The 64,169-nt window shown below is 39.7% G+C and overlaps 2 protein-coding genes across 28 annotated transcripts; one reads left to right on the top strand and one right to left on the bottom strand.

The window, feature by feature from the left end:
* Positions 1-4,044: 4,044 nt before the first annotated feature.
* On the top strand, positions 4,045-6,289 carry cd8a (CD8a molecule). The gene is made up of 6 exons (XM_034689160.1): positions 4,045-4,428; positions 4,559-4,885; positions 4,979-5,074; positions 5,174-5,281; positions 5,471-5,510; positions 5,932-6,289. Exons 1-6 carry the CDS (start codon positions 4,380-4,382, stop codon positions 5,981-5,983), a joined length of 672 nt encoding a protein of 223 aa, XP_034545051.1. The 5' UTR covers positions 4,045-4,379; the 3' UTR covers positions 5,984-6,289.
* A 711-nt stretch (positions 6,290-7,000) lies between these two features.
* Positions 7,001-51,681, bottom strand: cast (calpastatin). 27 transcript variants are annotated; one of them, XM_034684026.1, is made up of 36 exons: positions 50,377-50,849; positions 49,631-49,714; positions 24,804-24,872; positions 23,082-23,225; positions 22,636-22,746; positions 21,438-21,566; positions 20,305-20,349; positions 20,121-20,222; positions 19,948-20,028; positions 18,307-18,345; positions 17,385-17,471; positions 17,108-17,179; positions 16,937-17,026; positions 16,573-16,770; positions 16,369-16,485; positions 16,153-16,245; positions 15,925-16,035; positions 14,953-15,075; positions 14,748-14,852; positions 14,502-14,618; positions 14,310-14,387; positions 13,940-14,023; positions 13,352-13,462; positions 13,069-13,149; positions 12,812-12,916; positions 12,497-12,613; positions 12,258-12,371; positions 12,029-12,136; positions 11,831-11,935; positions 11,614-11,706; positions 9,934-9,978; positions 9,670-9,810; positions 9,146-9,232; positions 8,565-8,594; positions 8,184-8,295; positions 7,001-8,067 (listed from the first exon to the last, which is right to left on the bottom strand). In XM_034684026.1, exons 1-35 carry the CDS (start codon positions 50,401-50,403, stop codon positions 8,197-8,199), a joined length of 3,342 nt encoding a protein of 1,113 aa, XP_034539917.1. In that variant the 5' UTR covers positions 50,404-50,849; the 3' UTR covers positions 7,001-8,067; positions 8,184-8,196. The 27 variants fall into 27 exon arrangements, with proteins under 27 accessions (XP_034539917.1, XP_034539926.1, XP_034539944.1 ...); XM_034684035.1 differs by lacking the exon at positions 8,565-8,594 and having other exon boundaries at positions 50,377-50,850; XM_034684053.1 differs by lacking the exon at positions 22,636-22,746 and having other exon boundaries at positions 50,377-50,848.
* Positions 51,682-64,169: the final 12,488 nt, after the last annotated feature.

Raw genomic sequence — 64,169 nt, 5'->3', positions numbered from 1 at the left:
CATTTCTGTTGAAAAAATATAAAGATAGGAAATTATAGACATGAGTTTTGTTGACATATATGTGTGCTGTATCCTGCATGTTTTCTTGCTAATTTTTTACATCATAATGTGTCATTTTTTATCTTTTAATATCGTAAGGGATATTTTACTTTTATTTACAATGAGCAGGTGGTTATGTAGATTAGAACCCTAACACTTCACCTCGGGGTCTTGTCTCATCCTGTCAGGATTCTAATTGGCATAACTGCCTACTACATTATTTTGTAGGAAAATTAAATGACTGTTCAAACGTAAAAGAAAAATTGAGAAACCCTAATGTTTAATATTTATAAGCCAAAACATTAAAGCATTAATGGCTAAAGTTAGCTGTTATTGATGTGTATATGTATATGATAGCATGACAGATCCCTCAATACTGTCTTTAACTTTAATTTCAGTCACCGTAATCACCTCATACACCCTGTTTTCCTCAGAGATATAAACATATAATGCAAATAAGAGAAGATAAGATAACAATATGTGGCAGATGAACGAAAGCATCATCGCTTTTTATTACTTTCAACTGTAAACATATTTGTATGTCTATAAGATAATACAAAATACCCTTAAGAAACAGAATTTTACATATTAAGGTTTCATAGATAAAGGTAAGTGGGATAAAACAGTTTACAATTAAAATGTGGAACTTTACACTGACAACTAAAATTAAAACTGCCAGTATTCATGACAGCTTTTATCTTCAAGAGAGATTTATACGAGATCACAATTACAAATAATACAAAAAAAGCACAGCCATGTAAAGCGTGATGTGTATCAATAATCTCTCTGCTTATTGCAAACACTTTATATTAAAATACACTATATAAACATGTTGTAACAGTAATACAGACAACATATTTAGTAAGTCATGACTGTTAAAAAAAATGTCATTTCAAACATGTAAATGTGAAGCAACAATGTCAAATTATGTGAACACTTGAAAAACTAGACCGCTCGTTGTGAAATCATGCAAACAAAAACATTGTGAAATATGTTAGCCCATGCTTTTTCGGTCTTAACCTGCAGGCACCGTACACAGAGGCTATGTTTTTCTAATGTCAGATCTGCCGTACAAAATCAATTTTAGAAATTACAGAGACAAGCAGAGCGTGCTAAATGAGTACTTTTATATTCACATACAATGGATCATTTAGTTCTTTGTCAAAATGAAATTATCTTGATTGAAAGAAATTCAAATAGACATATTTAATGATGATGATGATGACGACGATGTGATTTCATATCTCTCAGTTAAAGTAAGAAAAAAAAAAGAGAACCTATGACATACAGCTCTAACAGACTGCCTCAGTTACATCAAAAATGATAGAGTAACATTTATACAAAGGTATCTGTATGTGCACTTGCTCCATTGAGAACTCTCCATTTCTACTTACTCCTCTTGTTGCTCTTGGTTTCTTTTTCACAACTTCAAATCCCATAATGCCTGGAACTGCTAGTACAGCAACAGAGTAGAGACAGGTGAGCCAAAGTGATGAAGGAAAAGCATCTGGTGATGTTGATTTACCTGTAAGGATGGTGCTGCTTTAACAGAATGAAAGGTCGTCTGTAATGACTAAATTTCAGTTTCAAGCTACAGTACAGGGTGCTCTCTTTCTCACCGGCTTTCCCTGGGCACCCACTACATGCTCAAAACACACACGCACACACACACAGATGTAAGTTTCAGATTGGAGACCCCCCTGTGTGACTAATAGGGAAGCCCATGCAGGTGTGTTTGACTATGAGTAAACTCTGAAACAGAGATATGGAAGGTGAAGTGGGTTAACTGAGAATGTTCTGACTGTGACTTTCCTTGAAGAAGAAGCATCAACAGAATCTCCTGCCCAATGAAAACAACACAAATTCAGAATCTGGTTTCCAGTACACTTTCATTTGAAATAATGGTCTGAGTAATTTATTGAAACTAAAATATAAGTATCTGAATAAGAGATAATGATGTGCCAGAGGGGAAGAAATGCTCTAAAGCACATCTCTCTCATCTTTTTATCCCCCCTCTGTTTCTGTTTCTGTCCTCCCACTCATGGAAACACATAATCCCCCACAAAGAAAACAAAATGTCAGCACTTGCTGCCCATTACTAAATCGGTGCATTCATTTTCCATCAGTGAACAGGAAATACAACCCTAGGTTGCGCCATAGAAGCTGTAGCTCTCATAGTTCATATAAGGGGAGTTTTGCTTCCCTACAACAGTTAAGCTTTCTCATGCAGTCAGGTGATGCAAAGTTATTGCTGACCCTTGTTGTTATTAACCCTCCTGTTATGTTGCGGGTCAAATTGACCCTTTTTAAAATTAAAAAATCCCCCCAAAAATGTTAAAAGTATTTTTTCGGTATGAATCTTCTTCCACTTGGCTTAATAGGTGAATGAAAATGGTTGATTTTCACATATTTGCAGCCCCCCCCCCCACCCTGCATGTTTATAGATATACTGTTTGTTGGTCAATTTGACCCAGCAGTAAAAGTGGAGGCGTAAAGGCGCAGAAGTGTCAAATACTAGATGTTCTTTGCAACTGTGTGACATATTTCACCCCACTCATACACATACACGCACGCATGCACACACGCACGCACGCACGCACGCACGCACGCACGCACACACACACACACACACACACACACACACACACACACACACACACACACAAACACATTTAACATGAATTTTCATTCAAAACAAGCCAGTTATCCTCATTAAACCATGATCTGTTAGAATTAAAGAACACCATTGCACTAAATATTGATTCAAGTGGTTAGTAATGGAGTTAATAATGATATTTTAAAAATGACACTTTTGGATAATTTAAATATGCCCCGGTTCAAATTGACCCAGGAACATTATTGCTGTTCCTGAGAAACAAACAAATAACAGGAGGGTTAATGGAAAAACAGTTTTGATTTATTTTGTTCTTCATATGTCTGTAGTGCTTTTTTTTTTACTTACCAGCCAGTTCAGCACAGCTTTACATGAGCCATCAGTAATCAAGAGAAACATGTCCAGTTTGTCAAACATGTTTGTTCAGTTCTCTCATTTGAGAGTGAAAACAAAAATAGAAGCTCTCCAAAATGTTGGATTGTCAGTTGTTGTAGATTTAAAAAAATTTTAACTCATGATTTAATAATTTTCTGATCATCAACCCGAGAGCTTTAAGTTCTGCTTTTGCTGCCACCTAGCAGCCAAAGTTTTTCCCTGTATCAGTCATGAAACTTCATGATAATGCCATGATAGTGTGGGTGTCAGGTTAGGTTAACTTTTTAGTTAAGCATACCATTGCTGACTTTGAATCAACAGAGCCAGTGCTGCAATTGAGCAGGACGCCTGAGGAAACTTAACCACACACATGAGCAGGCGGGGATGGAGGGACATCAAATCTATTGTACAGAACAATTCCTGTTAAACAATAAATTGTTTAAGCACACAAGGGATAACAACAATAAACAAAATCACACTCCAAAAAAAAAGCATGAGGAAGAAAACAAAAAATAAACAAGTAAAAGACAGTTTTGTCTAGAAAAAAAGACATTACAGTATGTTTTTAGTGTCTTTTTTTAACTGTTACGTTATTTGTAGTTATATATTATTCTTGACTGTCACATATTTTGAAAAGAATAAATTAAATATAAAAAGGCAAGGTTTTTCTTTTTTTTACAAGGAAATGCAGAGAATCTATGTGCTTTAACAAAAAGTATAGACAAATTTAAATTTAGGGCGCTGTTTTAATCATTAGAAATGAGTCCATACTTGGGAATTAGCTTTTCTTGAGATGCATTAATTTGAGGCTTGTAGAAGAAATGTGTACTCTGTGAAATCAAATGGGGGAAAGGCTAAAGTCATTTACAGAGCAGGAGCACTTCAGCAGAGCAAATTAGGAATAGAAACGGCTTTGATAAAAATATTTACCTTTTTAATTCAACTTTTGATTTGTGCTGAAACAGAGATGGGTTTGTTTATAGCAGGCTTCTACGGTACACACACAGTACTTAGTATTGTGCTGTGTGCAGCTTTCACACTTCCTTGACAGCCTACATACTTTTCACAACTGCGTTTATGTGTCAGCGTATCGAAGATGAAGTCAGGCAGTCATACGCTTTGAGTATAGACAGCAGTGTATGGTGCAGATCGGTGGGCTCAACTTCAAACATTTGCAGACCACGACTGTGCTGCAGGAGGTCCCTGCAACGCTCTGCTGCAATGATCTCATTTGACATAGCAGAGAAGAAGGTTACAGGTGGGGCGTGGTGTGGTATCTCAGTGAATTATCTCTTGCAAGCTCCAAAAAAGTGAAGACAAGTTCACAACTATTGCTGTCTGCTGGATTAAAATGGGCAAGAAGTGGATACAGATTTTGATGATCCTGGTGTTTTGTCACGGTAAGTTTTTACTGGCGATCCTTTTTACAACAAACCCTTAAGCTTTAATGTGTTTCATAGTGTGTCCCTCAGTCTTGTGCTGTAGGATGGTGGTTGATATTGTTGCTTCTATTTTGTCAACTTTTTTTAGAAATGACTCCAGGAGCTTGTGAAGTCAAAACCCTAAAGGAGAATGTGCCAGTTGAAATCAGATGTGAAATTAATAACCCTGGCTCCACCGTTGTTTGGTTTCGAGCACTGGACACACAGGTCATGGAATACCTCGCATCCTTTAACATCAATGGTGATTTGAAGTCATCATCAAACACCTTCAATTCCAAATTCAGTCTTAAAAAGGGCACCAATCCCGTTCTCACACTGACATCATTCAGGAAAGCTCAAGACAGTGGCGTTTACAGCTGTGCGTCTCAGAAAAGTCTTTTACTGAAGTTTGGCCAAGTAACTCGACTGGTCGGAGGTGAGTTTTCTTTCTTCTTTGTCATAATGCTGAAAGATGAAATATATTCAGTCACACCAGTTCCCCTTCACATTGTTCTTCTCTCTTAAATAGAAGTTGAGGTCTCAACAAAAGCACCACTGGCCGCCACCAATTCTATTCCACGCACGACTCCCACACCATGTGTCTGCGACTCTAAAACAGAGCCAGGTAAGTGTTCCAAATCACAATACTGTGTGTCGTTGGTCCTTATCCCCTTCATATTTACAATGGGGAGAAACAAATATTAAAAGAGCTCATGTTTTGCAGATGAAACCAGTCCCCTGATGATTTGTTCTCCATTTGTGTTGGGCCCCCTTGTCGGTGGCTGTGGCCTTCTTCTTCTCCTCCTCATCATCACCGCTTTGTACTGCAATCGTAAGTCTTTTCCCTGCATAAACCTGAAGGGAATGCTGTGTCGTCCTTATGTAGATAATTACATTCTTATTTCTTGTATGATATTTAACACAGTTTTCTGTTAATTTTTCCTACTTTTTAAAATTTAAACTTGAATGGTTTTGCTTTAATGTGTGCGCATGTAATTAACAACACCTGATTTTGTCTTAGATATAAGGACACGGAGATGCCCACACCATTATAGAAGAAAGTAGGTTATATATTCATTTCTTTTCAATATATAATCCAGTATATTGTCCATCTATAGGGCCATATCCAGGATTTTAGCAAAACTAAAGTAATAAGCCAAATGAATCTGCTGTCGTTTTGATGCATTCAGAGCACAGTACATCAAAAGTAAACAACTAAAAGACCTTATTCTTGAGAGTATTCCTCAAGGGAACTTTATTGATAAAAGATCAAGAAAAGTGTAACAGTTATTTTAGCTTCAAAGGTTTTTTCCTCCCCCCAAAGACTGCGATGCTGAAAAAAAAAATTAAGTGTAAATCTAATGTTGCAAAAAAAAAAGAAACACAAATTCAAAGAAAATCCTGAAAACATAGCAATTTGAACTGTAATTGTAATTTGACAACAATTCTAATTTTTCAATACTTTTTTTCAATGTCATATAGACCCCGGCCAGTGCCTCCTGGAAAACAAATGATGACCAACAGGCGTATGTAAAGTTTAAGGTGCACTTTTACTGTTTGTTTTTTTTCCACATCAACATGGTATTAGTGTTGCTGAGTTGTTTTTAAAATCTTTATTAGATATCTGTTGTGGAAAAAGTTTTGCTTCCATCTTGTTGAATGTTTGGCTGATGACTCCATGCTGTTTGGTTTTGCTTAAAACACATTATTGAAACATTTGCTTTTCCAACCTTCATCTATTTTTCTATATATATATATACAAAAAAATGTGTGTAATGAATTTTGCTATTGTCTATATTTGATGTATCATTAACAATACATTAATTTAACCTTTACTTCAAACTGCTTACTTTATCCAAAATAGTAAATGTATATGGAGTTGAGCCTTAAATTGCTTTACTGTACCTTAGTTTTGTTATTTTCGCAAGAAAAAAATAAAAATATACACACCATTTAAAAATGTTTTGCTCTTTTTAGATTTAACCAAATGCTTTCAGGCTTTCTTTATTTTGTTGGGGGTTTTTTTCTTCATTGATCCACCGACATTAGCATTCATCTCAATTCAAATAATGCAAAATTTAAATGAACAACAAGGGAACTCCTTTTTCTTTTTCTTGTTGGTAAAATTGAACGCAGTTTTTAAAACTCCTTCACTCTGAGTTCTTAAAAAGTGTTCGAAATTCAAATATAAATGTCCAGACAAGCTTGCTTTCTCTTCAATGCATATCTTCTATTTCATTTTCATATTTCTACCCAAAATAACACCCTCTCTCATTTCAGTTCTTAGCGCAGAATATATAGTTTTATAAACTAGAAGTTTAAGCAAAATACTTTTGTTTCTTTGTAAGCCCCCGCCTCCGAAGGAAGTGGGCTTTGAGAGCTGTACGCAGAGGATAAAACAAAAAGACTGACGCAGAGAAAAATATTCACACAGGAGATTATGTTCCCAGTATTTATTGTGCAAACACATAGCAGTTATGAATTATTCTCTGCAGGATTTAGCCTTTTTTAACCTCTTAAAGTATTTGATGTAGAAATCACTGAAACACACTTTGACTTTTAGATTTCTTTTATTTGATTAGTACTCCCACATCTAAAATATCTCTCATATCTTTTGACTCACACCCACACAAAACCTCGACATGAAAAAAATGTGGAAAAGTAATATGATTTTTGACTTTACATTTGAAAGCCCTTTGCAAAGTATACAGTGTTCAGGTAGAGCAAAAATCTTTTTTTTTACAGTATACAAACAAGGGCAGATTACAAAGTCTGCAGCCACCTCAGATCATTAAGTGCACTTTAGGACACCAGAATTTACTTTTTGTTTTTTAAGAGGCCAAATACATACAAAAGACCCTCTGAAAGTACAAGGCATTCGCAAGAAGCTCTTGAGTACAGATTTAAGCAAAACACCTCCTGGAAATCCTCCACATATTCAAAAACGTAAACTATGTTTTGTCCAAAATAAAAGCAAACTACACTGTACACTAGTGTCTTAATGGCATTTTACCACCTCATGAAAGAAAAGTTGGCTTTTCTGTGTACATCAAGATTGCACAAATTCTGATACTAAACACCCACGCTGTGCTGCTCCTACATAAGCTGACAGTTATAACTTCTCCAACCAATGTTTCAACACCAGGCTTAGAAAGGTGGTATGTTCTCATCTGACATATTATTGGAAAAGTGGAAACTGTCAGCTGAGGTGGTCGTACAAGACGGTGATGAGCATCGCCTTCCTTCCTTCAGCACGCTAAATACACCAACCAACAAAACATGTCTTTAACCTCTTAGTTTCCCTGCAGTTTCCTTTCTTTCTTGGTCTGCTCATCCCTCATCCACCATCTTGTTTTAAAAACTCTTGTCATCAGAAACCAAAATCTTCTCATCTTTAAATACAAGTAAAACCAAGCAAAAGGCGCCGCATTCAGATGTGTTTTTATATGTGTGTGTGTGTATGTGTTTTGGTGTGTGTGGGTTGCAAATGTTACAGGTGTGTCTATGTTTTTCTTTCATATACATTCTTGACGTTTTAGAAAAATAGAAACGTTATCCAGAGAGCAGCTCCCTTGATATCGCATCCCTTTGGCAATGGGGACAATTTGCGACGACAACCTGCAACAAATGAAACATTCAGCTGTCAGTTGAAAGACGTGGGTGTTGATCTGCCTCATGTTGAGCATGTTGCTTCTTTATCAGGTAAGAAAAAAGTGCAAAAGTTTAGGACAAACCTTTCCAAGGGCTCTATCTCTTGCCTCCTTTCTTTGAAGATGGAGCCACAACGTCTGAGCTTGGCTGAGCAGGTAGCTGGTCTGAGGCAGACGGATCCTCTGCACGTTGTTTCTGAAATACAGGGTCAATTTTCAGAAAATGCATCACTGCAAAAAAAGAAGTAGCCGCACCTTTGCATGCACTGATGATACAGATTTGCTTTAAGTGTGTGGAAAAATCAAAGAAGCATAAACAGAAGAGTGCTTTCCATGCAGCTTTTTGCAGGTTGTGCCCTTGAAGATTTTTTCATTTTTAATCATCACACAGACTCATGTATAGTTCATTACAGTACATATTTGATTGATTGATCGAGGTCTTCATGCAGCAGGCCGATTGCTTACTTTTGACCTTGACTTTGACTTGCTCTTGCCCTGTAACAAATTTGACACTTTGGTTAGGCTCTACAGCTGATTTTTTTGATCCATGGGTAAGTGACCACTGATACAGGAAACGCTTTGAAGCAACCTACAGAGGGCGCCATCTGACGGGGAAAACTTCAACATCATGTACCTGATTACAAAGTGCTGTCAGGCTTTACAAAGATTAAAATCTAGGCATGTGTTTATTAAACTAAAATGTTCACAGTTCACTTAACTCCCTTATAATAAACATACAAAGAAAACTATTCACCGAATTGCATGCTTTTAGGTTTATCTGAAAAAGCCTCTTGATTCAGTGATCAGAGATGACCATGAAAACAGGTGATTGGACACTTTCACAGGCATGATTTTTATTGATTGTAGGCCACACACTATCATTAGAAATAATGAGTAATGATTGATATTTAATCTAGAACATTCAGTGAGACACTTGACTGTTGTTTCTTCCTCTGGTATTTTAAAAAAAATGTGTCCTCCTGGGTTCCCAAATAATGCAACCCCATGGAGCAACCACACATCCTGACCTCACACACATCTCTTACCTTTGGTTTGTCCGTCTTAGATTTAAACACTGGGTCGTCTGGGAGCAGGGTGCTGGCCATGGAATCAAGGACAGGACCAGGCATAGGCTGGAGGAAGAAAGGGAAAACAAAATGCATACATGAAGAAAAAACAATCAAAAAGTTATTGTCAACTAGTTATTATTAATAATAATAAGTTATTACACAGTGCTGCAGTTGTTCAAGTTAGAAACTGAAACACTTCCGTACTAATAAAAATACAGCCTTCAATTCAAACACTGTATTATGCAACAGTCACATTTGCATCTGCTATACACGTCTCTAAAAACTGAGGGTTTATTTTAGTGCCATCTTCTTATTTATAATTTTTTATCATTTCATTTAACAGTAAATGGCATCTGGTAGTAATAAACCTTTTATCCTTAGTAGACATTTTAACTTTTCTGTCATAGAAGGAAAAAAGACAAGTTCTACTGAAATAAAAACTAGGACTCCAACTTTTTTTTTAGGCTTAAGGATGTTCTTGCTGTTTATTTCTGGGTCACCTTCAAGGGTTCTAAGTCTAGCACCGGAGGCTCCATCTTCTTTGTTTCTGCAGCATAACATACGACCGGTACATTGGGCTGAGGGGTAAGAGAGAAGTCACTGGACAGCAGGTCAAGGGCTGTTAGGTCGTCCATGGGCTTCTAAAAGGCAGAGAGGGACATAGAATCAAACTGTATGCATGTCCCATATCTAGAGTTTGTAGAGTATAGAATAAGAAGCTGCACACTGACATATCCTATATGAGTGTGTGTTTGCATCTTTACCTCTTTGGGCGCTGCATCTGCTTTTGCCTTTTCTTCTGCCATTTTCTGTTTCAGTTAGATGGAAAAAAATGAGACAGTAAAATTACTGTTGGTGTAGTTTTACTGTAAATACAGTTGTGCTCATAAGTTTACATACCCTGGCAGAATTTATGGTTTCTTGGGTAGTTTCTGTTGTCTTTATGATATAAAAAGAGTAAACACAGTTGCTTGATAAACATTTTGCTTCACCCAACCACTAACCATGAGTGAAAAAAAAGGTTTTCTCTTATCTTTGATATTCTCTGAAAAATGGCCAAAGAAATCCCAAATTCTGCCAGGGTATGTAAACTTATGAGCACAACTGTAAGTACAACCCTGGGATGAGTCTTGTGTAGTATCTACGTAAAACATTATTAGTGAAACCAAAGTATAAGCTTTACACAAAACATGTTCAAAAACTGTGAATCAAACTTCAAGAATCTTCCGACCAAACCTTTTAAACAAAGTTTAACATCTGTTCTTAGACTGGGTACTTAAATATAAGCTTTTAAACCTAACTAACTGTGTCAAATTATATAATCAAAACCATACACAGGGCTTTACAGGGTGGGCACACTGCAAAAACTCAAAATCTTACAAAGTGAAATTGTCTCATTTTTAGTTAAAATGTCTTATCCCACTTGATTTAAGATAAATTTACTTAACAAGTAACATTTGGGCAAGATAGAGGGACTTGTTTTAAGACAATGCATCTTAAATATCTTGTTAAGTCAAACAATCTTAAAGTGATCTTGTTTTGAGTTGTAATTAAGAAGAAACAAGGTTTATTTTACATTTCATACATTTTTTGAGCTGAGATCTTATTTGTAGAAGACGGATAATTTTGATTTAAGACATACTCTTTACTTGATTTAGGTAAACTCATTTTATTGGAGAATCTATCAGAAAACAGCTCCACTGATGAAAGACGGAAGAAAGAAAGAAAGAAAGAAAGAAAGAAAGAAAGAAAGAACGAAAGAAAGCAAGAAAGCCAGAAAAGTTGTTTTTCTAAGGGTGTGTTACAGTTTTCAGGCACTGTTTCTTCTAAATCAGATAAAAAATATACGTCCTCAAACTACATGCACACAAAGAAACACCTACTTTTGAGCATAGCTGGCTTATCCTAAAAAACATAATGACTGAATATTAGTATATCCAGCTCACTATGAGAAGACATCATATCTCAAAATGCTCAAATTAAACTTTGTAATCTTATTCAAGTACAAGATGGTCTTAAACCTAAAGAAGTGCCGCTATAATACAACTCAAATTAAGGTGAATATATCTCAAATGAAGAAGTTGACATGAAATTTATTAGTACAAAAATATTTTTTGGATTGAAAAAATACTAATTGTGAGCATTCTTGGCTTATTCTGAGACACTAAGCTATAAAATACTGGGAAAATTTGCTTAAAATAAGTTTTTCCCTGCTAATTTTAAGATCATAGTTTTTTCAATATTCTATCTTATTTTAAGAAATCTTACCAAATAAATTTTCACTTGTTCTATTGGCAGATTTTTTTGCTTATTTCAAGGTAAAAGCACCTTGAAATAAGTTTATTTTTCCTTGTTTTTGGAGGGGCATTTTTTCCAGTGCATCCTTGTTTGTTAGACGTTACAAAAGTAAGTCACTGAACGCACACATTTAGATGTCAGTTTACCTTCAGCTCTTCCTCAGTGAGTCTATACTCAGGCGGCAGTGTGTCGTCTCTCTCTCCCATCTTAATCAGCTTCTCCTCAACCGCCTTTTTCTCCTGCAACAACCGCACAAACAAGAGCAGCTGAAGTGACAGGTGGACCTTTTGTCTGAGCACTCTGGAGATAAAAATGTTCTCTCTATACTAGCTCTGCTGTAGAGGCAACTCTGGCAGTGGTTACCTTCACCATGTCCTTGACAGGAACGGGAGCTGGCTGGGGGGTAGGTTTGATATCCTTCAAGGTGTTTGACAGAGCATCCAGAGCATTGTCTGCTCCTGCAAGCAGCTGAGAGCACAAACAGAGATACTAATGTAAAATCAAGGATTTATCAAGTGTAAGTTGCCCGAAAATATGCTTAAGTTGTACTTGTGTGTTTACCTGTGGGTCGGCTTCTGTGGGAACAGGAGCAGCTGACTTCACAGCTTTGGCAGCAGAGGGAGTAACAAAGTCTCCCGCCAAGGCATCCAGAGCAAAGTCTGCAGAGGGCTGCGGGAGAAAGAAAGATGAAATACATTATAGCAAGTGTAGGTTTTATTGTAGTAACATCTAAAGGACTTTTCCATCATAAAATACAGCTTTATGTGTAGTTTGTGGATTTAAAGTGTACCTGTGCAGGAGGAGCAGAGGGAGTGACAAGAGGAGCCTGAATAGCAGGAGCTGCTGAGCAGGTCACAAAGTCTCCAGACAAAATGTCAAGAGCATCACCGGTGCCCATGGTGGGCTGCAGAAGGGCGAAAGAGAGGTATGATCAATCATTATCACGCAATTTAAGTGTTTAGATCACTAAAATATATAGAATTGGTTAAAGCTTCAGTATCATTTGAAGAGTGAGTAAATTTGTCTCACCTCAAGTTTTGGTGCAGGCAGTTTTTCAAGTTCCTCTTTGTTGAACCGGTAGTCTGGATGAATTGAGCTGTCCTTCTCTCCTACAAACACACCCTTCTCCTTCTTGTGTTTGTCCTCCTGTGACATGAGGGGAAAAAAACAAGACATTACATGAAGGGGACATTACTCCGAATATATAATATACCAACACACATCAAAATCACAAAAGAAAAACCACATGCAGACCTTTGATAAGGAAAATGTTGTTGGCTTAGCTCGGCAACAATGTATGTGAGGTGTGTCAGCATTCTGTGTGTGTATATGAGTGTTACATACAGAGACAATGTCCTCTGGTCTTAATTCTGGAAGTTTAGGTTTGGGTGCGTCAGCTGGCAAAGTGTCTACAAGAGCACTTAGAGCATCCAGAGACATAGGGTCAGCCTGTGGGGAGGACAAGAGAGGGTTTATTTCATTTAACTCGTAGTTTGAGGAGTTAACCAATGGAACAGGGGTCAAATGTGCTTCTGTAGGTAAAGAAAAACATAGTTAAGATGAAACTTTTCTCTTAAATAAGTATTCTGTATCCTCATTACCCCCTCAGTCTTGGGTTTTGCTTGTCCAGGTTGTCCAGGGAGAACAGCACCGATGGGAGGTATCATCGGACAAACTGTTCTCTGCAGAGACACAAGGGGCTCACAGTAAGACTCTGAAGAAATACTTTGCACAGTAGAAACACAAAGACGGGCAGACACAGCTATACAATACAATACATTAAAATAGAATATATATAAAAGCCCACTTCAGAGGCACACATTTTAAAAAGATAAAATGTTTGATAGAAAAACAATCAAACAAATTCACACACAACAGCTTTACCTCTGGTTTCTTAGCAGACTGAAGGACAGGAGCCTGAACTCCTGAAGCTTTGGTTGGAGCAACAAAATCTCCAGAAAGAACATCCAGAGCTGACATATCCTCCACTTTGATCTATCAAACAGAGGCATCAGCTTTAATCAGCTTTCGTCAGCAAAAACTGAACATCTTAATTTTAAAAGGTTTTCAAAGCAAAATTTGAAATTGGGGGGAATACAGATGTTTGCTTTCTTAACAGTACTTAAAGAGATAATTGCAGATACTATTTCTGTGTGTTTAGCACAAAGCTAGGAGAAGTTAGCTTAGCCTTGCATACCGGATGTAAAATACATGGAAAAGTTGCCTGACTCAGTGAAACCACATGATGCTTCTTTGCTTTAATTTTGTGTAAATTAAAATAACAAAATATAAAGGTAGCACTTTGAGATTGATTTCTGAAAGTACAGATTGGTTTCTGAAAGTACAGTGCATAACAAATAAAATGTATTACTATGATTATTATTAGTCAGCTTGAAATGTGCTGGTAGGGAAATAGTAACTATGTGTTTTTTAAGAAGGATATTTTTGAAGTAGCTTATATTTCGGTGTTACCTGGAAGGGCCCTACAGGAGGTGCCATTGGTGCTGGTTCAGCAGCATAGCATGCAGCAGGGCCTGCTATGTCATCCATGGGCCTCTACAGGACAGAGAAGGAAATAGAACTAAACTGTATGCATGTCTCAGTGTAGATCGGTTTACACTGCTCACAGATATATAAAGCCACAACAAATTTCTTCTTAGCTTTAGTTTTGTGTAGGTTTAACAAACTACATCACAACTTTAACCCCAAAGGTAAAGTTTCAATACCAAAGGTGTTATGTGAAGCACAAATTTCACCAAATAAAAAGATCCAGTACAAAATGTTATATTTCTCAGCCAAGATTTTTAAGACTTAAGAAATCAGGGACAAATCAGTATTGTACCTGGACAGCAGGAGCTGCTGAGCAGGTCACAAAGTCTCCAGACAAAATGTCCAGAGCATCACCGGTGCCCATGGTGGGCTGCAGAATGACGAAAAAGAAGTTAGTGTCAGGTGTATATCATAGAAGAATGTGTAGGAGTCATGGACACAAGTGTGTTTCAAAGAGTGGGATTTTTTCCCCCTCAAGTCTTACCTCAGATTTTGGAGCAGGCAGTTTTTCAAGTTCATCTTTATTGAATCTGTAGTCTGGGTGAATTGTGTCATCGCGCTCTCCTACAAGTACACCCTTCTCCTTCTTGTGTTTGTCCTCCTATTAAAGAACAAAAGGTGTAAATGATGGTGTGAGAAGCTGAAACACGGAGTCAACGATATGCCAGTCACATGAGATTTTCTGCAAAGAAAATCTGTGGACAAAGCCATAAAGGGTTTTTGCTCTTACTGAGACAATGTCTTCAGGTCTGAGCTCGGGGAGTTTAGGTTTGGGTGCGTCGGCTGGTAATGTGTCTACAAGAGCACTGAGAGCATCCATAGGCATAGGAGCGGTCTGAGGAGAGGAAGAGATATTAAAATTAGACAGCTCACAGAACTGGAAATGAAATGGGGAAAAAATAGCAGAAGAAACAAAGCTTCTGTATACTACTTACTTTATCAGTCTTTAGTTTCCCATCAGTGGCATCCTTTTGAGCAGCAGTTTTGCCTGCTAGTTTCTTATCAGTAGGAGCAGGAGGACACACAGCTTTAGGAGGGACTGCACTGGATTCAACTTTCTACACAAAACAGTAGACAAAAAAACTTTATATTACTTGAGTGAAAGGTGGCCAGAATCTAAAATAAATGTAAAATACCAGCGTATATACATTTTCTGACTTTTTCAGATTCCTATTGGTTCGTATTGAAATTATTGTTAGTTTTAGTTATTGAATGACTCTTTTTTGGGTATGCCTGTGTCTGATTAAAATCATGCCTGCTAATTATCAGCATGTTAAGATAAGGTAAGATAAGATAAGATATACTTTATTGGTCCCCCTATTGGGGGAAATTCTTTTGTTACCACAGCTTACAACACAGGACAGGGGAAAACAACAATGTACTAACATAGTTAAAAAATATAATAACAATAATAAGAGCAATGATAAAGGTAAAATAGAACAAAATAAAATAAAATATGGCAACTATTACAGATATATACACACTATGTACACTTCTATCTGATAAATAGATAAGTATGTTATTGCACGAATAAAATTGCACCTGGTTATTTAAAAAAACATCACAGTGTTAGCAGTGTCGTTGTGAGGATGTTAGCATGCTGATTAGAGCATTCAGCTGAGCTGAGTCACTATGCAGAAGTTCAGCCTTAATGTAGTATTTATGTGACTGAACACTCATGCAACCTATAAGTGTTTCTGGCAAAGTCTGCATGCTGTCAAAGTCTCTGTATTAGGTGTGCATGTTTCAATGAAAAATCTGACCCAGAAAATAAGTGGTGTGGTACAGCAAAATACAACTATCAGGTCACCTAAGTGGAGACTCTTTTCCTCTGTTTCGATCACTTGGATGAAATGTATTGTTGTATGCTAATAAAACAGTTACAGTGGTGTCCGGGCTTGCCGTACCATTGCTGTAGAGGCAGTAAGTCCCGCATCCAGAGAGAAATCATCAGCCACTACCTCCGTCTTGGCTTTTTTATCAGCAGGACTCACAGAAACAGCAGCAGCAGAGGCTTTCTACAAACACAAACAGAGGCGACAGATGAAGAGGTTGTATATTCCAGAGTGTATCTTTGTTTTAATTTTAATTTTACCTTATTATCCATAAAAAAAGGTCTCAGATCTACAAAGTACCTGTGTGGGAGGAGCTTTAACTGCAGGAGCAGTGGAGGTGTCCACAAAGTCTCCAGATAGAATATCCAGAGCCTCAAAGGTGTTCATACTGGGCTGCAGAAGGGCGAAAGAGAGGTATGATCAATCATTATCATGCAATGTAAGTGTTTAGATCACTAATATATAGAATTGGTTAAAGCTTCAGTATAATTTGAAGAGTGAGTAAATTTGTCTCACCTCAGGTTTTGGTGCAGGCAGTTTTTCAAGTTCCTCTTTGTTGAACCGGTAGTCTGGATGAATTGAGCTGTCCTTCTCTCCTACAAACACACCCTTCTCCTTCTTGTGTTTGTCCTCCTAAAAAATGGAAGTAATTCCTGTCACGGATTTTTTTTTAAGAGTGGAGGGAATGTATGGAGACAATATGACTGATTGTGCTCCTACCGAGACGATGTCCTCTGGTCTTAGTTCTGGGAGTTTAGGTTTGGGTGCGTCAGCTGGCAGTGTGTCTACAAGAGCACTGAGAGCATCCAGAGACATAGGAGTGGACTGAGGAGAGGAGAGATCACGAGAGATTCCTTCCATCTTGGGTTTTTTATCAGGAGGAGGAAACTTACACACAGCCACAGTAGGAGCCTGTGCCTACAACATGCAACAGAGAAAACTTTCAGCTTTTCAGTTGTTAAACATTGCTCTTCAAAAAATACAATAAATCAGCCTCATAATTTTTCTGCAAAGTGCTCCTTTAACTCTTGAGACAAAGATCTGACCAGGCAAGAGAAGAGACAAAGACGAGTAAGTGTTGTACCGATGGAAGTCCAGCGTCCAGAGAGAAATCATGGGAGCCTTTCTGCATTTTTTTATCAGTAGAGGGAGCAGCTGCAGGGGTTTGAGGTTTCTGTAACAGAAACAAAACATAAGAAAACACGCTTTCACCTCTTTTCATTATAGTGCAAAGTCTTAAAAAGGTTTTTACTACCTTCACAGGAGCTGGTGCAAAGTTAGCCGGGCCAGCAGAGGCAGCGCTGATACACTCAGTGGGATCCTTTCTCTAAATATTTCATGAAGAAAACACAAGTAGAGGCGTTGTTAGAGTAAAATGTTTCAAATTTGATGCCTTCAATTTTCATACAAGATTTGAACTGTCCATTCATTCTGCCTGCAACAGAGACGCCGAAATGAAAGAGCTTAAAATTGACTTTTGTCAGGCGGAGGATGGACTCGCAGCTGAGTGCTACATGCTTGAAGACTCTGACCTCTTGCTTCTTGGGTGCAGCTGGAACAGATGAAGACATGAATCCTGATGAAAGAGAATCCAGGGCCTGGTCTGTGCTCATAGGTTTCTGGAGGGGAGAAGACAGGAGGCATCATCACCAGGCAACAACACAACATCAAGACACAATCACACCTTTAAAAGTTCATAACAAACTGAACTTCATAAAATTTCCTGTGGCAGCAACATGATCCTCCACTAGAGGGCATATCCCCCCAAGATAAAAGCAAACAAAAGAGCATAATAATGCAAACCAGACAGCTTGTACCAACAGAGGAACTAAAGTACAGACACTCCCTTCACATTCCATGGAGACAAAAAGTTACAAATAAACACTCTTCAAATACACATTTCCAAACCTCTAACTACTTAGCTTTAGCAAAAACATGGTAAAACTCAAAACTCACACAGGAGGCAAAGTATCTGGGTGGAAAGTGATCGTGAGACACAGAACAAGAGCTTCTTGCAAGACAAGATGACAAAGTGGGAGTCGACTATGATGCAAATGTGGGTGTGTTGATGGTGAGTAAATAGTAACCTACAAATGGGTGGATATCAAAGAGTCTTATGCTACAGCATGTGTATCTATGTAGTCACTCAAACAAGCTTTATGTGATCGTTTGGGTTTGGTCGGATGCGAGCCTTCAAGCTCAAAAAAAAAAAAGAGAGAAGGTGGACTCTGTGCTGTTTACTGAGACAACACCCACCAGTGTAATGCAACATTCCCCACTCTAGAGGAACCAGCTGATCATAAAGTAAAAACACTTCTTCCTGAATGTTTGTGTGAAATACGAGTGTGCTCATGTGTTTGTACAAAGTGGATAGAAGATCCAAAGAGCAGTAAAGTTTCGAGTCTGTCTTTGAATCTTATCAGTATGAAAATATAAGCAGAGTAATTCACTTACCGGGATATCCTTGGGTTTATAATCTGCAGGGGCTGGAGGCTAGAAAAACAAACAGACTTATTTTAGAAAAAAAAAGAAACAAGCTGTAGTACTTCAGGAAGTCAAAAAAAAAAGAAAAGCCTTAGGGGCTGAGTCACCCCAGATTACAAATGAATACCAGTTTGGTTCTATCCAGCTGTTGGGATATCCATCTGTTGGGCTGACTCAAAGAACCCTAAAGCTGCCAAACTTAACTCTAGATCTAAAGCAACCCTATCTCAAATAAGTCTTCTAGATGAGTGATATACGGTGGCCCTGGAGGTCAAATGCACAAACATTTCACCAAAACTTAAAACTATCTTATCACGCAAAAAATATTAAATAATCCAAGAACATTTCACAAGTGGAAAAATATTAATGGAATTAATTTGTATACAGAGTATGGATGTAAATTTCAAGTATTTTCTGTGATTGATCTTTTAAAATGTTAAAAGTAAATTATCGATTAATTATTTTTTAAAAAAGGATTTTTTTTTTCTCTGTCAAAAACTGCCAAATGCGTTTCTTCCCCTGAATCAGTTTTCCTTCACGACACTACATAATTGACAGTATTGAATGGCTACGGTTCGTATTGAGGTGTTCAAAATGTTAAACATGCTGAATATCCACATGTGGAGCTGGCTCACAATCTCCGCAAAAGTGAAGGCTCAGACTTCACCAAGGGAACTGAACAGAAAAATATTTTAGACCCACAGTGTCCAGTTTTCTGTCTACTCGTTCTTATTGAGAAAAATAAGCATATGAACGCAGTCAGGTGTCAGCCGGGAGCACAACCGGGTCATAATCAGTCCGGCAGCGGAGAAAAAAAGGCTCGTGGAGATCTGTCACTAAGCTGCAGCCCCCAGCTGAGCGTCTCCGATGTGCACAACACCTTTAGTCATGTGATTCACATCGAAACATGCTTTAAACTTAAAACAACTCCCTGATAGCAGAACAAAATATAAGATCACATAATGTTTGTTCCACGTGATAGAAAATCGAAACAAAGAAATGTGTTCGAGTAAGTTCTTAACAATCAATTAATCGTTGACATCCCTAATTTAGAGAGATGTTTTTTTTATAAAATGTATTTACATTAAGCATATTTCCACTTAGTGATATTTTTTTTTGTTTCATAAATATTTGGTAGTGAAATATTTTTGCCTTTCATGAAATATTCTTATGTTTTGTGAAATGTTCTAAGCGTAAGCAATTTTTTGAAATGTTACTATGTTTTGTGAAAATGTGTCCATTTGATGAAATAAGTTTGCCTATAGTGAAGTGTCTTTTTGTGGTCATAAAATGTTTATGTAGTTGACCTTTAGGGCCACAATTTAGAATTCACCAAGCTTTTGATTCCATCTCTTGTTTCTTTTTTGGTGTACTGCTAATGACCCGTTTCACTTGTTATAAAAACATGCAGTTGATGTACTTTAAGTGGTACATAAAGACTTGTTTTTCAATTAAAGAAACACCTTATGACTTCCACATGAATGTAGATAACCCACAGACCTGACTGTAAATTTCACAGTAAAAAGGTGGTGGCATAAACACTCCGGCAAAGCAAAGCTGCTAAGTCAACCAGAGGGAGCGATGAAGAGGAGAATGCTGAGTGAAACTGACCATATCTTCGAACCTGTACCCTGGAGGCAGCGTATCATCTCTCTCTCCCAACTTCTGACCCTTCTCAGAGATGGCTTCATGCTGTGACACATGCAATACACAGTCACTGAAAACAGCTCCATGCAATCATTACCAGCTGAGTCTACACACGTGTACAAATGTTAGTGCTGTACCTCTTTGACCTCTGGCCCTGTGTAAACAGGCTCTGGGCGGACAACAGCATCAGCTGATGGAAGTATGCTGGCAAGGGCATCGAATGGATCCACTGCAGGTGCCTGCACATGCAATACAAGTCAGCACACAAGAGCGAGCTACATGCTAGTCAAAGCTAACTCATGCTGTGAAATACGACTGTACCTGTTTGGCTCCTGCTGCCGCTTTAGGAGGAACCTCCACCTGCACCTGCAACACAGAAACAGAATCAGTGCATAGACCTCCACAACAAGGACCTCATGGACATCCTCAGTGTGATTACGATTGTTTACAAATTGACACACCAAACCGAACCAGCCGTTTCCATGAAGATATAAACACAGGAATGATTCAAAACCTACACCTGATAATATTCTTAAACTTGAAGAAAGTCCAACAAAGTCTGAAACTGATGAAAAATCTCACTAAGTCCTGGCTGCACATTAAAGATCTATTCAATCAGAACACCATGAAAACATTACATGCAACATATAAATGTTTTACAGACAAAGAAATACAGAAGAAGAAAGTATCAGTCAGCCTCAACCCATGTAGGTTTCGGGATGGTCTACTTTTGATTGTGTTGGTTTGGCTTCTTCCTTTTTTGCTGCTGCAGCTGCTAACTGTGATTTTTTAGCAGGATCCACATTGAGCAAGTCAGCTTTGAGTGTTGTGACGGCAGTAGTGCTCTAAAATGCAATGAATGCACACCTATTTTAGCCCAAGTACAAGTCAAGTAACATAAAGGTGTGCTGTACATGCACAAAAACATAACTTTACCCAAATAATCAAACAAAGGACACCAAGTACAGGAAAGAAACCTCCACCAACTTCAATACAGTCATGGGTTTAGAAGTGTCAGGGGAATGAAGCAAGGACACAAACCAACTCTCAGCCTCTCCTCTCCATTTGTTTCCACTCGCTGACTCAGACATCCATTGTGTTCAACGTGTTGCAAGTGCACAGGTGTGCACTGTTTGCTATTACGATTACAAGTGTAGGCATGCTGAGCAAAGGGCTGCAGCATTGAGAACAAAGGTTCCTTATGTTCTTTTCCAACTGGTCTCCAAAGTAGAAAAGAGAGGGCCACAGCAGTGAGATGCCTTAAAAGAAACTTCCTAAGTGAGAAGTGTCCAAAGCAAGTACCCGAGTGCTCTCAAGCTAAGAAAGAAACAAGAGCACAGGAAATTGTGCGACACAAGGAAGTTATTCCTGAAGAAAGAAATAGAGCGATGACCATCAGAAAGAAACCCTCAAGGGAGTCAGGATCCCAGAAGACCTGTAGCTGTTGAGTCTACCTTGGCTGTGACTTTGGGTGACTCTTTTGGTTTAGTCACAGCAGTAGATGCTGCAGAGCTGGTGGCTGAAGTCGCTCCATAGGGAGAGGGAAGTGTAGCTGAGTTTTTGACTTGGTACACAGGTGCAGTCTACAAACATGTTGCCAAAGAATAACCAATAAAAACAAGGATCAAAGATTTACAGCATGTGTAAAGACAGTAAATATTTAAACAATACATGTGGACAACTTTTTAACATAGTTAGTAAGAGAGAGTAACATAGAAAAGGCACACTGATCCCTGGTCAGATCTGACTCCAAAAATATATGAAATATTATCTGTTGGGCTTATGGGGAGGACTCTGACCCAAGAAGATTCTCACATTTTGACCTGAGGCTGGCTGCATTACAAAGATTGCAGTTTGGTTCGTAGCTTGTTCATTTATTTGTGCACACTGGAAGATGGGTGATCTTTTAATAACGCATCTGTTTTGATTTGATAAAGGCTGACAGTTATACATAAGCTCAGCTGACTGACAAGTAAAGGCATTGAAGCTAGAAAATAAAAGCTGGCCTCAGCTTCAGTCCTTTGCCTGTCTTTGCAGATCAACAGTTCAGTTGAGTCAGCATATCAAATCTGGTGCCTGCCATTGTTGGTCCTAAAAACAGCAGAGCATCACAGAGACTACATTTATACATCCTATGATCTGACCATGGATCAGTGTGTGGTCAAATGCTGGTTCTGTTATAAGTTGGAACCAAACTTTGTACACTTCACTGTATATCTGACCTTTGTCCCAACTTTCTGAAGATAAATTCTGTTCTCAACCTTGTAAATATGAGTCAGCTGTTAAAAATCATAAGTTTGGCTATGTGAAAGAAAATCAAATCTTTAAAACCTGGAACAAACCAAATAAAAGTTACTGCAACACAGGACACACTCACATCATGTGAATTAGGTAATTCTTCTAAACAAAGTCTGAAATCAGCTGACTCACAAATCATGTATGTTGGAGTTTCCCACACACACATGGCTCGAACCACAAGTAAGCATTTTATGTTCACGAGTTTACAACCTGACAGCCGCACAACCTCATAAAAAAATAACACTGATCTTCTGATTGAGTAGAATATTTCAAAGCGTCAGGATAATGGTCAGCAGTATGATCAGTAACACAAAAAAAGCACAGAGCAGCACATGATGCATCACACACTGTTACCTGAGACATCTCTGTAGGACCGCCCCTCACCCCAGCTGATGTCATGTCAACAATAGCATCCTCAGTGGAAGACATGTCAATAACAGTAGCACCTGCCACTGTAGTGTTAGTCTACAAACCAAGGAGCAAGTGTTTAAAGAAAGTCATGAGAGTGTTATTCATGAAGTCAGCTCCACAAGTTCACTGTGAGCATTCACCCCAAAGCGTGAAGATACCCGAGCTTATTAATATGATACAACAAGTGCTCAGCCCTGATGCACGTGAAATGCCAAGAAGTTTGAGTGACACGCCACAGAGAGGTGTTTCAAGATAAAAAGATGAGGCCAGTGAAGAAGAAGAAGAAGAAGAAGAAGAGACGAGAGCTGCCTCGTGAGTGAAGAAGGAAGCAGTGGTAACAGCCACCAGCCAAAAGCCCCCTCCACTTGAAGCGTTCAGAGTCTGTCTACCTCTGCTTTGGTTTGAAGTGACTCTTTTCCTGCTGTCCCAATGGAAGCACTTCCTCCAGATGTCACGCCACCTCCTGCAAATCGGCTGGGTGCCGTGGTACCCGACTCAGGCTTTGTAGCCATGGCAGATCCTGATGAAGCCTTCTGCAACGCACCAGGTGTGGAAAAGTTGTTCATATTGCATCTCTTAGATGATTGCAGTACCTTTGTATGTTTGTTTGGGGTAATTTATAAAGTGTTTTCTGTCCTGTGGGACATTTAAAGAACAGTTAAAGGAGCATAAATCGTTTTTAGAGTCTCAAAACTCTGATCAAACATAATAAAGTGTCTTCTGCTCATCTGGAGGTAGTTAAGTAAAGGTCCCTGATGACATCACTGTATATAAATAAAATCACCAAAATTCACTAAAGATGTTGCAATATCAGGCTTTTCTTCTTTCTTTTTCATTCAAAAAACAACACTGCCCCCACACCATTGAAAAATGCAGTAAAACGTGTAGCGCTGCTATTTGTGAAGCCACTACTGCCAAACACTGACTTTAAACATTCTCATTTTGAATACGTCTCTTACAACTTACCAAACTTATCATTGCAGTACAACTTAAAGTTTAGAAAAAGAGGTCAACATAGTTATTTTCAATGCCCTTAGCTATATTATACTCCCACTGTATAGTCATACACACTGAAACATGAGCAGCTATATCCTACTATGGCAATAAGAGGTATTAAAGGAGGCAACAAGGTCAGCTGCTAACAAGGGTCACTTATAGCTGAGGATTAATGACTATGTTACACAAACCTGGTCTATAAATAGTTCAGTTAAAAACATGTAATTCCATTATATTCCATTATAATTCATCACTATTTAAACTATTGTTAACACATACTTCAAAAATCCCAACAAAGCCTTTCTCTACCAGCAAGGCACCAAAATAGACAAGCTCAGGTGTTAAAGGCGACGTAAGAACATAATCCTGTTGATTTGTCCTGTCAAAACACGGTCTGGTTTTAAAAAGTAAAGGAGTTTAAAATAAACTCTACTTTTGTCACTTTTCTTGTAAAAACACTGCAGTTTTGATCATAAAGACAGATTTGAGTCTGATAAACTGGAGGAGGTAAACTTGGTACACATGTAACAAAACATTGTTTTAGTGTAAAATATTTAAAATGAAAGTGTGCCATGTGTTTTTAAGCCGCAGTGTGTTTTCAAGAATAAAGATCCTGCAGATTGACGTGCTGAATGGACATAATGCCATTAAAAGTATGTAAGTGCTTTGTACCCAGGTTCCTGGCAGGTAAACAGGCTTCCCGTTGTTCTGCTTAGACAAAGCTTAAGGATCCATCTTAACATCTTCAATTACTGCAATCAGAAAGGCATCGGACTGAACTCTCATATACCATTACTTTGATCCATTGTTTCAGAGCACCATTAAAGGGTTAATGTGCTGCCCACTCTCTGGGAAATGGGTGTCAACTCTTTGATGATTGAATGGGAGGAAAAAGTTTTTTTTGTTTTTTTTGTTTGTTCAGCTATTTATTCCCTCACTTTACTCAGAACTAAAGCTGCACTGAACAGGAAAGGAACTACTACTCATAGTCCAGATAGAAACAGGTCAGAGGGGAGGTAGAAAACAATCCACTGATTGAACATATGAAAGTGTATTTGTGAAACAGAGGCAGGGACAGGCAAGGTTAAAGAGATTTTCAGAGGAGTATTTGATACCTCAAATTGTGCAGGCCTCCCGGTAGAGACCTGAGCTGCCGGTTTGGGCGTGGCCTCCTTGGGCTGCGACTAAAGAGAAACAGACAGAGAGAGAGAGAGAAAAGTTATCTACATTCCTAAAAAACTCAGCTAGAAAACATAATTATCACTTCAAATTCCACAACATGGAGCAACTTCAGGGTTTCTCAAGAGCAGAACAATTTGCGTGTCTCTTTGCTCGGATGGGATACAAAAGGTGCTGAAACCTTCATCCCCAAAACTTTTATTCATATCAAAGAGAAAAAAAGACAACGAATGAGTGAAGGAAATCTATTTTATGAAGTCACGTAATGCAGCAAATGCAAACAAACACATCCATCAAACTGCAGTCTGAGGTGGCTGACTGAGGTGCTACATTCTTGACTGAAGGGTGTGGCTTGTTTGACAGCAGAGAGCAAAGAGGGCAAGTATTATTGTTTTCTTTGGTCACCCCAGCAACTCCCAACAAGTGTAATCTCGTAATCTACTTTTATGTGATGTCACATGGTGTAAAATGAACACTGAGATAATTCACATCAGTCTGTAAAAGGCCCAACGAGGTCGGCCTCTGACTTCTATGAGTTTAGACTGTGATGCAGACGTTCTTTCAACACAACATGAACATGGTAGAGATGTTTGTGCTGCACTGTACCTCCTGACAAAGTGTCTGAGGTGTTGGGATCTTTGTCCTCGATTTCCTCTTGATAAGATTTTACTTTCTGTAGCAGCAAACTTCCAAGTCTCAGTGATAATTAATCATTTACTACAGCTATGGGACTATGTTGAGGCGGCAGTAGCTCAGTCTTTAGAGACTTTACTTGGGGACCAGAGGGTCGCCAGATCAGTTCCTAATACAGACCAAAGTATGGAGGTTGGACTAGTTACTGGAGAGATGCAAGTTCACTTCTTGGGTACTGCTGAGACAGCCATGAGCAAGGCACCAGACCCCCAACGGTTTGGGCTGCCCATCCGAGTGCATGCCTTTCACTTTGACTTCACTACATTTAAACATGTCTACATGGTCCTTTATGTTTGTGTGCTGGGCGTGCAACTTAATGCAGGTGGCCCGGGTTTGAATCCAGCCTGCGGCCTCTTTCCCACACGTCCTTCCCCCACTCTCTCCCAGTTTCCTCAGCTATCCACTGTACTCTCCCTCTGTCAATAAAGGTGTAAAAGCCCCCCCCCCCCCCAAAAAAAACCACATTTCTACTTGGGATTAAGAAAGTGTATCTTCTTCTCTTCTACAACAGTCAAGTTACTTTCAACTGTTAGTAACAACTCTGTTGCCTGCTCTTTTTATTGTCTTTGACCTTTCCCTACATTTTAGATAAAGAGCTAATCATGCAACATAAAAGCTAATCACTTCCACTGTGTCCTGACAAGTTTATTTGTCCTAATAGCACGATAAAGAGGTGATAAAGATCTTATTGTTTTTTAATCTCTGTTCAATATGAGTCACTACACACAAGATTAGGATGCAGGGTTACTCAATTAAATATTTGGTTGGGCCGGATTTTCAGACTAAGGACATGAGCTGGGCCGGACAGTCTAAGCAGGATTGAATCGACGATTTTCCTCGAGGAATTTTCGTTGTAGGGTAGATAAAGACATGCTATTTTCACCTGTATAGAACTGCTAATGTTAACTTTTGTTAACGCACCTCCTCAACAACACAATGCATTATGGGTTAGTTGCTAGGTTAGGATAAGTGTTGCATTCAATGTTTGTAATAATGTTGGAATTTTTGTAAGAACTTGTCAGTGTTAGTAAAAGATGTTTTTCTTGTCGGACCCAAGTCACAATCACTCGGCAGTTGCTTTCAGGCCGTATGGGCTGCTAATTGAATAGGGCTGATCCAGGATATATTCTCACTCAGCAAGCTTAGAACAAGAAAATCAACAGAATATAACATGTTTAATGATTAAAGTAGTATTCCCCTCAGTCAGCAGCTAAGGTCCTTTATTTCATTGATTTAATTTAATTCACTGAGCTCACAGATGGGAGTTAATGTGCACATTTCTGGACAGTTTGAATAACAGATGAAGATATTCTACAATTCTAAGATGTTGTGTACTATTTGTAAATGAACACATTAAAAAAAGGTCTTATTGGTTCAATTATGTGAACATTTTAAGCCAATTTAACTGAATGCAAGTCTCATTTAGTGCAACCTTTTTATGCAAGTCCCTTTTTATGGAATAGAGCCTGACTGATAGAATTTTCTTTTTGTCAAATTTCAGGTTTAAGACCATATAACAACAAAATAACTCTTTATCACTGCACCTATTTTGAAAATACATGTCTTTCCATTAAAGGTGGAGTCAAACAAAGAATAAGAATCACTTAAACTAAAGTATTGTGATCATAATGTGTATTCAGCAGGATATCTTTTAAATCAAAACTAATCTTGTCAGAGCTCTACAGATAAAAAACAATGTAAACTATGATGAGACTTTAATCTGTCTGTTTTTCTTTTTCATGCTTATCATGACTGATAAGAGATGTTACCAGTTTTTCCTTCCAAATCCAAATATTTTGGGCAGCATCAGGGACGTACTGTACCTGTCCCTGATGTTGATACATCAGTAAGCCAATGATGGCCAATAAATCAACCATCATTTACTGTATCTATCTGGCTCTGCACACTTCAAGTTCTGACTAGATGGAAGAAAAAAGCCTTGACTGGTCATCACATGCAAACAATATAACCCTCGACTTTCATATTGCGTGGCAAACTGCACACCTATAACAAACTCTATGGTTTTGGGGTAGGTCATGTCTGGGATTTGGGGAAATTTCCACTGTACAGAGTATATTTTCTTATGCATTACAGGACAAAATGATATCATGCTCTTTGAGATGGATCAAATCAAACCAGGTTATTCTACAAGTCGGAGCAGTACTAAATCAACTCCTTTATGAAAGCAGCCATGCAGTCCGCTGTGTGTGTTTAAGGTTGGCAGCAATATTCGGGTGGAGCCATGTACACTGCAGACCCAGCCTAGTTCTTTCAGGTGGTGTGAAAAAAAAAAAAAGCACTGAGCCTCCACCCCATTGACACCAGGTCAGAATAACTGCAGGTAGTTTCACATCCAACCCAATCTATTGTGTGTCTTTGTATCATGATACAGTCAGATCTAACCAAGCCAGTTAGTGAACATACTCTGTTTTTTTGCTCTCATTCAACATGTCAGTTACACAAGGTTGTGAGAAAATGAGGATTTCACATACAGGCTGTACTCCATTTACAGTACAGGCTAATAAATACTCACCGATTCAAACTGTTTATGACTTTGTGTGACTTTTTAAAGGATTCCTAGCATATGCCATACAGTCCTGTGACAAAAAAACACTGTCTACTAAATTATCATTATCCTGTGTCTAAGCACCTGTAAGCCTCTGAGTGAGTTAACCTGTCAAGCCAGCTGTGCATCGAGTTTTACATGAACACTCTGCTGTCAGAGTGGAGGGTAAAGCAAGGATATCTGTGCATGCCTGCAGGGAGTGAAGGGAAACACTGATGAGCAAGTGAAAGGCCAGACATGAAGTCAGAGCAAAGTGTGAATTGCACAACTTATAAACTGTGGTGTGGGACTCCTGATTTAGAAATCATCTCAGTGCTGTCAGTGATTTCTTCACACACTGGTATTGCATTCAACACAAATAAGGTCACAACCCTGATCAGGGTTAGCTCATAGGAATCATTTATAGTTAACCCTAGGGTCCAATAATTGTTTTATGCACAACAACTGCTTAATCGTCAGCAAATTTGTTTCGCTTGATAAAAGTGCATGTGTTGACGTCACTGTCCCTGTTACTGTGGCCTTTGAAAGACATACCTGTGTAATCATCGTGTGGTTTAGTTAGCATTTTGACGTGCCAAACTTGTTATGCATATGGGTTATCTAGGACAAGAAGAAGTGTTCATTTAAAAAATATATTTCTGGGTGACACTTGGTAGATATTAACTAGAGATAGACCGATATGGTTTTTTCAGGGCCGATACCGATTATTAGTAGTCAAAGGAGGCCGATAGCCGATATATATATATAGCCGATATATGGAGCTGTAACTGCTGCAGGTGGAATAGCACGTCTGTGTTGCGGCCGTAAACAGTGCAAAAACGAACTGACTTTCTGGCGGCACTTTAAAGTGCTGAAAAAAATCTAAGTGGAGCATACACCTAAACAGAAGTGAGTGCTCGGGATGGAATCTTTAAAAATTCTCAAAATCACGTGGCAGAAATGACACCGTCTGCAGAAACGGTAGCCTATCTTGCGTTCCATTTCTCCCTGCAGTTTCTCATTGGCTGATTGGCCGTTGCCCGTGCAGTGGCTCTGTGTGTAACCAATCAGATGGTGTAGTGGCAGCAGACAAAGAGGCGCAGCTGCTTCAGAGCCAAAATAACCCAGTTTTAAATTGATCTCTAATCGGACGTCGGATTTTAAAAAAAGGCCGATGCCGATATGCATCAAAATGCTGAATATCGGCGCGGATAATCGCCCGGTCGATAATCTGTCTATCCCTAATATCAACCTTTGGTGCGCGAAGATAAATGATTCAGTCTGTTATTTAAAGGTATTAAAAACCGAAGACCAAAAGTACAACAGTACCTATTTAGGCAATGTCACTTTGAACCATACACCCTATGAAGCAGATGAATTCTGTAAGATTGTGAGGAACAGAAAAATTAAGTAAATTCAAACAAACCCCGAAGTTTTCCTGAATTAGTTTTTTCTCTTTCATTTATAAGAATGATTCAATAATCAACTGACTGACTGCTGACAGAGACACCATGAGCCCATTTAGATACTGAGCAGAGAGGGAGGAAGTGGTACTAGTAAGGAAATGAGGTCACAAGCAGCCAGGGCATCCTCCTGCCACGGGAGAAGTCATGTTACTACTGTTACTACAGTAAATATTGCTAGTTGCTCAGTAACCACAAAAAAACGTTTATAACTTTAAAAAAGAAGCAGAAGTTTGATGGGTGCTTCTGCATGAATGAGTCACATATTTTTGCCAAATGAGAAATCAAGCTGAGATCTTTTCTTTGTCAAATTATGGAACTAATGTTAAAAATTATGTAAAATCCCATATAAAGCCCCACATTCATATTCATATTCATCCTTGATTGTTTTAATATAAAGCAACTTTCCTACAGTAAGACTTGGTAATTAAACAAAAGAAATATGAGGTATTTTTCAGAAATGCCAGTTTCTTCTTAATTTTCTTGCACAGTGTTGGATGTCAAGATTCATAACTCTAACTAAGCCTGACTAATCGTATGAGTAAAGTCTGGCAATTTTGGAAATAAATATTTTCATTGTCTTGCTAAGAGTTGTTGTGAGGAGAAATACAACTCGTATGCCATCCTGTTAACAGTGGGGGGGACGGGACTAAACAGGTCAAAATCAACATCTTTTCTTCTGTTTGTTCTGATTTTTATTTGGATTATATTTATAGTGTCTTTAGATTGGTATCAATTCTCCTATAACTCTGGGCAACAAAAATGAATGTGCATCAAACTTCACATGATCTCTGTCTGATAGCTTTCGGTAGTGTTTCATTAATTTCAGCTACAAAAATGTTTCACTTATTTCAGGATGGTAAAAACCTTCATTTCAGACTCTGTCTGAAACGCTTCATTTCTGGTCCCAGCCAGAATTCTGGAAGCCTCTTTCACTGTTGCCATGCAACATAGTTGTGTTTCTCTCTCTTAAATGGGCAAATTTACCCTTTTAAGAAGATTGCCCAACGGGTATTACTCCAGAACACCTTGCAATTTGTAGCTTTGTCCAGATTTAGTTTTGACATCAAACATTTGTACTTATTGTTTGTGTGATTTTCTGTCCCTAGGCCTATAGGATAGACAATAATGTTTCTTGAATCTTGAAATATGAAAAAAAAAAGCACAATACCACCTCTTTAAAAAGAGAGCCAAACATGTACAGCATTTGTGTTGTTTTCTTCATACTAAACAGCTCGCCTTTATTTTAACCTTCAGTGTCATACATATAATTCGTCCACAGGTACCTTGTGTCTTATCTCATCCACCTTTTCATGTTTTCCAAACAAACCTAAGATTATTGTGAACACAATTGCTGTAGTTATCAAAAGCACTGATGTTTTATACTCAGCCATGGGTATAAGGGTACAGTTGTATTTCACACCCTTTTCTCAAACACATCAGATGTCTTATTGGAAATTCAAAATGAATGACTCAGTGATTAGATTTGTGCTGCATCATCATCATTGTGCTACATACTTTCTTTTTCAGACAAACATTTCAGCAGACCCTGAGCTTCAAAGACAAAGTCCGACCCTCATTTGGAAACTCCGAAAACCCGCTGAAATCAAAGGAACCCGGCAAAGAGTATTTGATGACTCATTAACCCGTATGTCACATGAGAGTCCACAAACAATGTGCCAGAACCATGAAAGCACAAGACCTACAGTTATGTGACAATCTTCTGATCTAAAGGACATAAGAGCATAGCTTTAGGCAATGTTTTTTTACCTTTTAACCTATCTAACACATTCAATTATATGTTTACCTCGTGGGATTATGATCATGTAAGTGCATTTTGATTAACATCAGAGAGGAGATTCATTCTGAAGCCATGTGTCAAAAGAGATATAAACAAAGCTGTCTCCCCTCGAGGCTCTGACATCACAACCTGCAAACCAGAGTGTACTCAACATAGACAGGTTAGGCAGCACAGACAGCGAACCGCCCAGATACCTTCCAAACAGTCAAACAAACAAATAACCTATTTCATTCACAGTTCGTTAAGAGAATGGGTTCAATAACAGAAAGGAGGATCACTAATTAGCATGTTAGAAGGATGGCTCCTGAAGTTAGTGTGAAATTATCAAAAATAGTCATTAAAAATGCATGAGTCTTTAACCTGCAAGCAAATGCATTAGCCTGTAAGCAAGCATATCTAATTTCTTGTACACCAACTTGTCTCTGAGTTTCAATTCTAAGTCTAAAGCTAAGGAAGAGGTCTGCTACGTATAGCCAGAGTGAACCCTTACCTCACCTGAGACCCTCCCAAACACTCTGTAAGAGCTCCTTCTGCTGTCACTCCATGATGCAGCATTCCTACACATTCCAAATGCCTCAAAACAGACTCCCTACTCTGCTCTGTACTCATAACACAGCACACACAGTCCGTCCAAGAACACACTGCAAACAAACTCAAGATGCTCTTAGTACGTGCCACATAAATTATGTATATTCATGGCCAATGTGAATTCAGGAAGGATGAAAACATGGATCTGAGTTGCAAACATTCATGCTTAATCATTAAGCGAAAACTATTAGGTTAGCCTCTATTTTTTATATGTATGAAGAGTTTGAGTTTTTCCAAGCTCTGCTGTTTTTCTTTGTTTGTTTTTTTACTGTTATGCCCTGTGATAGGTTGGCAATCTGTCCAGGGTGTATCCTGCCTTCCACCCGAAGTCAGCTTGGATAGGCTCCAGCCCCCATGACCTGGAGGGAGGGATGGATGGATGAATGGAGGGATGGATGGATGGATGGATGGATGGATGGATGGATGGATGGATGGATGGAGGGATGGATGGATGGATGGATGGATGGATCTACTTTTATGCTTTACAGCTAAATCTGAACCACATGCAAGACAATGATTTCATGGATACTTAAAGGCACAGTGAGGAGTTTTTAACTGCTTTGGAAATGGTGTCACTTTTATGCTGATGCTTCTTCATGACCTCAATAGTAAAATTAGATTATTAGCAACACGATTGGCTATGGATTGAATTGCTTATTATAGAAAAACTTCACTCTTGTTTCAGGAAACTTTGGTACATTTTTCTAATGTTAATGTATATGCTATAATGTGAGTGCTTCTTCAGTCTTTGAGGACAAAAGAGTTAAACCGTGTGCATATTTACGTTATTCAGACACTTACTGGGACACTGGAGCTAACATTGTGACATAGGAGCAAGTGAAGAGTAATGTTAAACCGCTACAGATGGTCACCTTTTGTAAGCTAACTATCATTAGTTAATCCGAGTCAGCAATGTTATTTTGTTGTCACATTGTAGCAGAGCTCTCAAGTCTCATGCGTGAGACCCAGGCATTTCAACCTGTTCACACGCTCACACGCCACACTTTGTTTTTCTCAAGCACAATAATTACTAGCACAAGTTGCTGCGCTTTTCCTTCAGAATGAGTCTTCCACACACCAGCTAATCAAAAAGAAAGAAAGGACTATAGCTGCCCAACAGCCAAATAAAAAATAGCATCACTGTGTCCAGGTAAAACAACGTTACGTTCCAAAGAAAAGGATGCACATGGGCAATGCAGACTGACCGCATATTAGAAGTCTGCAACCCCCCCTGCCAAAATCTCATGCTGAACTGAGTTCAAAACTTGAGAGCCCTGTTGTAGTTAATATTTTTACATAGCTACAAGCTAATACATTCTCATCATTCTTTATCCTGTGAAAAATTGTGTTGACTAAATAAAAGTAGTATTAAAAAGGAGAGCTGTGGTCATTTGCTGCCATAACAAGTGCATGCTCCTTTGACTAGAGCTAAATCCTTACAACAGTAGGTGATGTGTGACATAAGGAATACAGTCTTTATCCAGGAAAATCAATAACAACACATATTTCATTTAGAAAATTTCTTGCAACAAAAACCTTTCTTAATTTAACAAGCTAGCATGCTTGCTATCAAACTTTTGTATTTAAATTAGTAAAAATTTGTATTCCAAAGAACATCGATAACATATTCACACAGGATTGATACAGGACTTTTTCCATGCAGTTAACTGGGGCTAACAAAGTAACAGGAACACCGTATTATCACTCGTACCCTGTCAAAGGCCCTGCAGCAAATGCTGCCTTTAATAAAGCTAACACAATATTTCAATGTAAAACAATTTTTGTTGCACTGATAAAAGATATTCCTGGTATTTTGTCCTGCCCTTATGCAGTACTCAGACACAAAAACTGAGCAGGTTGTGGTTGATTTTTCATACAGCTTTACCTTGTAGAAATTTTTTCGGGGTAGGGGAAGGGGTCGGTAGTTGCCATGTATCTGTGCCATGGAGGATAACATGAGGTCATTGAACAGTACTTACAGAAAAACGAAAAGATTTCAGATCTCAGTGGAGACAGAGCAACACAAACATTACAAACACAGCGATTGAATTGAGTAGAGATGCTAAAAACATTGTGCACATAAAGCCAAACATATATTCCAAGTCTACTGACAGACCGACAGTGACACAGTACGTCCAACACAACACAGAGTTTCATGACCAGTAGTGAGAGGGAATCTGTTATCAAAACAGCTGCAATCTATTCATCGAGAGGTCATACAGACAAGTGTGAAAATCGGTGTAACAATGACACAAGATCCTGTCTATAGCCCTCACTGCTTTACCATGTTCCCTGTGTTAAGCCACACACTCACATACAACCTGTATGCAGATACACTGAACCATAGAGCTTAAGCCACTGTGGTAGTAACCAGTAGGGACAACACGGAGTGAATGGACTCTGCCTGCAGCGTAATGGTCATTCTGGGAGAGCCGGGCACACTGCCGGCTGAAACCCGAGTGAGAGAGGTCAAAATAGACACAACGTCTTAGAGCGTGGTTAACAGCAGCATGATGCCATTTTTAACAATTGCTCATTTCAAACTCTGTTGTGCTCGAGGTTTAAGTCTCTCCTTGTCCTTTTTCAGAGGATGTACTTAGCAAGGTTATTATAGTTAACGAAAACTAACGAAATAACGAAAACGAGAGGTGAAAAAACATTTTCGTTAACTGAAATAAAAATAAAAACGAGGCTTCACAAAAAAACGAAAACTAACTGAAACTGTATTGTGAGTTTACAAAACTAACTAAAATAAACTAAAATGATAGAGAACATGTCTTTAGTTTTCGTCTTAAACTCAGTATTTTGAGTGGATATGTAATAAAGTCAGAGACTGATCGGATGGACGTCTCTGCTCTCTGCTCTCTGCATCTGCGCGGGAGCGCGCCGAACGGAGCCTGCAGCTGACGGGCGCGCGCACTCACAGCGAGGCAGAACTGCAGGGGGATTAAATCGAGACGAACTCTCTCGCTCCGACTACCTGCCCTGTTTATAACCGTTCCTGTGTGAATGCCCAACAAGTAAGTATAATGAGACGGAGAACTGACTTTTCCTGTCCATAAGCATTCACGTGTGTTAAAACTCCCGAGAGAGAAAATAGACGCCATGAGCGCATGCGTCATCTCATATTATGAATCACCCATATGATCCTGTTCTGTTCATTTATCATTATAAGTGTTAATGGTTAATTGGTGGCAGTGGTATTAGAGTGATATGATTATTAGTATACTTGTAGTGGTAGCATCTGAATCATTATCTCTGTATCAATGATTATTGTTCATTGCTTATTTTATTGTTAAAGATGTATCAGTGAGTCACCATATTATTTAACACTATAGAGGGTCAGTAATGCTAGCCTAAGTGTCCATATTGTGACCATCACCCTTATGTTTGTGTATTTATTTGATGTGTTTCCGACCACACTCATACCTATTCCTCTGTGGCCTCATTGGGTCTGCTGTACTGTTGTGCTGTACAAGGAGAATATTCACTAAACGGTTAAAGCTCCCTCCTGTCTCCTGTCCAGTGTGTTCTGACCGACACCCCAGGGAGAGTACTATCCTTCAGAGTATCTACCAGTATTCCCTATTTTTTAGGATATGAATTTTTTGTTTGTTTTCTGCCAGTTTCACTTCAGTTGGCTCATTCGCACAAGCATGACTGTCTCTGATAGGAGTAAGTGCCTTGCAATGGAAGGTGATAAAATATGTGGACCATTTCTCAAGGGGGAAAATCCCACTAATCTTAAAGTCCATTTGAAAAGCTCACACAAGACGGCTAACCTAGCATACCTTGTCAAGGCAAGAGAGAGCGGCCAGGCCCCTTACCCTGAAACAGAAGCTAACCCCCGGCCAGGCACACAGGCAAAAAAGACTAAAACTAATACTGAAACTAATAAAAACTAAACTAAAACTAAGCATTTTCAAAAAATAGAAACTAAACTAAACTAGCAAACCCGCTTCAAAAACTAATTAAAACTAAACTGAAATTGAAAACAAAAAGTCAAAACGAAATAAAAATAAAAACTAATGAAAAATGCAAAACTATAATAACCTTGGTACTTAGAATCTTTACACCTCAAGACCCTCCATAAGTGCTTTTCTGCATGTATCTCCAAATTTGCCTTGTTTTTTAAAGAAGAAGCAATGCAGTAAATCCAGGCCTTACCCAACCACACTGTTTGAAGCTGGGTAGCTTGTGCCTGTAATGAAAACTGATGACTAATGCTGGGCCACACCCAACAAACCACAGACACGCACATGTGAACAAGGCTGGAAACTGCTCTTAGCTTACTGCTGCTCACAACTTCAAAATAGCACCAGCAATGACAAAATAATACATCTCAACGATCACTTGTGTTCATGTTAATCACCTCACTGATGAGAGGTGGAAATGATGAAAGGTGCAGTCAGGGATGCAAAGCAAGAATGTGGAGCACTTTGTGACATTAGCAATGAAGCTAACTGTTGTTGTGGGACTAAAGTTTCAGATAAGAGTGCATGAGGATGAATATGTTGCTGTAGGGGATAGCAAACAGAAACAGCTGGGTAAACTGAGAGACGCCATTAGCCTCACCTACTGTAATGGTCTCTGGGTGCTCTGATAATGAACTTCATTGTCACATCAAATAAAGCAAAGTGGAAGAATCAAACATGGCATTGTAAGAGCACTTTACTGGTCTCTTTTATAAACTGGATACACTGTAATCTGATTAATCTGCCATGGAGAACAATGTTACTTTTCTCTGATGATTTTTTACTAGCATGCATTTGACCTCATAGGAGAGCTATGCTTGAAGCTGAAGTTCAGAATTAATTGTGCTACCTTTTTCTGCAGACTTCACTGCACAGACTTGTTTTCTTAACAACATAAAAAGCTTCGAAGTCTTTAAGAGAAGCGAAGTTACTGTTAAATCACATTCTTTAATCCAGAGTGAGAGTTCTCATCTGACCCTGTTGTTATATTTATAGAGCATTACTGCAGTTTTCCTCAGTCTTCATGAACAGTTAGTTGTTTACTGTGTGTTTGGATCTCCTTTTGTTGTTACCTTGGTGACAACAGCTCTCGGGATTCAGTATGCAGTGGCGATCTTTAATCTTATGCCAACTTTCCTCAACTTAGCAGAGCTAAAGGTAGCAAGCTTTTTCAACACAAGCTGCTGTTTTATCACGCAAAAGCAACATGCAGAGCTGCTATTAGATGACGACACAGGAGAGCCTAAAACTGCCTTAAAGTAACCACTGCTCTGCTTCTACAGATCTGTCAAAGGGATTCGACAGGTGTCAGTCAAACAGGAAGCCCTTCCACACACACACATACACAGTTACAAAAGAGCCCAAATAAAGGGGAAATGCTGCCCAGATACATACCATAGGTGTGATATGAGTGTGTATCCTCTATATATGCAGCTGTGTACCCTACCAAGATGCTCCCTTGAGGCGGCTTCACCTTAGATTCCCGCTGTAGAAACACTCTAATCCACACTGTATGTGAAACACACACACAGGCAGAAACACACATGTAAACATACACACACCCAAGCTTGGTGCTCCGCCTGTTTCAAAGCAGCACAACAAGCTCTGTGCTGCTCAAGCTCCGCCTCCTTCAACCACAAGGCAGCAGAGCAGGCTCAGTCAGATTGGTCAGTGAGATACACAGAGACCCACCCACTGCTGGTGGCCTGCCAGAAAAAATAAATAAAGCTAGCTCAAGGGAAAGTTTAGGCTGGGTCTGGGTGGGTCTTGAGAGGAGAGATGGTGCAGTTCAGTAACAGACACGATGGCCTTCATTAAGATAAAGACAGCAAGGCATTTTCAGCGCTGAGGGATGGCGCAGTGATGATGCAGAAGTCGATTTGAAGCACAGAGTTTTCTGGCAGAGTCTGGGTGTGACTGGTAGACTCACTGCTCAGGAATCCAGGCTGCAGAGCTACTCAAGCAACACAGTCTGTGTGCGGTTAGAAATAAAAGAAGAGAGGGAGGAGGGATCACATCACATGGAGTTCTAACCGCACCCTGAGACACTCAGGGCAGAGGAAAAGAAAACTGAATTGAAGTAAGACAAAGTCAGAAGGAGGAGACTTAATGTGATCAGAAACACACATTCATACATGTTCTCTCTTTTCCTCTTCAAAGTAGCCCCTGAACAAAGAAGCAGACAGGAAACACAGCTGCTGGACTCTAGCCAGAGGTTGCATAAGAATTTAAGAAAAACATGTTGGTGTAACTTTTACCCTCTGATCTCACACACACTCTCAGCATTCACAGCATCGATTAGCTTTACATCAGTATCTGCTGCAGTCAGTCCAGACACTTTTAAACTCTGCTCAGATAAAGCAGCCGACATCACACAACTTGTCAAACGTGTTGTGAAAGGGGGAGGGCTTTGGAGAACAGTACCTCCTTGTGGCTTTAAATAATCATAGCACTTGTATGAAAATAAATGGAGGATTGTGAGAGTGGCGTCTGGAACTGCTGAGTCTGTCTGTGTTGTTTCGTACTGACTGAACCAAAGACTGGCAACTGCTGCTTCTGTGCCTGACGCATTTGTTTTGTCCTCTTACATTAATAACAACACTCACTGAGGAAATGAAAAGGAATAATATGACAATGTTGAACAAATACAATTAAAGCCACAATGATTACAGCTGTAAAAGTAGAAGAAAGAAGAAAATTAACATTTTGAAAGCTTCATGTTGTTTGGCTGTATTCATGATTTTAGACAAAAATATTAAAGACACTTTTCTTTGAAAATTACCCCACAATGAACTTTATATGATTTCTGTTGTGGACATGAAGTGAACGTGGCGTTCAGTATTATCTTACTCAAAGATGAGTCAGCTATGTTTCTACATTCCTCCAAACTTTTTCTTTCCATCAAAAAATATCTCCAAAAGGGACAAGTAGACCTTCCACAAATCTCCATCCTGGCATCTCTCTGGCAGGAGTATTTGCTTCTCTTTTGGGAGCTTTCAAGATAAATCTTCTCTCACAGCTTTGACCCAATCGACTCAGAAAAGACACACAACAGAGCATCCCCCTTTCTTTGTGTCTCTGCCTCTGTGTGTGCTCATCTGTGAGAGAAAAACTGCTGGATTCAAACGCCTAGCCTTTACACACCAAAACCCTGGGTAACACTTATTTTTGTTGACATGTAAGGAGCTGAAGTAGACTATGGCACACTCATCTATTAGAGCTGTGAAGATGGACATGTAGGGGGGGTTTCTAGACCGGACTTTTCTTTCTGTTTCTATCAGCTCACTTAAAAACAGGGCTGATGTTGTTTACTTTTTGCTGGCAAGAGATCATAAGAAGGGTTCATATTAAAAACACTGTGGCAGAACTCAGGTACAGAAGCAGAGACCTGTCTTGCCAGACATTTTCTCAAGGTTATAAAGAGTGTGTGAATCAGGTTTAGTCTGCTTATGAGAAGTATCTGCCAGTAGGAATCTCTGTGCTCAATATGAACTTGTTACAAGGAAGTTTTTTGATCCAGTATAAAGCCCTCTTCAGTGCATGCTGCCTGTGCAGGAACAAGCAGGGATAATGGGACCAGGATAACCTGACAAACCAGACTAATACTCCCTTATGAAACACGGTGAGGTGGAATAAACCAGGGATGGTATAAATCTAGAGGTCAGCACATTTGGAAAACACTCCCTGTAGAGGGATCACCTCACCTTTAAACCTTAGAAGCCTAAAACACTTTAACTGTAAAGAGTCTTTTAGCCTGTTTTAGCTTATTGTTTTGGTTTTACTGTTTGGTAAGTAAGCTGGGACTCACTCGTTGGGTACAGCAGAAGGCAGCTGTTTTCATCAAACAAGGTCAGAGAAATAACGTCTCTAATCACCATGTGTACAACTACACAGTGTAGAAACAGATAAAGATTAAATAAAAACATATAAGAGAGGCATGTGTCATCTTCTGAAGCTGGTTGGAACCACAGCACGGCCATAAGAAGAGAAGTGTGGATTGCATTTGTTGGGTGGCCTGAAACATGACTCCACATGTATGCTAATCCCGCTGTGTGTCTGCTCGATGTTTGAATTTGCAACAGTTTCACTTTATCAACAACACAGGGCCTTCACATGTCACAGCCATGCATCTGTCTGGGCCTTCTGAACGCCTGTGGGCAAAGACATCTATGAATGTAGTTTGTTAGACCTACAGTGGCTGTTCTCCTAAATTTCATGAATTGTATCTTTACTTTTTAGGCAGAGGGAACCATCCTATAAGCCTCAGTTGTACAAAACTGAGGGTAACTTGAACATGCTAACTTAGGTGACTGGATCACAAGTGGGCAGCCTTGAGGACAGGTACAAACCCACATCAATGTATCCTGAGGAAAGATTAAGATCTGATCACTCAGTCATACAGAAGTAGTCTTCCAACCATGTGAAAACATAGTTTATGCTTTACAGTAAAGTGTGCATCAAAGTACATAGTGTCTGCTCTGTCACCCACTCAATAAGGCACGCCATCTGTTTCATATTTACACACCCAGCCAACTATGACTTGATACATGTTCTACATCTCCACATGTATTGATCCATACAATCAGGTAATGAGACATGTGAGTGATTCATACATATTAGGATTCAGGATACAGACATGTTACAACGTGTATCTGTGTTTGAATCACACAGAAGGCTTTGTCAGATTTTTGTTTTACTTTTAAAAGACTCCAGTCAGCAGGGTCATTTCCACTGATAGTCCAAATAATCTATTTTTATCACCTCACTCCCTCGATCCTCTGTCACTCGCGCTCCAAATGAGTGCAGCTTTCTACCTCTCCCTGATGAGAAGATTTTTCATAAAGTGTTCTTGTTTTTGAAAGTCTAATGAAGATGAATGGGGCTCTGTGTTTGTACATACATACAGATGGGAAGAAGATATGCCACCATAATTGGTCACTGGAGATGCATTTAGAGATGCATGATAATGCAAAGTGTTAACACTCATACTCAAAGCTGTCCACTTGTAATATGATCACTCAGGAGGATATGACCATGCCTTCAGCTATACTGCTTGTTTTGACATCAAAATTGAGTGCTTAACTCTGCTACATTTACACACTTTCAGCTATCAAATTCCATAAGTCTTTTTTGACATGAACTCTTTTGTCTCTTCTCCTTCCAAGATGTTATGGAGTTTTTGAAATGAAGAAATGTTAACTTCTTTAAATAGTAGTCTTTAATTAATTAGAACTATTGGGACATTTCTTAATGCAATATTTGCATATTGTGTGCATAAATTCCATATTTGGTAAAAATGCAAATAAATACTTATCAAAAATACCTATAGTGGGTCAATGTTTTTTTTAAGTTATATTTTTGGCCTTTTTGGCCTTTATTTTAGCTGAAGAGAGGCAGGAAATGTGGGGAGTAGAGCACGGGGGAAGACATGCAGGAGATGGTCGACCGGCCGGGAATCGAACCAGCGACCCCTGCGACCCCTGCGACCCCTGCGACGCCTGCGACCCCTGCGACCCCTGTGACCCCTGTGACCCCTGCGACAAGGACTGTAGCCTCTGTATGTGGGGCGCTTAGACCTCTAGGCCACCAGCGCCCCGAGAAAGTCAATGTTATGGTTAACCAAAAATGAAGAGCGAAGGGACGTGAAGAACAAACCATGATGTTACGGCAAATAAAAAAATAACTATTGGGCATTACTAAGCCAAGAGTACTACAAAACTAGGGATTCCAGGTCACCGAATATCTCTACATATCTCTGAACACAGAATGTTTTTGCAACGTAAAAGTAAAAAAATGCAGCCAAGAAGCACATGTGGCTAGAGTACAAAGTTAAAAAAATACTTTGTGACATGACTGAAATGAGAAAATCAATTATGAACACATGGACACTAGCAATGCATTGATTGGGGTGCTTGTTAAGCTCAGTTGGTAGAGCAGGCATCCCCTGTACAGAGGCTACAGTCCACATTGCACTGTTCGAAGGATCAATTCCTGGTTCTAGCATAATTTGGTGCATGTCACCTTTCCTGTCTCTCTAAAGCTCTCAAAATCAAGGCAAAAAACCCCACAAATGATCTAAACATTTCTTTTGGTAAATTCAGATTTCTAATTTACAAAGTCTAGGCTGTGGTTTCCTTTTTTCTTTCTTAAAGAACTATAATTTACAGCAAAAACAAACTTTTTTGTACATATTCTTTGATGAAAATTCAACCGTATGCCAAAGTTCAAACACAGACTATTATCCTCCACAATGTTTTCAGCGTCAAACCCTTTATTTACTTTATTTTTGGGATTTTCATGCAATAGTGAGCTCAGCAGAGTATCGAGAGTATTAAAGCAAATCAATCAGTCACCGATCACAGTCGAACAGGCTGAAAATGCTGCCAATTACGGTCGATCAGTACACCCCTAGTGGCCACAGTAAGAATGACCCTGTGAGCTACTTCTCTTTATACTCACTGTTTAACAGTTACCTTTTTCTTTCATGACTGCAAACAATGACTTCAGTGCATCTATATCCCGAACAACAAGGCGAACAATGATGAAAAAACATCAAAAAAGTTCAAACCAGTAAGTCACCTCTGGGAAACACAAAGAGGGACTCCTGTGAAACTGTGTTCTCTGCCCCCCTGGCTACATCTACATACCCCACACTCACTGTAAACTATAGATGTCCTCTGCTCAGCTGCATGTCCACATACAATCTCTAAATTTAGCTGTGTTCTTTCCCCTCGGTTGGTTGCCCCACACACTTCACACTTCATCACACTCTTAAAACACACACAAGTTTTATTTTACTTTCTCTACAGTCATCATGCATTCAATAGAGTTGCCTCACTCTGTTACTCTCACATTACATGAGAGGAGAGACAAAGATTGTGAGATCTGCAATAAAGTCGAGTTCTAGTCCGGACTTGTCAGTAATTCAAAAATCAGCTTGTATTAATAACTATCCTCAAGTCATCATCAACTCTAGAAAGCTACTTTATGTGTTTGTGTGAAGCAACGCCAAGAACCTGAATTATTACATTACATATCAGTTTCCAGTAAGGGTGTAGCAGCTGGATCTTCATTACCTATCTTTACTTGTATTGAAAAACATCATGTGGCTTCGAGCAGCAGCTTTGGCAGATATAAACAGACGGCAGACAGAGCTGAAGCAGATTCTCAGGTGAAACCCAGAGGCCTGGAGACTCTCTCACAGTTGCTTTTATATAACTAACGTGAAAAACGCCTGAAAGCAACTCCAAGCCAAACTGACGGTGAAATGAGAAATGTGACGAGTCCTGATGAATGCTGGGAAATAACACGTGACAGGAAAAACACTGGCATTTAAAAACACATTTAACAGGAAATGGAAGGATAATGTTTAGCTGTGTAAGATATGTGTCAACAAAATATCTGTGTGTTTATGTTCACTGTGTACACAGTGTGCTCGGCCTCCCTATCTGGCACAGACACACACACTGCCTGAGGGTTTATTACAGTCAGCCACGTGCTGCTGAAGCATCCCATCAATACAGCGGATTTTCCTCATTTCAACATTTCATCTTTCTCTTTGTTTTTCTTACATTAAGAAACACAGAATTGGCCCCAAACAGCAGATACAACTGTAGTCAATGCCTTTTTGATATCTGAACTTCAGTTTCATGTCCGCAAACTACACATGAGCCAGGCTCATGATAACCGATCCAGCTGGTCTGTTCTGTATATCAGGGGATAACAGGGAAATTTAAGGCCTGCTTTGTCATTTCCTGACAGTGGTAACATGCACAGGCTTGACCCCAGATTTTTATTTGGTCAATAAGTCTGAAGCTCATCTTTTAGCTTTAGGCCAATGTAATAACATTCAAAAGCTTCCTCAGGCTCTCTGCAGTTATAGTTTACATTTTCTGACATGCATACATGGTAGAAACATTACTGATCACTTTACAAAAAAGGCATAGCAGTAAATATAGGGACACGATTTGTCCTCTTCAAACAGCATCAACAACAAAATGCTGTAAATAAATGCAATAATTTGAATCAGCCAACAGTATAACTTAAATAAAACAGGGGAAATTTATTTTTAACCTTGCCATATTTCTATAGATTCATTTGTCCATGACTAAACCTGCAATATCAGATTTCTTTGACAGCTTCTTGGCAGCCAAATCACTGACATGTCATCACCTTTGATGTTGATAAATAAAATTCAGTTAACAGCCACGTGTTTACACACCCAGGAGTTAAAGAGCAACATTGACTTCCATTTGGTGTCTGGTTTCTGGCCACCTGGTAAATGTGACGCAAAATAAGGTTTCTTTTTGCTCTGTTTATGGTCTCTACCAACTTGTAAAACATCTGCTAGCTGCTCAGTGCTACACAATGGTTGGTCGCCAACTTTAGCTGTCTGATGTTTGGTGCTAGGCACGTAATGTACAATGGCTTTTAAATAACTCAATACTGAAAACAGCAGAAACACAACAATGACAGCAGCCAGAAAGAACCAATACATTAAAGTTGTGCCATGGCACAAAATAACTCAGTGTAAAGCTTTGTAGACATAAACTTTGATTTAGTTCAAACCAGTGTTGTTCCATTACAAGGGACTCGGTGCACATTGTTTTCAAATTGTTATTTAATACACTTTAAAGATCTCACCTGAACTGCTTTAAAGGTAGCCTGTAGATATTAGAATATTTAGCGCTATGTAGCGTTCGTTACAGATCAAACTGTCACTTGCTCATCCTACAGTACCCCATAGCTATTAGCTGACATACATGACTGAAACTAAAAATCAATGATGAGACCAGTAAACAGTTGATTGCATAACTGCAGGCAAACACAAGAGTCACACATCAAGACTGATAACTTTTATTACCACCTCGCTGGCAACAGATTTGTGTTTGCTTGACAGTAAGGAAGTCTCTATTGTCTTCTTGTCCCCTTAAGTTTTTATTCTGCCGGTCAGGCAAGAAATGTTTCCCCAGTGGTCAGTTCTTGACTGTGCAATGACTCTGAAGTCAGACGACAGTGAAGTGTGGAGGAGGCAGACTCCTCAAGGACAGAGCTGGGCCCGAAATACAACAAAACAAACTCCCACAATAAATCTGCCGGCTATCTGCATGCAGGACATGTTTGCTCTTTGACCTTTTACACAAAAAGTGACTCAGAGCAAACTTGCTCAGCCCTGATAACAAAGTCCTGATGTCTGACAGACACTGCTGACCTGTTACATATCAGCTCGTCGCAGTCGCTTTCTCTGCCAGACGTGAAAAAAGAAACACAATAAAGACACGTCTACATATGACTTACAGTATGTGCAATTTCATGTTTTGCAGGAAGAAAAAAAGAGCACTTCTTTCAGTTACACACCCTTCCAATAGTGTGATCAGCTGCAGATTATCACAGGAGAATGCTATTTGGGCGAGACCAAGAACTCAAACCCCTTTACTGAATCGTACCAAACACATTGTTCTTTTCTCATAAAACCCAAGCCAAATATCCTCACATAAACCTTACTTTAAAACATATCCGCGACAGAAATTGTTACATTTTCCCTGTGGCTGTGTGCAGCTTTCATAGCAAACAAAGAAGGTCCTGTCCAAGCCTTTGGTTTAATACCTCACTTATACAGAACTCTGTCTCTGACTCTGAAGTCACACAGACTGACCGGGAGACTCACATTCCAGAACAGACTGATAGCTAGCAAAGGAAGGGGAGGGAGAGAGAGAGGTCTGGCTTGGACTGAAGCCAATATGGTTTTCCTCCATATGTGTGTTTCCCCTATAAGTAACACACACAGAACAACCAAGACTAAAAGAACAGCGAGTGCAATCACAACACAGACCTTTAGACTCACAGCCTGACTTACATTAACAAAACAAAAACACACGTGGACACTTTTGGATTAGTTGCCCAGCACAAACCATGGCACAAGAAGCACACATACACTAACACACACTCAAAGACATATACACGTCTCCACACACCTGCTCCTCCACGGACACATCCTGCAGGGCAGGGCCGTCCCGTGGGCCTCGGATCCAGGTCAGTATCTGGCCCATGTTGGCTGAAAAAGTGCCTCCGACAGTGTATTTATGTGTGCGATATGTCTCAGCCTCTGCCTGGTCTGTAGGCTTGCAGCATGTTTCCAACACACAGGGGAGGGAACGGGAGAGAGACAGAGGGAGGGTGACAGGGAGGGACTAAGGGAAAGGGGGCGTGGTCGAGGAGTGGAGGGGGGCTCAGATGTGGAAGTCACAAGAGGCCGGGCCCTAACTCTCTGGGCTATAAAGGGAAGTGAGCTTGACCGGAGACTGACACCCACCTTATGAGGGGCCACATGTGAGCTGCTTCTCAGGGGTAACAGATATCACTTCAACACACTCACACACACACTCACACACACACACACACACACACACACACACACACACACACACACAAACACAAACAGAAACAGAAACACAAACACAAACACAAGGGAACAGACACTTAAAAAACACCAGCACTCAACTGGAGTGTAAAACTATTTTTTGCAGTGTTCCGTTTATGAACCACCCTCATCTTTTTCTGACACGATATCCCAGCAGCTTGTCAACACGCACACCCAGATTTGCAGAGATACACACAAGCCTTGAGCACACACAGGCATGGATACACACACATACTTATGCACACACTTGTTGAGTACTCGCAGCAATAAAAGAAAAGCTTGTGCAACCACCCTGGCTTTTTAATTACCTATGAGGATAACAGGCGGGGCCAGACTTCAGTTTGTATTACATCTGCATTGACTACTTTCCAAAGAATTCAAGACTGGGCTGAAAACTTTCAGTCTTATCTTATCTTCAATGGCATCACCTGTGTGAGGTAATAGCAAGGTGGACAAAACATTTTTTTTTGTTCGGCCTTAAGAAGAACAGTTATCGTAGGCAATTTTTAATGACTGTGCATCAAGAAAACCTCAGAAGAAGCAAAAAAAAAAAAGGAACAAAAATGTAGGGAGTGTTTCTGCAGAAATAATGACTAATGGGTCCAAAGCTAAAGGCATGGGTGTTGTCTTTCTGCTGCATTTGAGCAACATTCAGCAATCTACTAAAGTGAACAGACAGCATTACATTCTGGCTTATAGCATGGAAACACAAACACACACTGTTGGGTTATCATGACCCAATCACTTTGCTCCCATTGTGTTCGTTGTGTGCCGCTTACAAACAGAAGCAAAGAGTAATTCCTGTCATAACTCAGAGGCTCTACCTCACCTGTGACTGGGTGGATGCTGTGTCCCTTTGTGAGGTTCTTGGGCGGGGTGTGCACACAATACAGTCTTTGAGTGAATCACTGTGTTGGAATCAGACTGAACTCTTTAACTTGTAATTTACCAACACACCTGAGCAGAACATGAAAATAATCTAGTGTGCTGATAATGACTGTAAACCACCCGGGCATGAAACTCCGGTTTTGAAGCTAATTGGGAGAATGGTCGTTAAAATTAAAAGTGAAGGTGGAGCCTTGAGTTGGCCCTTAAAGAATGCAGCATGGACAGAATTAAAGATGCTAAATATATTTTTCTGGTAGCACAAATTGCATTAAGTAGCTGCAAAACTATACTAACTAAACAATAAGAAACTAAATCCTTATTGGTTTTCCTTGCAAATTGAAGACATGAAAAATGCTTTTTCTAATTGGATGATTAAAGTCTATTCTAACACACACCAGAGGGCCTTTCTGCTGAACAGGCAAAATAGGAAAAACTGATGTCCTGATAATACAGCACTAGTGTACACACTATATAACACATGGTTATAGTCTCAGTGACATCACACATTTGTTTCTGAGGAAGCGTTATGAAGCCCAATGGCGGTCGCTATTTTGGAAAAGCTCACTCAACCTAATTTTCAGTCAGCCTAAAAACAGAAGAGGTGGAGCTGAGTCAGGCCTTTTGCACCCTGGGAAACAGCAACATCACACCTGTCTGTAAGTCAACTCGGCCACTCCCTTCATAATGTCTTTAAAATGGATGAGTTTGAAAAAAATCTTCCCTGAATAAAAAACAAAGAAATTAGCTGTTCTGACCAAAACTGTTTTGTTTTTTTACCAGGCTCTAACAGGTGTTATCCTGTTATAACCATTGGCAATTGAACATGTGTGTTCATGGGGTCTCCTTCACTTTTGGAGCCAGCCTCAAGTCGACACTTGGGGAACTGCAGTTGTTTGCACTTCCCCATTGGCTTCATTTTTCAAACCAGAGGTTGCAGCTTGGTGTGGCTTCAGATTCTAATTTGATAAACGAATTAAAGACAAATGACTGCATTTCAGAGGTTGCCAAACTGTGTGCAGCGGAATGCAGTTGAGTTTTGTCTTGGGATACCAGGTGTTTAATCTGTTCCGCTACTTTGCTACCAGAGTAATGGAATGGAGTCTTACAAGTTTTGTTTTCTACTGTTTCCTCTAACATGTACAGTGCAGGTACCTACAGTAAATGGTCCTACAGCATTCTACACACACTCGTGCAAATGCTCATGCATGCACATGTCTGCATATGTTACCACAGCACTGGCACACTCCCTACATGTCAGATAGACACACCTTTACTAATGTGAATAGCCAACTGACCCCGCCTGTAAAACTAGCTAGTGCACCATGGGAAGCAAAGGCAGATGTCTCGTTCTGTAACCTCCCAAAGACATGTTTAATGTTGTAGCGCTTGTTTTGGCATGAGGTGGTGCAGCTAATCATTTTAATATCTACCTTTGTGTTGAGATTTTCAGATCTGCCCTAACATAACAGTGTAATTATATTAGATAATTAAAATGAAAGAATACTCTGAGAGAAAATCATTATATGGATATACAGTATAAGCAGGGCTGGAAATGAATGAGGAAACGTCAGATGTTGTCATAAACATGTTTGCCAGAGCCACTAAGTGTACAAATGTAACCGGAGTCCTTACCTAAGCACTCTCATTTATATTTAGACCCATGTCATACTACAGACACTGCTATCTCTACTCTGCCATCACCACACACACTGGGTCAGCCAGGAAACGTCTGTACCAGCAATCCAGAAAATATATCAACAATTGACAAAAAATGAAGTAAATCTGGTAAAGAAAAAAGTTTTTACAGGTAATGACAGTAAAATTTCAGACTCAGAGTGAGACTGTTTTCCTGAGTGCTCAGTGAGAATAGTGAGTGCATAGGGCCTACAGATGAGATAGTGCATAAATAACAAGTTTTTTTGATACTTGACCACAGGGATAAAATAAGGAATGTAAAGTGTGATAGGTCAACTACTTTCCCAGACAACGGGTTCACACACAAGCTGCTCTGATCTGAGGAATCAGGGTTTAAGATTTTGTAGACTCTCAAGCTACTCTGCTTTCAGCAGAGGGAGACAAACGCATACAATGGGAGTTTCCTTTCTATACAATACATAGTTATTATGCAGCCTGTATTTTCATTAGAGAACAAGATGCACCCATAAAAGGCAAGGCAAGTATGCAGTAGCTATTGATGGGTTGATTCATACTTTTTGGTCCATTAATTTATTTCATGACTGAAACTTACAGTCGTGGTAGTTCTGCAGAAATGTTAAAGTGTTTTGAACCAGAGAAGTTGCACATTTAAACCAAAATGATCCTTTTCATTTTCCATAGATTTTTACATTAATTGTTTGTGTATCTTTGAGTCAGGTTAAGCTAAGTCTTTACCTCGCCATAGAAGGACCTTGGAGTGTAAAGGGCTGAGAACCTGCTTGGACGGGGTTCAGGTGGGCGAATAGGCTTCCCTTCTTTCTACACAAACACAAAACAACAAGCTTGTTATTTTGGGGCAAAGACTTTGAAAGTGGATGAATGAGTTTCTGGAAAAAAATTCAAAAGATTGTCTGGACAGGATGCAGTGACTTCAGCCTATTGTGCTGGCAGTTTATTAATATCTGATGAAAAAGGTCTTAGGCACAGGTCTTATCATCTTGTGTTACTCAAGACTATAAATGAAATGCTTCCAAATTCAACAAGAATCAAGTCAAATAAGGGTACCTGTGAATGGAAATATCAAACTTATTTTAATGATAGTTTGAAATCATTATCAGAATCTGTGGAGTGTTTTTTACAGTTTGATCTTAACCTGGAGCATTAATTCACCGCTGTAACAAGCCTCTAAGTTTAAACAGTAACACACCCACATATACAAACAAAGTGCGTGTGCGACTGAAAATGGGCAAAGCCCTTACAGTTATTTGTTCGAATTCAAGGATATCTTGTGCAGCCTATGCCAACTTTAGACAGCACTCACTCAACGGAGCTTAAAAACTTACAGTGCTGCTATTCTGCATAAAGACGCAGCGTCCCTACCTGTGCCAAGCTTTACCTTAGCGTTAAATTAGTTCACTGCCAGAGGGGGAAAAGAGAAAAGAGAGGAGGGAAGAGAGTTTAAAAGAAGCAGATGTACTCACGAGACACCAATATTCTGCATACGCCATGAGGGATCAGTAGGCGAGACACTATTAGACTCTGCACTGCCACTCTCCTGTCCTCACCGCTGGATCTCTGCTTTCATGCCTCGCCAAACACTGTGCCACTCCCCACTCAAACTTCAATTATTATCACACAACACCAGAGCGGTCTGTACGTGAGACTTCACCTGACTCACACAGATCACTGTAAGACAATTTTTTCACCAGACGGGGTCTCCGGGGCTCTTCCGCGTAACCCAAAGGAGAAATCAAGAACTTATCCGCACACAAACTTAGAAGTACCACCCACACACACTCCCATCATCGCACACTCATATTTCCACAAAGGAACAAGATTGTTCCAAGATAAACTGCACTCCTCAGCAGGGGGTGTTGACCTACAAGTTTGATGAGACGCAGAAGCTCTGGTTGCAGAAGTGGGCATAACAGCTTCTGAAAACAAGACCAGCTTTGCAGCCATGGGCAACAGCTGGTCGAGGATATCGATTGAGCAATGATGCGTTGGTATTGATCAATATCCAGGCAACCATCCTGCAAACATGCACGCCACATCAACTCCAAAATATGTGGAAGAAAGTTTCCTATTGAAAGCTCAAACATGAATGACAGTGGTTTCAACATACATTTCATATGGAAACAACGTAGTTTGTTATTTGGAGACATTTCCTTTGAGGAAGTATGGCATACCCTAAAGTTGTTGTCTTTGCTCCAGCTGATCATCCGCCCATCAGTCATGCAGCAAAATAGAGAATTAACTTACTTCTTTCTCATCCTTTGTGTTTTTATGCCCATGGCCTCTCTTCTTATGTGGCATCTTTTAAACAAGGTTGGGTGAACTTTGAAGGTTTCCTCCTGCGCCCTCAGTCTTCTGTCAGTATATCAACCTGAAGTCTACAGCCTGATCTGCCCCTCTGAGCAAAAGTTGCCCCTCCCGCTGAAGAGACTTTTCGGGTTATGATTGATCCAAGATGCTGGCACAGAAGCACATTTTTCCTGTAATAGCAAAAGGTTACGTGTGTGCTTAAGATGGAGATACAGCAAGTACGATCCTGCCTTTCTCAGGATGATATACTTTCTCTATGACACAGTTAGCTGACAGGTTATCATATTGTGACACTGTGAAATACAAATTTGCCCTAATAGGCCATGAATGTTTAGATAAAAGTGCAAGTGTGAATTTGGTCCATGTATACTTCTTTTAACTTCGTAGTTTGGATTATCTTTATCTGTCTAATTTGAGGTTTGAAATCATCATGCAACACTTATTTTATACAGGAAGAGCTCAGACTGCATTTTGGGGGCATGACGGGACACGCCCAAAGGCGCAGGGAAGAGTTGACTCACTGCTGATGAGAATTTTCCTGTTAGAGGAAGTGAGCTAAGTGCATTTCTGCGGCGCGATGCGGCCCTCTGATGGCTGAAAGAGGAACTGCAATAAAAACTCAGCGCAGTGTGTACTGTGAGGCATTTACTCATTGTGTCGCATGGGTCGCATGTTAAAAGACATCTGATGAATGGACTGTTAGCTGGTTCATAATCATAACATTTGCAATGGGTGGTCTTGGTAAAAGATCCATCATTAATCGGGTCATATCTGAACAAAAATACCTAATATCTTAATAATTCGAGCTTTTCATGTGTCCTTTTAGTATTATTAACGTCAAGGTTCTGATGAAGCTTTGATAAGCAAGACAGCTTTCACTTTAAACATGGTTTACAGCGAAGGGCATGTCTCAATTTATTTTATTTTTTAAATCAAAATATAGAAGAAGTAAAAGATCGATAAAAAAAAACATTACTTTGTTTTATGCAAGTTTTCTCAGTAAGTTTTTTGTTTGTGTATTTTTGTCTAACATACACCTACATCTTGAAACGTGAATTGTAGATCAAACATGTCTCCTGACAGACATAATGCTTGACTATGAAACTACAATGACAGACATAATTATTTTGAATATAAGTATTACACACTTTATTCTTTCTTATAAGTGGCTTGTCAGAACTTTTTCTTTCAGTAAATGATACAAAGGTTACACGTTTTTTTTTTTGCAATCATAGTAAATACAATTTATATAATGAAGTCTACAAAAAACAGCTATTAGAGAATCCTAACTTTGTCTCCAAGAGGTCAAATCTGTCATTACAGTTCAGAGAAAATAATATCTGATATGATTGACATATGGATTGATACTGTGTTGTAGTACATTTAATGAAACCAAAGCAAAAAGAAAACCAAAACAACAGTGATCAAAAACAAACAAATTCTGCTCTTATTGGCACACTTTCTGTCCTCTGAGCCCTATGCCGATCAGCTCATACAGCTCTGATATGTTTGACTCAGGGTAGATAAACTGTTGACTTGTATTTCTGAGCATCGTGTCTACCAGTCTGATGACCTTTAGTACATATCACCTTCACACACACACACACACACACACACACACACACACACACACACACACACACACACACACACACACACACACACACACACACACACACACACACACACACACACACTCACACACGCACTCACTGTTAACGTCATTAACTCGGCCACATCCCCACATAAACCCCACAGCCTGTCAGCTGCAGCCTGTCAGCTGCAGAGAGAAGCCAACCGGGATGACACCTGAGCAACATTATGACAGAACCTCCTGATAACAGATGACATTTCTCCAGCATTTGATGAACTTCAATGACACGAATCTTTAACCTTTGATCTTTTGTTTCTGATATCATTCATATCTGCAAAAGCGTGTTATACTGTGAGTTATTTGCCGTGTGGTGGACTAGTTTATCTTATACTAGAAAAACTATCTTTATAAATGCCAAATATAATTCCTGGCTGTGAATCCACCATTTACTCACTTATAAACTTTTATTATAGTACAAATACTTTTTGCAATGGGTAAAATATCACAGTTATATGGCCTTAAACTCTTTACTGTCTTTACTGCCTGTTTTTTTATCAGGACAGTTCCACCACTACTGCCATGGAAGTTAGAAATGGTTTTATTGAAGCTTTAGATGACAAGAAAAGGTTTGTCTGCTTCAGTTCTGAGCCCAGTACTATTGACAATAAATTGCCTTGGACAGAATATCCCAAACTGCTTTACATTTGCTGATGACACTTGAAGCGGCTCAGTTTGTAAGGTGCCGCAGAGACTAAATGGGGTTGTGTTTGCGACGCGTCTTGCCATTAAATCAAAATCAAAGTTCAAAGTATGTTTACTATTTATTATCAAACACTCAAAACAAATCAATATCAAAAAAGGTTCGAAACAAACAATGAAAATGACGATGACGGTGGCGGTGGCGATGGCGGTCAACAAAAAATACTCAACCCCCACTCACCCTCTATGTGTGTGCCCCACCCCCAACTGAACAGGTAGATAAAAGGTAAACCACACCCATGAACCCCAAACCGGAAATGAAGTAAGCAATAAAAAAAAGGAAATAATCATGGTTAACGAATAACATAGAAAATCAACATTATGGCCCCTACAATACCGGCCCCTAATTATTATGCCACAAAATAATAATTACATCATACGAGATGACATCATGCATTATAACATTTTAAATCGAACATAATTACAATCTTCTTACTGCATTGTTTTTGTTTTTTTTTAAAGTTCGAAAGTTCGTTATTCAACAGTCCTTTCTTTCGCTTTTTTAAAGTTCGAAAGTTCGTTATTCAACAGTCCATTCTTTCGCCTTTCGGAAATCAGTAAGAATGTTCAGTCTGGGAAGGTGTGTGCTTTGGGCAAGGGGCAAAGTCAAAGTCAAAAAACAAAGATAAGTCAGGTTGACTCTCAAAAATCCTCGGCTTCCAGTAGAAGACAGACTTTGGTGATAGGTCTGTTCAGGAACCCAGTCTTAGTCCTGATCCGAAGCTGACGTACAAGTCCTCTTCTGTCCATGATGACCTCCACAACTTTTCCAGTAATCCAGGAGTTCCTAGGCGCCATATCATCCACAATGATCACAATGTCTCCTGGAGTGAAGTTGCGTCTGATGTTTGTCCACTTTTGTCTTTCCTGGAGTTGAGGAAGATATTCCTTTGTCCATCTTTTCCAGAATAAGTCCGACATGTATTGTACTTGTCTCCATCTGCGTCGAGCATAGACGTCCTCCTTTGCAAAGATTCCTGGTGGTAGAGATGGCGCTGATTTAAGAAGCAGAAGGTGGTTGGGGGTGAGTGCCTCAAGGTCGTTAGGATCTGTGGAAGCCTTGGTGATGGGGCGACTGTTGAGGATAGCTTCAACTTCACAAAACACTGTCTGGAGTCCCTCCTCGTCGAGGCTTTGCACAGACAGAGTAGAATTTAGTACCTTTCTCACTGATCTTATCAGTCTTTCCCACACACCTCCATGGTGTGAGCCAGCAGGGGGTGGAAGATCCATTTTATCCCCTTTTGAAGGAGTGTATCATGGATTTTCCCATGATTCCAGCTTTCAATTGCTTCCTTCAACTCGCGCTGAGCTCCCACAAAATTGGTGCCATTGTCTGACCGCAGTTCTTTCACCTGTCCACGTCTTGCTTTAAAACGTCTCAGAGCATTGATAAACGAGTCAGTGTCCAGAGATGATGCCACTTCGATGTGAACAGCTCTTATGGCCAAACAAGTGAAAATGACGCCGTAGCGTTTAACAACAGTCCGTCCACGTTTCACTCCAAAAGGTCCAAAATAATCCACTCCAACATACGTAAAGGGGGGTTCATCTGGTGACACTCTATCCAGGGGCAAGTCTGCCATCTGCTGTTGACCTGGGGTAGCATTCAAACGCCGACAAACAACACATTTAGAAAGGATTCTTCTTATGGACACAGTGGCACCAGGAATCCAATACTTCTGTCGCAACCTGGACAACATGTGGTTGCGGCCGCCATGACCAACTTGTTCATGGACATGTCGCAGAATGAGATCCGAGACATGTAAATCTTTGGCCAGAATGACGGGGTGTTTCATCTCTTCTGGCATTGCTGCTCTGCTGAGTCTGCCACCAACTCTTAGAACACCATTCTCCAGCACTGGGTTAAGTTTATGAATGGGACTTGTCTTCTTTACATTCATTCCTTTTTCCAAGTTTGAAATCTCATCTGCAAACTTCTTCTGACAGAAGCAGATGATGTCCATTTCAGCCTCTGCTAATTCTTCGACTGTTAGACCAACGCTTTCTTTAGCCTTTGATCCTCTTCCGTCCTTCAGTAGCAAATCTCCCTGTTTGCTATGTTGATTAAGTTGAGCTTGTTTCCTTTTCCTAGAGCGGTACAACAGAAGTCTTTTGAGTCTCAACATCCAAGCCACTGCCCTTTTCAGGTGAGTCCATGATGAGTAGTAGTGGATGAAGTGAGTCGTTGGGTCTATATGTTCTGAAATGATCCGAATAGCGTTTACTGTTGTGTTTCTGATTTCTGAATCCTCTGGTGAAATTTCTCCCAGTCTGTCTGGATGTTGAGGCCATTCCTCCACAGGTCGAAGAAGAAACTGAGGCCCAGATGTCCAGGTTTCTTTCTTCAGGAAAGTCTTGACTGACAAACCACGAGAAGCCATGTCTGCTGGATTTATAGCTGTTTCAATATATCTCCATTGTTGTGCACGTGAAACCTCAGTGATTTGTGCAATCCTGTTTGCCACAAAAGTTCTGAACCTTGTTGTGTTGTTGTTGATGTATTTGAGAACAGAGGTGCTGTCAGTCCAAAATACAGAGTTAGCGAGTTCCATCTGCAGTTCTTTTCTCAACATTCTGTCCATTCTGCTCGCCATGGTAGCAGCAGTCAATTCCATACGGGGAATGGTAACTGGCTTTAATGGAGCCACTCTTGCTTTTCCCATCACAAATCCACAATGTACCTGGCCATGATTGTTGTGCTGCAACAGGTAACTTACAGTCCCGTATCCATCCTCACATGCATCTGCAAAGTGGTGAAGCTGAGCAGAGGTGATGGTTCCGTAGTCTGATGGTTTAAAGCATCTGTGTACTGTGAAATTTTCCAGGTTTTGAAGGTCCTGAATCCAGTTTGTCCAATCTTGTGCAATGACATCTGGTACAACATCATCCCAACCAATCCTTTTCCTACACAAAGTTTGCAGGATCCTTTTGGCATTTAACACAACAGGGGCAAGCATTCCAAGAGGATCATACACAGAACTGACTGTAGACAGAATTCCTCTTCTGGTGATAGGTCGGTCTTTCAAAGTGATTCTAAACTTGAAGACATCCGATTGTACACACCATTGTACACCCAGTACCCTCTCCACAGGAAGATTGTCACAATCCAAATCAAGATTTTTAATCTCCTTAGCTCTCTCTGTTTCTGGTATGGCAATCAACACATAACGACTGTTGCTGACCCACTTGGTCAGTACAAAGCCTCCCTTGGAGCAGATTGCTCGAAGTTCAGTGTACAGAGCGATTGCTTCTTGCTCTGAAGCTGCTGAGGTCAAGCAGTCATCAACGTAAAAGTTGTTCATGATGGTTTTTACAGCATGAGGGCTGAACTGCTCCACATTGTCCTCAGCACATTTCCTTAGGGCAAAGTTAGCCACACTTGGGGATGAAGTTGCTCCAAATAGATGCACTGCCATCCTGTACTCTTCCATGTTCTTTGTATAGTCACCATCAGGCCACCAGAAGAATCTCAACAAATCCCGATCCTCAGTTGGTACCTTCACCTGATGGAACATAGCTTCAATGTCAGCTGTGATGACAACAGGTTCCTTTCGAAATCTAGCCAAGACTCCAATCAGTGAGCTAGTCAGGTCTGGTCCCTGTAGAAGCTGAGAGTTCAGAGACACTCCCTGAAATGAAGCTCCACAGTCAAATACAACACGAAGCTTTAGCTTTTGAGGATGGTAAACCCCATGGTGTGGTAGATACCATTTCTTGCCATCGATTCGTTCCAAGATGTTGTCTGGTACTTTCTCTGCATATCCCTTGGATAGCATGTCTGACATGAAGTTTTTGTATTCCAGAAGAAAAGATGGATCCTTTTTGAAACGTTTCTTCAGGTTCAGTGTCCTCTGTTCAGCCACATGTCTATTGTCTGGCATGTGTATGGTTTTGTCCTTTAAAGGAAGTCCAATGCAAAAATGACCATCCACAAGCTTTGCAGATTTCAAAACCGAATCCATGAACTGCTGGTCTTCTTTTGAAGGTTCATGTTCATCTTTAACACATTCTGGAAAATCAGTCTTAAACTGCTGTTCCCACAGCTCATCCAGTTTCAACAACGATATCCTGTTTACAGTAATGGTTGGAAGCTCACAACCATTATCAGGTTGTCCTCCCAATGGTCCATTAACTGTCCATCCAAGAATTGTTTTTACAGCATAAGGTCCATTACCCACACTCCTGATGACCTCAAGTGGTTCCAGGGCCTTGGGAACATCCGAGCCAATCAACATCTCAATTTCAGAGTCAATTTCAGGCAAGTCAACATTTCTCAGATAAGGCCATTGGTCAATGTCCTTTTGACATGGAATATTTCCTTTATGCACAGGCATGGATTTCTGACTGTAAATACATGGGATTTCACAAAACTCATTGTTGCCAAGCTCAGCAACATCCAAACCTGAAACAATGCAGGTATCAACGACTTTCTTCTGACCCATGGTTCTCAGAAGAATCTTTGATCTTCGGCCTTGAAGATGAAGCTTATTCATCAGCCCCACTGTGCAGAATGATGCAGTACTTCCTGGGTCAAGAAAAGCATAGGTATGCACAATTGTGTTTCCCTTTCTGGCCTTGACTTGCACAGGCACTATCGAGAGCTTGCAGCTGTCCTCACCGGCCCCAGTGACTCCACTAGTCTGTACTGATGGTACGGCACCGTCCTCGGTAGCTGTCTTCCTTCCTGTTTGCATTTCCATTTTACGGTTGTGTATATGCAACATGCTGGGGTGCTTTAAGCCACATTCTTTGCAGCTCAGTCGCTTCCTGCAGTCTCTGCTGATGTGCCCTCTGCACAGACAGCCGAAACAAACACCATTCTCTCGAAGGAAAGCGATCTTCTCGTTGTGTGCCTTCCTTTCCAATGAAAAACACACATCCAAATCGTGTCCCCTTTTGCAAAACAAACATCCTTTCAAAGCGGGCAAACTCTCCTTTTCTGTACCTTCTTTTTCGGTTTTCCTTTCGGCAACTGACACAGTGGTGGCAAAGATACTTCCCTTTGACTTATACTGAGGTTGTGATCTTGTCTTTCTTATATCCTTGCTTGATGTAGGAGTGTCTTTTATGTCTCCAAATACTGGATCTGTCAGAATCTTTATTTGTCTTTCAAGGAAATCCACCAAGTCCCTAAAGGTGGCTCTGTGCTTCCGTTTCTCTTGTAAGTCACAGGCCACTGTTCTCCATTTATCTCTGAGCCGGTACGGCAGCTTCCTAATCACATGTAGCATGTTGGAAGGAAGATCAAGTTCAGACATATATTCAAGTTCCTCCATAGCATTGCAGCATCCTCTCATAAACAATGTATACGCTTGAAGAGCCTTTGTGTCGTCAGGTTTAATCGATGACCATAAAAGAGCTTTCTCAATTTGTGCTGAAGCTATCTTGTGCTCATTTCCAAAGTGCTCCTGGAGTAAAGACTTAGCCTTGCTGTATCCTCTCTCCGAAGTCATGTGTATGCAACTCCTTACAAGATCCCTTGGCTGTCCTCTTGTGTATTGTTCCAAATAATAAAGACAGTCTCGAGGGTTAGGGTTCTTGCTTTCAATGCTGTATTCAAACGATTTAATGAAGGTCTGATATTGAAGTGGGTCACCATCATAAACTTGAATTTCTTTCTTGGGCATGGAAGAAAGACACTGTTGCTGGATCAATAAAGCGGTGATTTCATTTTGTTTTTCCATAACTGTGAATATACTGTTTTGTTCATTGTTTCCTGCAGCAGGTATTGTAGTTGGTGGTGTTGCGGCTTGAGCTTCTGGATTTCTGATGCTTTGTTGGTGGGTCAAGGGTACAGAGGTAAGTGTCTGAATTTGTGTTATGGCTTTGTTTGTGGTTGTTACTGAAGTCCGTAAATTGTTATCACTGTGGTTTTGTTGAAGTTGTCCATTTGGTTTGTTAGCCGTTGCTTGTAGTCCATTGTGATCCATTTCAATGAGAGTTATTTTCTTGTCCTGTTGTCCTTTTTCGAAATAAGAAGTCATTCCATCTGAAAGTTTGGATATTTTACTGTGAACGCCAGATCCTTTTGATGCTCCAAGTATTTTCATTCTTGCCATTGTAGCAGCGATGTTAGCATCCATCTCTAACTGTTCTTTTTTCCTCCTCAGCTGCTCCTCCTGCTCTTCGAGGTTGTGTTTGTCTTGAAGGTGTTTTTGTCGAACCATGAGTGCAGCCATTTCTGCTTCGGCCATTATGCGTGCTGATGAAGTGCTTGAAACTTTTGAGCTTGAACCAGAAGAACATTTGCTTTTTCTGCTGCCAATATTTGAAACACTGTCACATGGTTGAATTTCATCCTGTTGTTCCAGGTCTGATGTTGCTTTAATGTTTGGTTGAGAAAAGGGGGTGTCATGTTGAGGAATCATTTCTTTTATTTCGGCAAGTGCCTCCTCAGGTGAGATGAGTGAACTGTCTGCTTTTCCAGCCATGGGTAAAACTGTGGCTACATATTCTGTTTCTAGCCAGGGGTGTCCAGTATCCAAAAGCCATTGTTTCACATCCTCAACAAAGTTCGTTTTGGTTTTAGTTACCCGTTTAAACCAGTCATTTTGAGTTTCTTGTTCCTCCGTTGGAAGCAATACAAAAACTGATTCATGTGCAATTCTTGCATTTTCATAATTCTGAATAATTTTTCCAAGTTTTGTTTGCACATCCTTTGCATTTTCATCCTTTTGCATCAAGTCTTTGATTTCATGTGTGAGTCCTTTAATTTTTTTCACGTTTGATTGACGTTCCTTTTGGAGTGTAATGATTTTGCAAGACAGCGCTTTGGCTGTGAGCTTCACCGTTCTCCTCTCCTCCATACCATCACACACGTCACTTTTTCCACTCATTTTGTCATTTTCCAACATTCACATTCCGTTGAAAACACATTGCAGCAGATGACATCAAAGCACAGGTAAACTGCATCCACAATAGCGCACCAACAACGCGCTCTCCAGCTGATCAGCACAGCAGCGTCTGCGCTCCACAAAACACACAATCCACAGCGTGTTCCACAACAAAACAGCACAAAAACTCCGCCGATCACGGCAAACAGAGCATCCACACACAAAAGCCAAAACACGTCCCCAATGGACAAGCGGCAGCCGTTCCAAACTGCGTACAAACTTTTCACAACATACACAAAGGAATACGGCGGGCCTACCGCTTCAGAAGGCTCTGTGGCTCTGCTGTCAATCAGCGAGTTTTCCGCTGCGGCTGCAGTCAAACGTGTCCTCTCACTTCAGCGTCCATCCTTTCCAAAGTGTCCGCGTTCCAATCCATGCTGAAGGAAGAGTGGTCCAGTGTTCCAAGAGTGTCCATCCAGTGATCCGGGTTATTTTTTGTTGACTAAATGAAGCGGCTCAGTTTGTAAGGTGCCGCAGAGACTAAATGGGGTTGTGTTTGCGACGCGTCTTGCCATTAAATCAAAATCAAAGTTCAAAGTATGTTTACTATTTATTATCAAACACTCAAAACAAATCAATATCAAAAAAGGTTCGAAACAAACAATGAAAATGACGATGACGGTGGCGGTGGCGATGGCGGTCAACAAAAAATACTCAACCCCCACTCACCCTCTATGTGTGTGCCCCACCCCCAACTGAACAGGTAGATAAAAGGTAAACCACACCCATGAACCCCAAACCGGAAATGAAGTAAGCAATAAAAAAAAGGAAATAATCATGGTTAACGAATAACATAGAAAATCAACATTATGGCCCCTACAACACTATTATGAACTGCCATTTCCCCTTCCCTGCTCAAGCTTTTACTAAACATTTAACCATCCAAGATCAGTTTTGTCAACTGCAACTTGTTCTGAGTAGATAAGATAGAGCAGATGTACATGACATTTTCAAGAGCTAAAAGTTTTATCAGGATACTACTACAGAAACAATTCCTGCTTCTCCTGGTTGGTTGTTTGGTTGTTTGTTTGTTTGGTTGGTTGGTCGGTCGGTTGGTTGGTTGGTTGGTTGGTTGGTTGGTTGTTTGGTTGTTTGGTTGTTTGTTTGTTTGGTTGGTTGGTTGGTTGGTCGGTCGGTTGGTTGGTTGGTTGGTTGGTTGTTTGGTTGGTTGGTTGGTTGGTTGGTTGGTTGCTTGAATCTTTATGTTGCTGCCGTACTTGACCAGGTGTCCACTGTAATACAATGAAAACAAATACAAATTCTAAATATTGTTTCATTCATATTTCAATTTAATCATGAGCAATGTTTGGTAGACTTCAAAAGCTAACTTCATCTGGTTTCATTAGGTTTTTTTCACACTTTTTTTTAAATTACACCTTATGAAACATTTATTTTTACTTACTTACACATTGGATTTGCAACTCAAGAGCAGCGTTAACAGATTTCATTTGATTCAAGTAACTCTTTGACTTTTTGGACAGTCATGACAGTGATCTGTGGATAAAGATTTTAGCACAGTGCCTGTTTGACAGACATGTTGACACTGAGGATGACAAAAGTAGGGGTTGGCATGGCAACTAAGAGTCCTCATTGATTGTCACAAGCACCAGATTTCACAGTGTGGGTCAGTGACTGAGGAGTACAGATCTGTTTTAGAATAAAGGGTCACTGTAATACCAACTTTGCGCAAATGTAATTTTGATATCAAAATATTTTGTAATCATGACCTGTCTTACTTGATATTCTCCGAATTTAAAAAATATACTGTGAAATGCAAAAACTATAAAATATCTTAATCCAAAAGTAGACAATAAATAATATGAACAGCTGTGAAAATTGCCGAGAAGCTTAAAAGCCTGTAATTTTCACTGAACTGTAAAAGTGCTGTGAGATGTGTGGGAAGTGCAGTTGAAGTCTTCACATCTATTTGCCACGCCTCATTGATCCTGGATGAATTGGTGTTTGTTGAGGCGGCTGCAGCTTCATTTGCGTCATCAATTTCAGCTCAAAGCTGGGACTTTCCTTTACCGTCTGGCTGTGAAACTGGAAAAATAATTAGTAGGCGAAACATGCTCAGGCCTTATGACCTCATCTGATAGAAAAAATAATTGTGAGTTTGCATTTGTGTGTACAAGTGTGCTCTGTGTGTTTGTGTGTGTTCCCCCAGTGGAATAAGGAAGGCTAGATGAGTGATCTCAGCCACTGTTGTGACATAGAAACCCACACAGCTCAGAAATGAGGACAGAGGGTGCTGAGAATCAATGAAAGTAAAAGTCCAACATTCTCTGTTCTGCTGTGAAAGTGTGATGTATTAACTGTCCACCTTGCTAATAACTCAATGTGTCTTTGTCTTTCTCTATTCCTGACCGCGCACCTCAGGCAAAGCAAACACTTGTTGCTAGGTAAGTGTGGATTATTCTGCACGTATGTTTGCACATGACCAGAGGACTGAGGCCATTAGACATTACCAGCTTTGAGAAGTTTATCTCACGTTGACTGACAAGCTGCCTCTATTTTCAGACACAATATTAAACTGAAGAGTCCTTTTTTTTGTTATGCTTTTTTGTCTTGATGTTTGTGTAAGACTTACACAGCTTGTTTGACATTAACTGCACCAACACAGTGTCCATTGTGTCTGAGGGGAAAGAAAAACATCCACTCACAGGCAGCACATCGACTGCCTATCTCATCAGTAAACAGCACACACAACATCTGATGAGAGCAGAATGTTTGTCACTAATATCTTTGAAAAACTGCTCATAAACATTACTAGATTCAGCACATTAAGTTTATTTTAGCCTGATCCTAATTTTCGAGCATGTGCTCAACCATGATGAGAAAAAACATTGATCATTAATATACAGTAGGTGTTTTTATTACACAAACCCCGATGGCATAAAATTAAGAGACAATATCAAAAAAATCTAAAATTTTACTTCAAAAATGGTTCTTGTTGAACAAACCTTCAAGAGTCGTTTAGAGCTGATCAATTTAATCTTGTGTTTACATGATACTATCTTGCATAAAATATATTAACTTGTTCACAGAAGACAATGAATCCTTCACACAGGATGATTGACTTGTTTGCACAAGGTAATTATCCAATACACACAAGATAATAATTTGAGCTCACATGATAACTATAGTGCACATGTTATTATTTTGTGCGCGCAAGTTGACATCTCCTGTGTACAAGATAATTCATGTGCATTAGAAAACATCTTGTGCACACAAGATAACTAACTTGTCGGCACAAGATGAGTACTTGAATAATAATCATAAATGATAATTATAATAATGAAATGAGTACAAGATAATTGCTTTTTTGTACAAGATAACAACTTGTGGGTGCATGGTAACAGCAAGTGCGTACAAGATTATAACTTGGCACACAAATTAACTTTTGCAAACAAGATAGTTACTTGTGTACATGAGATCACCATCCTTTGTGCATAAGATAAAAAGTTATCACCTTACATCTTGCTCTTTTTTTTTAAACACAAGATAAATTATGTTTAGAACTACATAAAAATTGCCAATTATTTACTTCTGAAATCTTTCTTGAAATAAGACTCTTTGAACATGATTTATTCCTGACATTGTTGCATTATTCCTTCTTTAAAAACTATGTGGATGTGTTTTATCACTTCAAATTATTCTCTTGAATTCTCTCTCTTGTGTACAGTAGTATTTGAATGAG

The sequence above is a fragment of the Notolabrus celidotus genome, chromosome 1 (genome assembly GCF_009762535.1).
Source record: "Notolabrus celidotus isolate fNotCel1 chromosome 1, fNotCel1.pri, whole genome shotgun sequence".
NCBI lineage: Eukaryota > Metazoa > Chordata > Actinopteri > Labriformes > Labridae > Notolabrus > Notolabrus celidotus.
This window is presented reverse-complemented; position numbering and strand designations above follow the sequence as displayed.

Bases quoted from the DNA above. Each gene is read 5' to 3' on its own strand.
- cd8a (XM_034689160.1), top strand. From the start codon at position 4,380: ATGGGCAAGAAGTGGATACAGATTTTGATGATCCTGGTGTTTTGTCAC. The intron at 4,429-4,558 runs GTAAGTTTTTAC...AACTTTTTTTAG, and splicing joins GATCCTGGTGTTTTGTCACG to AAATGACTCCAGGAGCTTGT. The intron at 4,886-4,978 runs GTGAGTTTTCTT...TCTCTTAAATAG, and splicing joins AGTAACTCGACTGGTCGGAG to AAGTTGAGGTCTCAACAAAA.
- cast (XM_034684026.1), bottom strand. From the start codon at position 50,403: ATGGCGTATGCAGAATATTGGTGTCTC. The intron at 17,472-18,306 runs GTAAGTGAATTA...TCTCCCCTCCAG, and splicing joins ATAAACCCAAGGATATCCCG to AAACCTATGAGCACAGACCA. The intron at 12,137-12,257 runs GTACACTTTAAA...TTTCTCCCGCAG, and splicing joins CCTCTGCTCCTCCTGCACAG to CCCTCTGCAGACTTTGCTCT.